Consider the following 60,948-nt stretch of genomic DNA (forward strand, 5'->3'; position numbering starts at 1 on the left):
GCGTGCAGAGCACTGTACTAAGTGCTTGGGAGAGTACAATATAACAATATTGCCAACAATGTTGCCAACTTGTACTTGTACTTCCCAAGCGCTTAGTACAGTGCTCTGCACACAGTAAGCGCTCAATAAATACGATTGATTGATTGATTGATTGATTAAACAGATACATTCCCTGTCCACAATGAGCTTACAGTCCAGAGGGGAAGACAGACATTGATAGAAATCAATAAACAGTCTTCAGGTTTCCCAGCTGAGGATCCTGTATGAACCCATTTCCACCGCTGAAGTTGCCTCTCTTCTCCTTCCCCCCCACACCCAACTTGTTCAGTTTTCTGAAGAGAAAGAAGTCGTCCCGGAAATCCAGTTGGTCCTGTCAGTCCCTAAAGGAGGTGTGTTCCTCCTGCCAACATCCTGGATTTCCCCAGGGAAGTACCAGAGCGGCTCAGCCCGGGCCGGGCCTGCACCAGGCGACCCTGGCAGCATGTCGAAGGAAGTTCATGGGGTTGTCCGCTTCGTAACGGTGTTCACGGGTCCTGCCTGGCAAGCAAACTAACCAAGGGACCTAGCAGCGGCTCCATTTGGGCCTCAAGGGAGCTGGAAAACCCTGGTCAAGCAGGATGGACTTGCTGGGACGGCTTCTAGGCTGACCCAGGGTACCCATAGCCAACATAGCTGCTCCTGCCGATGGGGCGGTTGAGGTAATGTCATGGTCCCGGATACCCTCTGCATGGTATGTATCTATCTATCTATATCTAGATAGATATAGATAGCTAGATATATAGATATAAATAGATAACTATATATAGAGGTAGATGGATAGATATCTGTATATATCTATAACTCTATATTGATGCCTGGTTACTTGTTTTGATGTCTGTCTCCCCCCTTCAAGACTGTGAGCCCGTTGTGGGCAGGGATTGTCTTTGTTGTTGAATTGTACTTTCCAAGTGCTTAATACGGTGCTCTGCACACAGTAAGCATTCAATAAATACGATTGAATGAATGAATGAATGTTGTGGAGCTTGGCTAATGTCGGCTTTTTCAAGGGAGGGTTTGGCACGAGGCCTGCCCCACGCAGGCCCGGGGCAAATAGTGATCTCCCCAAGTTACTTTCGACCCATGCAGACCAGTGGTGGAACGCGTGTTTCCACAGAGCACACTCGGTGTGGGGGCATAGGTTCCTGTGGAGCGTACTCAGTGTGTTGCAATACTTAAAACACAAATCTCTTCTAGACTGTGAGCCCGCTGTTGGGTAAGGACCGTCTCTATATGTTGCCAACTTGTACTTCCCAAGCGCTTAGTACAGTGCTCTGCACACAGTAAGCGCTCAATAAATACGATTGAATGAAATCTCTTGAGCTAATAAGCCCTGCTGACTAGTGACCGTTTCCGCTTCTGAACTGGCACGCCTCTCCTTTACATGTTTCTTGAATCTGTGTCCCCAATTTCCCTTTGCTCTAAAAGAGCTAAGACAAGACAAAAAGAGCTAGCAGCTGCGCTCCTCCCCTTAGTTTGTAGGTCGGACCCCAGGCCCAAACTGGAATCGACTCAATGTGGGGACAGATGATTTCCCCATGGTTTCAGTGAAAACCCACATCCACCAGTTGCAAGGGAAAAACTTCCCGAAACATGCAGTCATCGTCCCGGGAGTAGCGTGACCCCTGATGATACCACTGAATTCCGGTCGCCCCTCTGTCCACCCCGAAGGGTAACATGTATGCAAGGAACGGTTTCTGTCACGAAGCCTCTGAACTGGAATGCCCTCCCTCCTCATATCCAACAGACAATTACTCTCCCCACCTTCAAAGCCTTATTGAAAACACATCTCCAAGAGGCCTTCCCTAGCTAAGCCCTTCTTTCCTCTTCTCCGACTCTCTTCTGTACTGCCCTGACTTGCTCCCTTTATTCATCCTCCCTCCCAGCCCCACAGCACTTATGTACATACATATAATTTATTTATATTAATGTCTGTCTCCCCCATAGACTCGTTGTGTGCAAGGAATGTGTCCATTTATTGTTTTTTACTGTGCCTCGCGTGGCTCAATGGAAAGAGCCCAGGCTTGGGAGTCAGGGGTCAGGGGTTCAAATCCTGGCTCTGCCAATTGTCAGCTGTGTGATTTTGGGCTAGTCACTTCTCTGGGCCTCAGTTACCTCATCTGTAAAATGGGGATGAAGACTGTGATTCCCCAAGTGGGACAATCTGATAATAATAATAATAATAATAATAATGGCATTTATTAAGCGTTTACTATGTGCAAAGCACTGTTCTAAGCACTGGGGAGGTTACAAGGTGATCAGGTTGTCCCACGGGGGGCTCACAGTCTTAATCCCCATTTTACAGATGAGGTAACTGAGGCCCAGAGAAGTGAAGTGACTTGCCCAAAGTCACACAGCTGGTAATTGGCAGAGCCGGGATTTGAACCCACGACCTCCGACTCCAAAGCCCGGGATCTTTCCACTGAGCCACGCTGCTTCTCTGATCTGATCACCTTGTATCCTCCCCAGCGCTTAGAACAGTGCTTTGCACATGGTAAGTGCTTAACAAATGCCATTATTATTGAGCGCTTAGTACAGTGCTCTGCACACAGTAAGCACTCAATAAATACGATTGAATGAATGAATGAATGAATGACTGTACTCTCCCAAGCACTTAGTACAGTTCTTTTGCACACAGTAAGTACTCAATAAATACAACTGAAGGAATGAATGAAAAGGCCACACGTGAAAAATTTCTTGGTGGAAGTTCGCAGAACATAGATATTTTCTGGGTGTAACATGGCGGAGGTGGGGGTGGGCATTGGAGAGAACCCCTTTCCTTCCCTCGCTCCACAGCCAACGCGTTCCTCTCCCTGGCTCTCGCAAACACGCGGGCTACTTCCGAGCCATGGGACTTGGCGATAGGAGCTGAGGTGGAGGGAGGCACCGAAAATAAAGCTATTGGACTTAAAAGCATCATCATCAATAGTAGTCACTGAGCTCCTACTACGTGCAGTGGACTGTACTAAATGCTTGGGGGAAGCACAATACAACAGTCAGCACACACGTTCTCCGCCGACATCTGGGTGGTATCCTTACCAGATACTGGACAGACAGCTGGAAGTTGGGCTGTCGCTGCTGGGTGGCATTAAATGCTTGTGTCCCCCCCCCAAAAAAAACCCTGAAGACCCCCCACTGGTCACTGGCTAGCCATTTTATAACCCCAGAGCAGGTCTCTTTAAACCAGCAAGAACAAAAAGGCTTTTCCATAGATAAACCCAAAAGGGAAGAGTTTTTCTTAAAAACAAGATGGCCTAAACTCTCTCCCTCAACTAGATAATAATTGTGACATTTGTTAAGCGCTTCCTGAGTCAAATGCACTGTGCTAATAACTGAGAATAGATACAAGATAATCTGATTGGATACGTTCCCTGTCCCAAATGAGGCTTGCAATCTGAGAGGGCGGGAGCATAGGGTTCTTATCCTCATTTTCCCCCTTTTAGACTGTGAGCCCACTGTTGGGTAGGGACTGTCTCTATATGTTGCCAACTTGTACTTCCCAAGCGCTTAGTACAGTGCTCTGCACACAGTAAGCGCTCAATAAATACGATTGATGATGATGATGATGATGAAATGAAGAAAGGGAGGCTCAGACAGACTGAATGACTGGCTGAGGTCACTCAACAGTTCAGTGGCACAGCTGGCGCTAGCTAGAACTCGGGTCTCAAGATTACCAGTCCTCCGTGCTCTTTCCATTAAACCACTGGCCCTAATTCAACTGGATGGCCAGAGGAAGACAGAGGGGAGGAGGGCTAGACTGTAAGCGCCTGGTGGGCAGGAATGAGGTTTACCAACTCTGTTGTATTGTGCTCTCCCAAGTGCTGAGGACACCATAGTACGTGTTCAGTAAATATCACTGATTGACTGATTGATTGGCTATCCCCTGGAGGTCTGGCCAGGGGGACAGAAATCTGCCATATGAGAAGCAGCATGGCCTAGTGGAAAGAGTGCAGGCTTGGGAATCAGAGAGTTCTGGGTTCTAATCCTGCCTCTGCCCATTTCCTGTTGTGGGACTTTGGACATGTCACTTAGCTTCTCAGTTCCTCAGTTGCCTCATCTGTAAAATGAGGATTAAATACCTGTTCTCCCTTCTAGTTGGGCTGTGAATCCCATGTAGGACAAGGACTCTGTCCCACCGATTGACTTGATTCTACCCCAGCTCTTAGAATAGTGCTTAACACATAGTAAGCACTTAAGACACGCCATTTAAAAAAAAAATCTGGAGACTCCTAAGAGTTGGAAAGAGCATTTTTTAAAGGTATTTGTTAAGTGCTTACTATGTGCCAAGCACTGCACTAAGTGCTGGGTAGATACAAGGTAATAATGATGGCATTTATTAAGTTCTTACTGTGTGCAAAGCACTGGGGAGGTTACAAGGTGATCAGGTTGTCCCACAGGGGGCTCACAGTCTTAATCCCCATTTTACAGATGAGGTAACTGAGGCACAGAGATGTCAAGTGACTTGCCCAAAGTCACACAGCTGACAATTGGCGGAGCCGGGGTTTGAACCCATGACCTCTGACTCCAAAGCCCGTGCTCTTTGGAGGTTGGACATACTCCCTGTCCCATATGGGGCTCACAGTCTTAATCCCCATTTTAAAGATGGGTTTCCTGAGGCACAGAGAAATGAAGTGACTTGCTCAAGGCTACACAGCAGACAAGTGTCAGCTCTTCTGCCAACACTGGCTTCCTCCATCCCTGCTATTCCACTGCTTCTCATTCCTTCATCCCACTAAACCACATTAATCCCCAGTCCGATGGGATGCCCATAACATTCCCAGAATTTTCCGACAAGTGAATGGAATTTCCCAGCAGCCCTTGCCCAGATGGGAACATCTGAAGTGACCACTGAGCACGCTCAAGGCCGGAGTCCTGGAAATCCCCTTCTGGAAGTCGTCTAGCTGGACTCTGCCAAAGGAAGAATGAACGTCATCCTGGGTGTGGCTCCCACCCTCGTCACCCCAAGATCCCGTCTGACAGATGATGATGTTGAAGGAGTCTCCCATCGTGAGTGTGGATCAGTCCAATCCCAAAGACTGCAGGGATGAAGAGCTGGTTATTATTATTATTACTGTTTTTTAAAATAATAATAATAATAATGGCATTTGGTAAGCATTTACTATGTGCCAGGCTCGGTACTAAGCGCTAGGGTGGATACAAACAAATCGGGTTGGACACAGACCCTGTCCCACATGGGGCTCACAGTCTCGATCCCCATTTTTCAGATGAGGTAACTGAGGCACAGAGAAGTGAAGTGACTTGCCCAAGGTCACACGGCAGGCAAGTAGCAGAGCCGGGATTAGAACCTGTAACCTCCCGACTAACAAGCCCGTGCTCTATCCACTACGCCACGCTGGTGGTTTTACCCAGTCCCACTTGCACCGTATTTACTATTCTATTTATTTTGTTAATGATGTGCATATATATATAGCTTTAATTCTATTTGTTCGGACGATTTTGACACTTGTCTACATGTTCTGCTTTGTTGCCTGTCTCCCCCGTCTAGACTATGAGCCCGTTCTTGGGTAGGGACCGACTCTATATGTTGCCGACTTGTACTTCCCACACGTTTAGTAAAGTGCTCTGCACACAGTAAGTGCTCAATAAATACGAATGACTGAATGAATGAAAAGTCTCTCCCCTGCTGGTGGTGTTCCTGCTGGGGCCCAGGGTGCAGGGAGCAAGCAGGGGCTCAGCACACTTGGAAATACCAGCAAGAATTTTACAGACAAAAATCTATCGACTGCCAAAGTGACTAAAGCAGAGTGCCAATGCCGTGCCATGGCACTGTAGACTAAGAGGACCATTGCTGGCAGAGCTCCAGCAGACACTCCCCTTCTTCTTTATTTGTATCAATGTCTGTCTCCCTGCCTCTAGATTGTAAGCACGTTGTGGACAGGGAATGTGTCTATTTATTGTTGCAATGTACTCTCCTAAGCACTTAGTACAGCGCTCTGCACACAGTAAGCACTCAATAAATACGACTGAATGAATGAATGAGTTTCACCCCCCTCCCCACTTTGGTGAGGTTCGGGTCGAAGGATGAGGGGCAAGTTTAGGATGGCTGGGACAAGCCCTAAAATGTGGTTCACTCTGCAGACACAGGAACGAACTACATTATTACATGGGATTAGGAAGGACAGTAAAGAAAACAAAGTATCAAGCTGACCAAGCCCGGAATTATTCGGAGAACCGGAAGACTGAAGGAAATATAGAAGAATAGCCTGGTTGTGTAGGGACAAAATCAGAAAACTTGAAGCTGGAAAGGAAATTCGGTTGGAACAAAATAGAACAAGCAAGGGATTCTTCAATAGTAGTTGCCAAACAGGAAGAACTGGAAAAAAGTTTCTCTTCCCAAAGGCACAAACGGGGTGCTGACAGATGACTCTGAATAGACACAGACTTTTCCCTCTCCCTTCTGTGATGTTCTTGCACTGGGATCTGTGTGCCCTTTATTCACCCCTCTCACCCTCACAGTCATTACGTCCATATCCATGATTTATTTTTAATGTCTGTCTCTCTGTCTAGACTGTAAGCTCTTTGTGGACAGGGAGGGCGTCTACCAACTCTGTTGTATTGCATTCACCCCAAGGGTTTAGTACAGTGCTCTGCACACAGTAAGTCTTCAATAAATACCACTGATTGATGGATGGATTTTTCATTCATTTTACTCTGCTTCATGGAAATGATTAAATGCGAACAGGTTACCCCAAAGCAAGGACATTAGCGCATGAGCATTACTGTGAGCCCACTTTTCTAGACTGTGAGCCCACTGTTGGGTAGGGACCGTCTCTATATGTTGCCAACTTGTACTTCCCAAGCGCTTAGTACAGTGCTCTGCACCCAGTAAGCGCTCAATAAATATGATTGAATGAATGAATGAATTGTAATCGGCCTCACGGTCCATTCAGCCAAACGTCCTGCCTCTGACAAGGGCATCAGGATGCTTGAAGGCTGCCCTCGCTCATCAAATTTGGGGATGATAACATTTTGGGAGGTTTTGCCAACAGACAAAGCTAAAATTCAAAGTAACTGGATATATCAGTACAATGATTATATAAGAATGGGAAGGGACAATTGGGGGATTACCTTGTATCTACCCTAGTGCTTAGAACAGTGCCTGGCACATAGCAAGCACTGAACAAATACCATAAAAAAGAGGCATAAATGCAGGATGGGGCAAGAATAGAAACACCCCATCCCAACAGAAAAAGAGCTGCGGGGATCAGAGCTGACCATAATCCGAAAAATGAGTGACAAAGGTTAGGCTGTTTTTTAAAAAGCCACTTTAGCATAGGGATGAACTAACAAGAGTTTGACATCCAGGGTCAGAAAATAAGCTTCTTATACTGTTCTGTGTAGAGTATTATTGAGTACTCTATAAGCATACTGCTTTTGGTCCAGTGGTGATCATTGTGTTTTAAACAGGGTTTGGAGAAACAGGAGTGAGTCTAAAGAAGAGGAGTGATATGATTGCAAGAATGGAAAACAGGCCACTGAGGAAAGGACAGAAGAATTGTATGATTTGAAGGGAAGGCTATGGAGTAACATAACAACTCTCCCTCCAGGAGATACTCATTCTCCATGGTCACAGAAAGCTTTAAAAGAGGACAGGGATCAATAGTATCTATTGAGCACCTAGAGTGTGCAGACCACTGTGCCAAACGCTTTGGATAGTACAATAAAATTAGAAGACATGATCCCTCCCCTTGAGGAACTCGTAGTCTAATAGGGGAGAGATGTTGATATTAGATAGGAGGAAATAATTGAGTAGATAAGACGAGTACGTAAGTGCTAAAGGTTCGTGATGGAAGTAATGCAGGAGAAATGTCATCGGCTAGAAGGAAGAACATAACAACCTTTTTCTTTTAATGGTAGTTGTTACGTGCTTACTGGGTTCCAGGCACTGTACTAAGCGCTGGGGTAGATATAGGCCGATCAAATTGGACACAGTCCATGTCCCTCTAGATTATAAGCTTGTGGGCAGGGAATGTGTCCACCACCTCTGTCATATTGGACACTCCTTAGCGCTTAGAATAGTGCTCTGCACACAGTAGGTGCTCAATTAATACAATTGATTGATCAGTTGACCATCCAACAGCCCTGATCTCCCCTCTGATTCTCCCCCAGTGACCCAGCACGGGCTGCTCGCCCATGAAGTCATCCAAACCCCACTGAAACCTGCTGAGACAGTCGACGGGACAATTGCCCGTGGATACAAATTCCATACACTAAGCTCTTGCTGGGAGGAGAGGCATTTCCTTGTCTGTTTTGAACCTGCCACTCTCAAGCTCTAATGTATTAAGGGATTTGGAGAACAGCAGTTCCGCGTTCACCTTGTCCTCGCCTTTCACGGTTGTAAAATTCAGTCCTGTCATCTCTCAATCTTAGTCTCTCCGGACTGAAGACTCAGAACCAGCGTGGCTTAGTGAGAAGCAGCGTGGCTTGGTGGCAAGACCATGGGCTTGGGACTCAGAGGACGTGGGTTTCTAACGCCGGCTCCGCCACTTGTCAGCTGTATGACCTTGAGCAAGTCACTGGGTCTCAGTTACCTCATCTGTAAAATGGGGATGAAGACCGTGAGCCCACGTGGGACAATCTGATTACCCTGTATCTACCCTGGTGCTTAGAAAAGTGCTTGGCACATAGTAAACGCTTAACAAATACCCCCTTCTAGACTTTGAGCCCACTGTTGGGTAGGGACTGTCTCTATACGTTGCCAGCGCTTAGTACAGTGCTCTGCACACAGTAAGCGCTCAATAAATACGATTGATTGATTACAGAATCAATCAATCAATCAATCAATCGTATTTATTGAGCGCTTACTATGTGCAGAGCACTGTACTAAGCGCTTGGGAAGTACAAATTGGCAACACATAGAGACAGTCCCTACCCAACAGTGGGCTCACAGTCTAAAAGGGGGAGACAGAGAACAGAACCAAACAGACCAACAAAATAAAATAAATAGGATAGAAATGTACAAGTAAAATAAATAAATAAATAAATAAATAGAGTAATAAATATGTACAACCATATATACATATATACAGGTGCTGTGGGGAAGGGAAGGAGGTAAGATGGGGGGATGGAGAGGGGGGCGAGGGGGAGAGGAAGGAAGAACCATTTGAGTCCTCATACTTAAACAGCTCTATCCTGCTGAAGGCCTGCGTCACCCTTTCTGGTCCCTTCTCTGGTCAATCAATCAATCATATTTATTGAGTGCTTATTGTGTGCAGCACACTGTGCTAAGCACTTGGAAGAGTATGACACAACAATGTAACAGACACATTCCCTGCCCACAGCGAGCTTAAAATCTAGAGGGTCGACCTTTTCCCTACCAAAATACAGCTGGGAATTTGGAAATTCTCCCAAGGGCCAGATTCACATTGCTAATGTGGGTGTGGTGGCTGACGCTGGAAGTGAAGAGTTTCCTGAGTTGCCAAAGAGGGGACACTTCATCTATTTCTTCGGGGCAGCCTAGAAACCGTCATGATTTTTAGCCAGTTGTTCTTGCCTTGAAAACATTTCGGTTCGAAACAACTTTCCCAAGGAATTGTTATATCATACTCTCCCAAGTGCTTAGTACAGTGCTCTGCACACAGAAGTGCTCAAAAAATACAATTAATTGATTGATTGAGTGATTGAAGGACATCTCATTTTGTCTTGAATCAGGCCTGGGCGTGGCTGTGTTGGGGGCTGCCAGTGGGTCCAATAATAATAATAATAATAATAGCAATAATTGTGGTATTTGTTAAGCACTTACTATGCGCCAACCACTGTTGTAAGAACTGGGGTAGTTACAAGGTAATAAGGTTGTCCCATGTGGGGCTCACAATCTTAAACCCCATTTTACAGATGAGGTAACTGAGGCACAGAGAAGTGAAGTGACTTGCCCAAGGTCACACAGCAAGCAAGTGATGGAGCCGGGATTAGAACCCACATCCTCTGACTCTCAAGCCTGTGCTCTTGCCACTAGGCCACACTGTTTCTCTAAGGTCTGTAGGCAGGAAGCATTCAGTACAGTGTTCTGCAAAGAGCAAGCATTCAATACATACCATTTATTGATTTATTTTTTAGTGGCATTTGTTAAGTGCTTACTATGTGCCAGACCCTGCATTAAGCGCTGGGGTAGATATATACTAATCAGGTCAGACAGTCTATTTCCCACATGGGGCTAACTCACGCTATTTCCACTAATAATAATAATGGCATTTGTTAAGCCCTTACTACGTGCAAAGCACTGTTCTAAGCGCTGGGGTGGATACAAGGTAATCAGGTTATCCCACGTGGGGCTCACAGTCTTCATCCCCAATTTACAGATGAGGTAACTGAGGCACAGAGAAGTTAAGTGACTTGCCCAAAGTCACACAGCTGACAATTGGCAGAGCCGAGATTTGAACTCATGATCTCTGACTCACTCCCAAGCCTGTGCTCTTTCCACTGAGCCACGCTGCTTCTCTGACTGACTGAATGCCCGCTGATTTGCCCTCCTATGCCCGACAGAACTGTGCCTCCTCCCCATTATGTGCTCCTCTGGGTCAGAGGCTTCACCTGGACTTGGCAATCATTTAATAATTTAATAATTTTGGTATTTGTTAAGTGCTTACTATGTGCAAAGCACTGTTCTAAGCGCTGGAGAGGATACAAGGTGATCAGGTTGTCCCACGTGGGGCTCACAAATCTTAATCCCCATTTTACAGATGAGGTAACTGAGGCGCAGAGAAGTTAAGTGACTTGCCCAAAGCCACACATAATAATAATTCAATAATTTTGGTATTTGTTAAGCGCTTACTATGTGCAAAGCACTGTTCTAAGCGCTGGGGAGGATACAAGGTGATCAGGTTGTCCCACGTGGGGCTCACAAATCTTAATCCCATTTTACAGATGAAGTAACTGCGGCATAGAGAAGTTAAGTGACTTGCCCAAAGTCACACATAATAATAGTTCAATAATTTTGGTATTTGTTAAGCGCTTACTATGTGCAAAGCACTGTTCTAAGCGCTGGGGAGGATACAAGGTGATCAGGTTGTCCCATGTGGGGCTCACAAATCTTAATCCCCATTTTACAGATGAGGTAACTGAGGCACAGAGAAGTTAAGTGACTTGCCCAAAGTCACACATAATAATAATTCAATAATTTTGGTATTTGTTAAGTGCTTACTATGTGCAAAGCACTGTTCTAAGCTCTGGGGAGGATACAAAGTGATCAGGTTGTCCCACGTGGGGCTCACAAATCTTAATCCCCGTTTTACAGATGAGGGAACTGGGGCATAGAGAAGTTAAGTGACTTGCCCAAAGTCACACATAATAATAATTCAATAATTTTGGTATTTGTTAAGCGCTTACTATGTGCAAAGCACTGTTCTAAGCGCTGGGGAGGATACAGGGTGATCAGGTTGTCCCATGTGGGGCTCACAAATCTTAATCCCCATTTTACAGATGAGGTAACTGAGGCACAGAGAAGTTAAGTGACTTGCCCAAAGTCACACATAATAATAATTCAATAATTTTGGTATTTGTTAAGTGCTTACTATGTGCAAAGCACTGTTCTAAGCGCTGGGGAGGATACAAGGTGATCAGGTTGTCCCACGTGGGGCTCACAAATCTTAATCCCCATTTTACAGATGAGGGAACTGGGGCATAGAGAAGTTAAGTGACTTGCCCAAAGTCACACATAATAATAATTCAATAATTTTGGTATTTGTTAAGCGCTTACTATGTGCAAAGCACTGTTCTAAGCGCTGGGGAGGATACAAGGTGATCAGGTTGTCCCACGTGGGGCTCACAAATCTTAATTCCCATTTTACAGACGAGGTAAATGAGGCACAGAGAAGTTAAGTGACTTGCCCAAAGTCACACATAATAATAATTCAATAATTTTGGTATTTGTTAAGCGCTTACTATGTGCAAAGCACTGTTCTAAGCGCTGGGGAGGATACAAGGTGATCAGGTTGTCCCACGTGGGGCTCACAAATTTTAATCCCATTTTACAGATGAGGGAACTGGGGCACAGAGAAGTGAAGTGACTTGCCCAAAGTCACACTTCTGACAAGCGGCGGAGCCGGGATGAGAACTCATGACCTCTGACTCCCAAGCCCGGGCTCTTTCCGCTGAGCCACGCTGCTTCTCATTTCCCAGCTCTCCCCGTCAGCTGGGGAGGTTTCTGACCAAAGAATCACCCAGGGCGTCACGTACGGTGGACAGGCACAATAGCAAACCAAAGAACAGGAGAAATTGAGAAGCAGCATGACATAGTGGATAGAGCACAGGCCTGGGAATCAGTACAGTGCTATAATAATAATAATAATAATAATGATAATAATGGCATTTGTTAAGCGCTTACTATGTGCAGACTGTGAGCCCACTGTTGGGTAGGGACCGTCTCTATATGTTGCCAACTTGTACTTCCCAAGCACTTAGTCCAGTGCTCTGCACACAGTAAGCGCTCAATAAATACGATTGAATGAATGAATGAATGCAGAGCACTGTTCTAAGCACTGGGGAGGTTACAAGGTGATCAGATGGTCCCACGGGGGGCTCACAGTCTTCATCCCCATTTTGCAGACGAGGTAACTGAGGCACAGAGAAGTGACTTGCCCAAAGTCACGCAGCTGATAATTGCAGGAGCAGGGATTTGAACCCATGACCTCTGACTCCAGAGCCCGTGCTCTTTCCACTGAGCCACGCTGTTTCTCTATCTCAGTAAGTGACTGACTCCATGTAGCTAACCGCATGAGCAACTCCGTGCCCTGCCCTGAGTTGATTGAGCCCCAGTTTCTCAGGATTCCCTCCGCTCCGGGGTTCATTTCTAGCCTCTGATGGGCCACAAAACCCCGGTCACCCTTGCAACTGCTCAAATCTCTGCATCTTAGAACATGGGCAGCAGGGGAGGTTTATGCCTCTGCATTTCTACCCCACCCTCTATTTGGGTCGCGGCCCATGGGTCTTTGAGTGAGTAGAGATTCCAGCTTCTTATTGGAAGGCAAAGCCATTAGTCACTCCGTTCGCCACTCCCCATATGGGGTGAATAAAGGCAGGGTGCACGGTGGAAAGCCAGGACATCATTGGCCAACAACCAGAGTGAGGCAAAGGAGGTGACACCCTAACACAGGTATTATCGCTATCCCATCTTTGTTCACAACTCTGTCTGGGCTGGGAACTGGTTGATCTGAAATGAGATCTACATATCCATCTGCCTCTCTTCTTTTCCTCCTCGCTATTCCTTAGACCAGCTCCTTCCATGCTTGTCATCGTGATTCATTTGCCAATTTATGCCTGACAGTAAGCTCCTCGAGGGCAGGGGTTCCCTAATTCTCTTGAAAGATCCTGGTCAGTGGTCTGAGCCCAGCAGGGGGTTCAGGACACATCCTGCTGCTGTTATGGATGTTGATCTCCCCGCCCCGCCTTGTCCTCCTGGGGAGAGAAGGGTCTGGATTTCCCCTTGAGGGACTCCAGGCATGTGAACAGCCTACAGGCTCGTGTCTGACCCCGCTTCAACTCTGCTTGGGATTCACGAGAAAGGAAAAAAAAAACATTCCCGGCACCCAGCGTAGCCAAAAAAGGCTGCGAGGCATTGCCACGGATATTAGCTGTGCCTGGGAGCTGGCTGGGCTGATTGCATGTGTGCTGTCCCTCCCACAGGCAAACGCCCGCGCAGTGATGGCGCGGGTCCCGGACTTGTTTGCTGACCTGAGCTGCTACAGGTAAACTCCGGGCGGAGGAGGCTAGTCTGTAGAAGGTCCTCAGGTGGGGCTTTGTGGGTGTCAGGGAGGGGGCACCTAGAGATAGATGTCCTTGTATTGATGGATGGATTGATCGCAGGGGATCCCAGGGACACTCCTGGGTGTGGGTGCCTGGCCGAACCCTCCGCCTAACACGGACGAGATGCTCGGAAGAGAAGGAGTCCGCGCCAGGCTTTGTAAGCACTCTGTTGTGAGCTAATCGTACCTGTTAGGTGCTTACTGCAGGCAGAGGGCTATACTAAGCGCTGGGAAACAATTCCCAGGTGGGAATTAGACATGGCCCCAGTCCCTCAGGGGGCTTCTCGAACTAAAGATTTTTCTGACCCAAAGCTGGAGTAAGTACAACCTGGGGAGAGTTGGCTGCCGAAGCAAAGGCAGCCTAAGACTGCTAACCATGGATGCTGCAAAACCGGGGTGGGAGAGTGGCCGGCAGAATGAAGAGCGGCTGTGTCCTTTTGATTTCACAGTGAAAACGAGGAGTCTGTCATTGATTCGGACCCCATCGCTCAAAGCCAGGTAACGTCCGGGGGTGTCGGGCTCACAGGACGGCAGGGTCCGGGGAGGTTATAATGGACCTTCATGATAATGTCAGGCGGTGCCCACTGCATCCTCTCCTGGAGAATTCTCTGGGGTCTCAAGGCCTGGAGCCCTGAGGATTCCCCGGCCCCCTCCTCCCAACTATGAACTTCTGAATTCTGGGGAATAATTGGGACTGAGAAGACTCAGAACTTGGCTCCAAGAAGCAAGTGACAGGGAGGAAGTACCCTGAGGTTTTTTGCATGAAATTCCACGGCAGCCTCTCAGAGGGTGGCGAGGGGATGCTTCCGACTGGCACCCCCACCTCAGGAAGTGGGTTCCTGGGGTCTTCTCTGCAGGGAGAGGGGGAGAGTGAACATGTGGGACTGAGGAGAGATGAAATGTGAGTGAAGGGAGGGTGGGGCGAGGGGATTCTCCCCCCAGCCCTTCCAACACTGGGCACTGCACCATCACTGGTAGAGAAAGAGTGAGGAGGAAGAACGATGGGGTGGTAAGGTTTCAGGAGTGGAGGTTTGGGCCCTGGGCCCAGGCACAGTTGCAGCTGTCAGTCACGGGAGAAGAGGCGGAGAGCGGATTGGGGAGGAGGAGGCAGGGAGGAACTCATGCCTGACCTCTGCCCAACTCCCCTGAGATGTGTTTAAGCTTGGAAACTCCTGTGGGAGCAAAGGAAGAGGAAGAGGGAAGTTGGTGCCCCAGGGCAGCAGCTCAGAATCGCCACTCTCCTCTCCCCACAGGACTCCTTCTACGAGACATGCTCTAGTGGGCATCTGAGGGAGAGCCTGGGCACCATGGACCTGCCTCGAAAGGTCACTAAGATAGTTCAGAGGGTGAACTTCCAGAACAGCGTGACAGAGAAAACTTGCAGGGGGAAAATGAAGAAGAGACGGCTAAGTCCCAGCTTCAAAAGCATTGCTGACACGGACCTGGAGACCATCATCAACTTCAAGAAGGAAGGTAAGGGCAGAGGCCAGTGATGTCCCCCTCCCCACCCTCCCATCTTTAAGGGGGCTGGGCTGGTGGAGCTGGACCACGTCCACGGGGGCACATCACCTGTGGGATCCCAGCTCTCTGATAGCTTGGCCAACTGACCCATTTTTCCCCCCCTCCTCAAGGGTGGGTATCATACACAGTAATTTTCCCAATTGCTCTGACTCTATCTTCTGGAGAAGGGAAGAGGAGACAGGCCGCGAAAGTAGGGTCCTCCCTGTGTCGCCGTACCACTTTGGCCGGCTCCTTCCTCGCCTGGACTGATCCATACAGCCGGTGACCACGCTACTTCCTAGCTCCCACCGGCCCTACGGTCCGGGTGGCTCCGAGGAAGTCAGCTGACCGGCCTGGTGACTTTTCCACTGTCGTGGAGGGCAACGGCTATATTTAGTATGGAATGTAGTTAGAACCAGCCAGACACTAGCTGACCGGGTGAGGAAGAAGAAAAGAAGAGGAGAGCAAATCAGGGCCTGCAGCATTAACAATCAGAATCACCAGATCAGAGGGAAGGAGGGGAAGCTTTGTGGCAAAAAAAAGTCTTTGATATCCTCCTTGAAAAGCAGGTGGGACATTACGTGAGGGAGGCAATCACCCGAGAAAATGGAGCACAATCTGAGAGACCCAGGGGATCACAGGTACTGATATACTTTCCCAGGACAAGTTCTTCTGGAAATGTGGGTTCGCTAGAAAGTTGACCTAGTGGAAAGAGCAAGGGACTGGGAGCCGGAGAACCTGGGTTCTGATCCCGGCTCCACCACTTGTTGGCTGTGTGATTTTGGGCAAGACCCTTCACTTCTCTGTGTCTCTGTTTCCTCATCTGTAAAAATGGTGATTTGATGCCTGCTCTCCATCCCGCTTTGGCTATGTGACCCACGTGAAACAGGGACTGTGTCTGACCTGATTAACATATATCTACCCCAGCTCTTAAAATGGTGATTGACACATAGTAAGTACTTAAATACACTAATCGTCATCATCATCATCAATGGGTGCTTATTGTGTGCAGAACACTGCCCTGAGCACTTGGGAATGTAAAATACAACAGAGTTGGTAGACGCATTCCCTGCCCACAGTGAGCTTATAGTCTAGATTACAGGCAGTAACAAGTTGGGAAAGGTAAGGAGGAGGTTTTTGGTGGAATCTTTTAGAACGCAAGAACGTGTGTAACGCCACACTGGGCCGGACTCCCGCCTCCATTCTGTCCAAGACTCTGTCTCTGACAGAGGCCACAGGACCCCTGGAGGAACTATATGCTGGTTGTCCCCAGATTTAGAGATCAGCACCCCCCAATCTCTCCTTTCTCCATCCCTTCCCTAACCCCTGGTCATTTGAAGCTGAATGGCATTTGACAGAACAGAGTCACTCCCAGAGCCAGGAATGAGTTCAGAGAGAAGCGGGACCAGTCCCCAGGTGATCTCGGTGCAGCTGATGGCCTCCACTGTTCAAGGGGATCGACTGGTGTGTACGTTCGCCTTTCAGAAACCATTGACCGTACCTTAAGGTCCGTCACCTACCAGAGCCTCCCTGATGAGCTGATGCTCCTCAGAACGAAATCCATCACTCTGACCGACATTGACGGTCGAAGCATGTACCTCGACTTTCCCGAGCTCATTGTTCACAGCTTCCAAGGTGAAACCCAGAAAGGTAAGGCCGCCACCCCCTATCCTCTACCTTCGTTCCTTTCTTCAGGCTGGCCCCTGGCTCTACCCTCTCCCTGAGTCCAGGGGAGAGGATGCCCTGGAGGAAGTTAGATAACAAACAGCTTTTCCAGAATTCCCCATGCACCACCCCAGCTCCACCACCCCCGCCACCAGCCTCGGCTTCCTACAGTGAAGCCAAGGTTTCGCCCGCGAATAAACTCAATCCTTTGTTAAGAAGGTGCCATTTCCAGAAGAGAGGGAACCTCCAGCTAATGGCTATGACCCCTGGCTATTTAGAAGGCCCCGAGTCCATTAGTCAAGAACCCAAGAAGGAAATAAGTGGCTTCCAGCCTCAACAGGAAGCTTAGGGAAACCAGGATTTCTCCAGGGAAGGGGGCGAATTAGGCAAGTCTGCCAGTGGGAATTCCCACGTGACCCCGCTGACGAGCCCAACCTCAGAGCACGTGGCGACATTCGGCACTACTATGAGAGGTCCTTCACAGACTTTTCCCTCCCACGTCCCCTCCTCCCTCAGCCGGGCCAGAAGCCGAGAGGCAGATTAGACTGTGAGCCCACTGTTGGGTAGGGACTGTCTCTATATGTTGCCAACTTGTACTTCCCAAGCGCTTAGTACAGTGCTCTTCACACAGTAAGCGCTCAATAAATACGATTGATTGATTGGGGGGCTGCTGTGCTTGGCCCATGAGGTCTGCTGGAAGCCAGGCCCCTGCCTCCCAGCACACTGAAGTTCTCACCCATTCCTTTCTGGTCTCTGTCAGCTCTGTCAATAAGCGGGGAACAGCAGACAGGTACCTGAAGAACCAGAACAGTCAGTCAATTGAGTGCTTACTTTGTGCAGAGCACTGCACTAAAAGTTGGGAGAGTACAATACAATAATATACAGACACACTCTCTGCCCACAACGAGCTTACAGCCTAGAAGGGGCGACAGACATTAATATAAATCAATAAATTACAGGGAAAAGTCTTTCCATCGTGATATTCCCTCCCTCTTTTGTCAGGACCTTCCTCTGAGCCTAATAATAGTTTTTAGTATGAACAGAGCACTGATCTAAGTCCTTGGGAACACGTACCCAAAACAAGAGACACGGTGCCTACCCTCTCGGAGTTTACGGTCTAAAATGGGGAGACAGATAGACAGATATTATTCGCAAGAAGAGGTGAAGGGGTGAATAAATAAGCAGTGAAAGGAGATCAATATATTTCCAAATGCTACAAGTGTTGGGTTAACACGACTTAATGCGGAGGGGAATTCACTGGGAAGTGTTTCAAGGAGGAGGTGGGATTTTGGCAACAAAAGGGCTCCGATGGATTTGAAGGAGGAGGGAGTCCCAGGCAAGGGGAAGAGTGCAAGAAAGGGGAGGTGAGAGTCTAGAGAGAGGTTAGTTTGGAAGGAGTGGAAAACCTGAGCTGGGGAATAGTGGGTGAAGAGAGCAGATAGGTGGGAAGGACAGAGCAGGAGTTTCAAAGAGTTTCAGCTCGATGCAGTGGGAAATGGGGTAGCCACTGGAGGGTTTGGGGGAGTGGAGAGATTTATACTGAACAGTGTCCCAGTGGAAAGAGCACACACCTGGAAGTTAGAGCACCTGAGTTCTAATCCCGGCTTTGCCATGTTTCTGCTGTGTGACCTTGGGCAAGTCTTGGCTGTGCCTCAGTTACCTCATCTGTAAAATGGGGATTAAATCATACGCCCCCTGTACTAAAAATGTGAGCCCCGTGTGGGACAGGGACTGCGTCCAACCTGATTAACTTGTATCTACCCCAGTGCTTAGAACACTGCTTGGCACATAGTAAGCACCTGGCAGTTCCATTAAAGAAATAAAAATAAAAAATGTTTTAGGAAGACGATCCAGGAAGCAGAATGCAGTATGGACCGAAGAAGGGAGAGACTGCAAGTAGGGAGATTAGTGAGGAGACAGAAACAGTAGTCGATAGTGTGCATTCACGTCGTCACCCCTTGCCCTCTCTTTTCCCAGTGAAATTTGAAATGGCCATTTACGTGCCTTCTGGAACCTCTGTACATGTGACTCTCAGTGTCCAAGGACAAGAGAAAAATAAACAGCTGTTCTTGAGTGTGAAGGACGAAAAGGAAACCAAGAAGCTGGAGCTGAAGGTGAGCAGACCCCTGGCCCACTACGGACAAGAGCCCGAGCTGTGATGTTAATAATAATAATGATGGCATTTATTAAGCACTTATTATGCACAAAGCACTGTTCTAAGCGCTGGGGAGGATACAAGGTGATCAGGTTGTCCCGGGGGGGGCTCACAGTCTTAATCCCCATTTTACAGATGAGGGAACTGAGGCACAGAGAAGTTAAATGACTTGCCCAAGTCACCCAGCTGACAACTGGTGGAGCCGGGATTTGAACCCATGGCCTCTGACGTCCAAGCCCATGCTCTTTCCATTGAGCCACGCTGCTTCTCTACTTCTACTACTGTTCTAAGTTCTGCTTCTCAACGTGCTTCTCATGTTGGCGGGGACATATATGCGAGGGGATACTGAATTCTGATTTCAGCCTACCTTCCACCCTCACTTGAATGACTACTCCTGGTCTCCTACCCTCTAGACTGCAAGTTTGTTGCAGGCAGGGAATGTTCTTATTGTTACTGTGCATTCTCCCAAGCGCTTAGTACAGTGCTCTGCACACAGTAAGTGCTCAGTAAATAACGTTGACTGACTGGTTTCACTCTCCTGCAAGACCAGGCAGGACCAGTTAACCACTCCCCCAACCTCGTGGCCTCCTGGGGACCCCCTGGGGCTAATAGGGTCCCCTCTCCACGACCTCCCCTGAGCTCCCTGGTCTGGTGAAAAACAGTCCCCACGCTCCAGGAGCATTTGGTCCCTTGGCTAGACTCGCCCAGTCCGCAGTACAGGGGACCTTCCCGCAAGGAACGGGATTCCTCCTCCCCTTCCAGCCTCCTCTTGGCCGCCAACAAGCCTCTGCTCTCTTCCCTCTAGTCGATGCCAGGCCCACAACAGACCATCGGCAGACACGAAAACCACCTCTTCCTCTGGGGCCAGAGCGGGACCACCCATAACTTCAACTCGGCCGCCTACCCCGACTGGTTCCTCGGGACGTACAAAGAAAATGAGCCTCTCCTCGTGACAAACCATCGGGGCGAGGAGTTCATCACTGACTTCTACATTTGAAGCCCACCCCCCAGGGGGCTGAAACCTCTGCCAGTGAGCAGTAATGGTATGTACTAAGTACATGAAGACCAGAACCCTTCCCCCGGATCTTAGTGCCACTCACATGGCTTTGAAGGGGGGATTTCATAATACTCAATGAGTTTTACCCTCGGCAGAAGGGGGCAGGATCTAGAAGATCCACTGATTTATCACACCTGTGGTGGCTTAGTTATTTTAGATCGTCCGTTGGCCAGCTAAAAACTCGTCCTTCTAGAGGACAAATCATCATAGGGTCCGTGACTGTGAGCTCTTTGAGAGCTCTGTCTCGATCTCCCCTGTGTACTTAGTTCCCAGTGCTTAGTACAGTGCTTGGCACATAGTAATAATAATACTAATGATGGTATTCATTAAGCACTTACTATGTCCCAAGCACTGTTCTAAGTGCTGGGGTAGATACCAGGTAATCAGGTTATCCCACGTGGGGCTCACAGTCTTAATCCCCATTTTACAGATGAGGTAACTGAGGCACAGAGAAGTTAAGTGACTTGCCCAAAGTCACACAGCAGACAAGTGGCGGAGCCGGGATTAGAACCCATGACCTCCGACTCCCAAGCCTGGGCTCTTTCCACTAAGCTATGCTGCTTCTCATGTAAGCATTTAATTTAATTTAGTGGGCATTTAATAAACACTGTCACCACTACCGCTCTCCCCCAGGATTAAATTAGGCCCGGAGCGGTTACTCAAGTCAATCGCTTGAAAGTATGGGTTGAGCGCCCTGGAAGAGCACCGTACTAAGCACTTTGGAAGACTACAATAGCGTTAGACTCGATACCTCCTTCAGGAGGCCTACAATCTAACAGGGTTGAGGGATTAAGAAACAAACCTGGAGTCACGGAGCCCACCCCAGGGGGAGCGAAGTCTCCCACACAAGACAAGCTCTGTCACATTCTTCAACGAACAAGCTCACGGGAGGTCATCAGATCTCGGTGTTCACCTGATCAGTCATGCATCGCTGACCCTCCAGCCCCACTAGCTCGCGGTTGCCCCCGGGCCAGGATGATCATTCCCACTGCAAATCACCTGTCAGGTCAGACACTCATGGGCTACTCATTCAATCGTATTTATTGAGCGCTTACTGTGTGCAGAGCACTGTACTAAGCGCTTGGGAAGTCCAAGTTGGCAACATGAGAAGCTCAGAGAAAGACGCAACCTCACCCTCTGGCTGCCCAAATAGAGCAGACCAGGCTCCTGGTTGCTAAGAAATACCTGTGACCAATCCACACCTTCAAGGATGGGACTGTGCCCACCATGAAGAAACGGATGGAATTTGCTTCGCCACGTGATGCTTAGATCTAGTATGTGACTCAGGGACGGACAGGGTGGGGACTGAATGCCTCAGGTCTTCTCAGCAGTAGCTTAGCCTCTTGAGTCACCCTGCCACCCTCAGGCCCCTGAGCCTCGGTTAAATACGGGAAGAATACGTCCTTTCTCGTCCCTGCTGCCTCAGCTGGAGTTAGGAGAAGATGCATGAGATTCTTTGGACAAAGCTTTCAGGAGGCTCGGGGTGAGGTGCCGTTTCAGAAGAGTGGCTCACATTCCGCCCCCTCGACTCGTGAGGGATTTTTTAAATTGTTATTGAACTATGGTCCTACACAATTGTGTGCACTGTTGTCCTTCATATTGGAAGATTATGGTGCTGTGCTCGGAGGCTCGGTGGGGCTGAAGAGGCTGTTGTGAGACTCGGGGGAAAGGGGGAGGTGAGGGGCCCTCAGCATCTATTCCTGCTTGGGACTCTGTGGACTTGTGGTTCAACCTGACCCAAACTGGCCTTTCTCAGCTAAGGCCCTCCTGGGGTCTTAGTCCCCTTCTATTCTCCGTCTCCCTTGGTGAACTCATTCGCTCCCACAGCTTCAACTATCATCTCTACATGAATGACACCCAAATCTCTATCTCCTCCCCTGTTCTTGCTCCCTCCCTCCAGGCTCACATCTCCTCCTGCTTTCAGGACATCTCCATCTGGATGTCCTCCCACCGACTAAAACTCAACACGTCCAAGACTGAGCTCCCTATCTTCCCTCCCAAACCCTGTTCTCTCCCTGACTTTCCCATCACGATGACGGCACGACCATCCTTCCCGTCTCACAAGCCCGCAACCTTGGTGCCATCCTTAACTCCGCTCTCTTTCACCCCACATATCCGATCCGTCACCAAAACCTGCCGGTCTCACCTTCACCACATCGCCAAGATCCACCCTATCTTCTCTATCCAAACCACTACCATGTTAGTACAATCACTCATCCTATCCCGACTGGATTACCGCATTAGTATCCTTTCTGATCTTCAAACCTCCTGTCTCTCCCTACCTCAGTCTATACTTCACTCTGCTGCCCGGATTATCTTTCTACAGAAACGTTCTGGGCACGTCACCCACCTCCTCAAAAATCTCCAGTGGTTGCCTATTAACCTCCATATCAAGCAAAAACTCCTCACCCTGGGCTTCAAAGCTGTCCATCACCTTTCCCCCTCCTACCTCACCTCCCTTCTCTCCTTCTACATCCCAGCCCGCACACTCCGCTCCTCTGGTGCTAACCTTCTCACCGTGCCTCACTCTCGCCTGTCCCCTCATCGACCCCTGATTCATGTCCTACCTCTGGAATGCCCTCCCTCCTCAAATCTGCCAATCACACTTCCCTCCTTCAAAGCCCTACTGAAGGCTCACCTCCTCCAGGAGGCCTTCCCAGACTAAGCCTCCCTTTTCCTCAGCTCTCCCTCTCCCATCCCTCCAACTCGCTCCCTTTGCTCTACCTCACAGCACTTACATATGTATACATCTAGAATTCCATTTATTTATATTAATGTCTGTTTACTTGTTTTGATGTATATATAAATATCTATAATGTTATTTATTTAAATGGATGCTATTAATGTATGTTTACTTGTTTTGATGTGTATATATATAATTTTATTTATTTATACTGATGCTATTGATGCCTGTTTACCTGTTTGGATGTTTGTCTCCCCCTTCGAGACTGTGAGCCTGTTGTGGGCAGGGATTGTCTCTCTTTGCTGCTGAGTTGTACTTTCCAAGTGCTTAGTACAGTGCTCTGCACACAGTAAAGCTCTCAATATATGTGACTGAATGAAGAAATGAATGTTGCCTGAGGCCTCGGTATTCTGGAGTCACCCGCTCTCCCCATGATCGGCCCTCGGCCACCAACCTGAGATGGGTCGGGCTTTCGAGTGGGGCAATAACTGTGCTCGAGGACTTCCTGATTGGGGAATGTAACTTCCCTCGATTCCAGGGCCCACGAGTCAAAGATGAAACTGGTGCTGAGGCTGAATCACCATCCTCGTCATCAGCTGTCTACTGGGCCCCAACCGCTGGGCCAAATGTTATTTTTATGTATTTATTTGTATTTATTGTTATTTATTAATTTGCATCTGAGTCACTGGTAAAAATCTGTCACTACTTGATGTGTAGAGATAGGAGGGTCTGTCAGAGCCCTTCTGTGCCATCATTACCTAACTGTTTAAAATCATAATAAAACTCCATCGTTGTTCATCCTGAAAAGCATTAACAGTTTGATCTCGCCAATCAATTCCTAGCTTGGGATGGGTGTTGCCGGCGGGTGCAGGGGAGGAAAATCACCTGGACCAACTCTCAGGACACCAGAGCCCTTTGGGGGAGGTCCTGAAGATGCTATTGCAGGCAGGGGATGGATAATAATAATAATAATAATAATAATAATAATAATAGCATTTATTAAGCGCTTATTAAGCGCTGGGGAGGTTATAAGGTGATCAGGTTGTCCCACGGAGGGCTCACAGTCTTCATCCCCATCTTACAGATGAGGTAGAAGCAGCATGGCTCAGTGGAAAGAGCCCGGGCTTTGGAATCAGAGGTCATGGGTTCAAGTTCCGGCTCTGCCACTTGTCAGCTGGGTGACTTTGGGCAAGTCACTTCACTTCTCTGGGCCTCAGTTACCTCATCTGTCAAATGGGGATTAAGACTGTGAGCCCCCCGTGGGACAACCTGATCACCTTGTAACCTCCCCAGAGCTTAGAACAGTGCTTGGCACATAGTAAGGGCTTAACAAATACCAACATTATTATTATTATTAGGTAACTGAGGCACAGAGAAGTTAAGTGACTTGCCCAAAGTCACACAGCTGACAATTGGCGGAGCCGGGATTTGAACCCAAAGCCCGTGCTCTTTCCACTGAGCCACGCTGATGGATCTACCAAGCCGGCTGTATTGTACTCTCCAATAATAACAATAATAGTATTTGTTCAGCACTTACTATGTGCCAGTCACTGTACTAAGCACTGGGGTGAATACAAGCAAATCAGGTTGGACACCGTTGCAATACCACATGCGGCTCATGGTCTCAATCCCCATTTTATAGATGAGGTAACTGAGGCACAGAGAAGTGAAATGACTTCCCTAGGGTCACACAGCAGACAAATGGTGGAGCCAGGATTCGAACCCATGAGCTTCTGACTCCCAGGCCTGTGCTCATGGCTCAGTGGAAAGAGCCCGGGCTTGGGAGTCAGGGGTCATGGGTTCTAATCCCGGCTCCGCCAATTGTCAGCTGTGTGACTTTGGGCAAGTCACTTTACTTCTCTGAGCCTCAGTGACCTCATCTGTCAAATAAGGATTAAGACTGTGAGCCCCCCGTGGGACAACCTGATCACCTTGTATCCCCCCGGCGCTTGGAACAGTGCTTCACACATAGTAAGAGCTTAACAAATGCCATCATTATTAATTAATGATTAATGATTATTAATTAATGATTATTATTATACCATGCTGCTTTTCCCTTTACAAGACTATGTGGGGCCCATCAAATGGAGCTCAGTCCTCTGGTTCAGCCGCATTTACAGCTTCCTAGCCAAGCACAAGCACATTTATTTAAGCCTTACTGAGAGCTCACCTCCTTCAAGAGGCCTTCCCAGACTGAGCCCCCCTTTTTTTCGTACTTATTGAGCGCTTACTGTGTGCAGAGCACTGTACTAAGCGCTTGGGAAGTACAAGTTGGCAACATATAGAGACGGTCCCTACCCAACAGCGGGCTCACAGTCTTTTTCCTCTCCTCCTCCCCATCCCCCCGACCCTACCTCCTTCCCCTCCCCACAGCACCAGTACATATGTTTGTACAGATTATTTATTTTACTTGTACATATTTACTATTCTATTTTGTTAATGATGTGCATTTAGTTTTAATTCTATTTGTTCTGACGACTTGACACCTGTCCACTTGTTTTGTTTTGTTGTGTGTCTCCCCCTTATAGACTGAGTCCGCTGTTGAGTAGGGACCGCCTCTATATGTTGCCAACTTATGCTTCCCAAGAGCTTAGTACAGTGCTCTGCACACTGTAAGCGCTCAATAAATACGAATGAATGAATGAATGAATGAATGAATGTGTTTGTACATATTTATTACTCTATTTATTTATTTATTTATTTATTCTGCTTGTACATATCTATTCTATTTATTTTATTTTGTTAGTATGTTTGGTTTTGTTCTCTGTCTCCCCCTTTTAGACTGTGAGCCCGCTGTTGGGTAGGGACTGTCTCTATATGTTGCCAATTTGTACTTCCCAAGAGCTTAGTACAGTGCTCTGCACATAGTAAGCGCTCAATAAATACGATTGATGATGATGATGATGATGAATGAATGAATGAATGAATGAATGAATGAAAGCACAACCCCAGGAATGGGGTAATGACAACCTGCCTGCTATATGCCCAGAGTCGCGGGCTGTTGAAGGATGCTGCCTGGTCTCAGTTGAACCTAGAGAACCAGCCTAGAAAAGCAGCACAACCTAGTGGAACAGAGGAAAGGGTTTGGGAGTCAGAGGATCTGGGTTCTAATCCCGGCTCCGCCACCTTTCTGCTGTGTGGCCTTGGGTACGTCATTCAACTTCTCTGCGCCTCGGTTCCCTCATCAGCAAAAGGGGGATGAGGAGTGTGAGACCTATTTGGGACACGGAATGTGGCCAACCTGCTTAGCTCTTAGCTACTCTAGCACTCAGTTCATAGTAAGTGCTTAACAAATACCGTTTTTAAAAAAATGGGCCGCCCGATATAAAAAAGGCCAAAGGACAACCAAGCATTTCAGGAAAGACTTTGGGCCAGTCACTTAACTCCTCTGGGCCTCAATTATGTCGTCTGTAGAATGGGGATTTCAAGACTGTGAGCCCCAACTTGATTAGCCTCCACCTACCTACTGAGAGCTCACCTCCTCCAGGAGGCCTTCCCAGACTGAGCCCCCCCCTTCCTCTCCCCCTCCCCACAGCACCTGTATATATGTTTGTACAGATTTATTACTCTATTTATTTTACTTGTACATATTTACTATTCTATTTATTTTGTTAATATGTTTCGTTTCGTTGTCTGTCTCCCCCTTCTAGACTGTGAGCCTGCTGTTGGGTAGGGGGACCGTCTCTAGATGTTGCCAACTTGTACTTCCCAAGCGCTTAGTACAGTGCTCTGCACACGGTAAGCGCTTAATAAATACGACTGAATGAATGAGGATTTCGAGACTGTGAGCCCCATGTGGGACAGGAACCGTGTTCAACTTGATTAGTCTCCATCTACCCAGGCACTTAGACCAGTGCCTGGAACATAGTAGGGGAAGCAGCATGGCTCAGTGGTAAGAACCCGGGCTTTGGAGTCAGAGGCCATGGGTTCAAATCCCGGCTCCGCCAATTGTCAGCTGTGTGACTTTGGGCAAGTCACTTCTCTTCTCTGTGTCTCAGTTACCTCATCTGTAAAATGGGGATTAAGACTGTGAGCCCCCCATGGGATAACCTGATTACCTTGTAACCTCCCCAGTGCCCCCTCATTCCCCTCCCCCTCCTCCCTGCCTTACCTCCTTCCCCTCCCCACAGCACCTATATATATATGTTTGTACGTATTTCTTACTCTATATATTTTATTTGTACATATTTATTCTATTTATTTTATTTTGTTAATACGTTTTGTTTTGTTGTCTGTCTCCCCCTTCTAGACTGTGAGCCCGCTGTTGGGTAGGGACCGTCTTTAGATGTTGTCAGCTTGTACTTCCCAAGCGCTTAGTACAGTGCTATGCACCCAGTAAGCGCTCAATCAATACGATTGAATGAATGAGTGCTTAAAACAGTGCTCTGCACATAGTAAGCTCTTAATAAATGCCATTATTATTATTATTATTATTATAGTAAGTGCTTAACAATCACCATTATTATAATAATATAATCTATAATAATAATACTATATTACATTATATTATAATAATATAATATATAATAATGTTATATATTCATAGTGTAATATTATCGTATATGATTATATTATAACATAACATATAATAATGCCATATAATTATAATATGATTGAAATATAATTACATTATGATATGATATATAATATCATATGACTATATTTTTATAATATGATAGCATATATAATTATATTGTTATGATGCATGATTATATAATTTTATTATAATATATCACATATCATTATATCATATATTATATTAGTATAATATATGGCATTATCTAATTATATTATTATAATATAATAATGCCATTTACGATTATATTATCATAATGTAATATATAATAATATTATATGGTTATATTATCCTAAAATAATGGTATCATATATAATATCATTATAATGTAATATATAATAAAAATGTTGTATGATTATATTATTATAATATAATATCATACATACTATTATAATGTAATCTATAACAATGTTATATGATTATATTATGATAAAATAGCATTATATAAGATTATATTATTATAATGTAATATATAATAACAATAGTATATGATTATATTATTGTAATATAATCATATCATACATTATATGATTATTAGTATAATAAAGTCATATCATATGCGATATTATTATGCTGTGATATATGATGACAATATTATATGATTATATTATTATAATATAATAGTATTATATATGATTATATTATTATAACATAATATATAATAATAATAGTGCCCTATTAGCTATAGCTAACGCCCGCCCACACCGCCTTGGGCCTGGCTGGAGTATGATGGGGTTGGGGGAGAGGCACCAAGGTGGGACTTCGACCCTTGAATTTGGCACTTCAAGGTGTCACACGCAGATGAAACAGTAAATAGAAGCGAATTTCGATCGAGAAAGAGGGTGGGTTATGGGGAACGCACCCGGCTAGGGGGCCGGGGCAGCGTGGGCCCAGACTGAGCCCCTTCCTTCCTCTCCCCCTCGTCCCCCTCTCCATCCCCCCCATCTTACCTCCTTCCCTTCCCCACAGCACCTGTATAGATGTATATATGTTTGTACATATTTATTACTCTATTTATTTATTTATTTTACTTGTACCTATCTATTCTATTTATTTTATTTTGTTAGTATGTTTGGTTTTGTTCTCTGTCTCCCCCTTTTAGACTGTGAGCCGACTGTTGGGTAGGGACTGTCTGTATATATTGCCAACTTGGACTTACGGTTGTACATATTTATTACTCTATTTATTTATTTATTTATTTATTATACTTGTACATTTCTATCCTATTTATTTTCTTTTGTTGGTATGTTTGGTTCTGTTCTCTGTCTCCCCCTTTTAGACTGTGAGCCCACTGTTGGGTAGGGACTGTCTCTATGTGTTGCCAATTTGTACTTCCCAAGCGCTTAGTACAGTGCTCTGCACATAGTATGCGCTCAATAAGTACGATTGATTGATTGACTGATTGAGTAAGCGCTCAATAAATACGATTGATGATGATGACCATCCGCCCAGGCCGCTTTTCCTGCCGCCCTTTGGAGGGGGAGGAGCGCTCTCCTGGGAGCCGTCCAATCAGAGGGCTCCGGAGGCGGGCCTACGGAGCAGATAGCCAATCCCCAAGCGAGACCGGGCTCGTGGCTCCGCCCAGTCTCGGGTGGCGGTTTTTTTTTCATTCATTCGTTCGATCTTGTAGACAGTTTTTTAGGAGAAAGGCTTCTGATTGGCCGATTCAAACAGGCGCCGGCCAATGGGGAGAGGCTTAGGGGCGGCCCGCTGGCGGAGAGGTGGCGGCGGTTGAACGAGGGTCGCGGAGCGATGGTGGGCGCCGAGGGTGAGTCTGTCCCTGTCCCCAACAGCCGTGCATGGGCGGCTCAACGCGGGACAACCCTTACAGGGACCCTCTACCCGACCTGGAGGAGCTCCCAGGGAATAATAATAATAATAATAATGGCATTTATTAAGCGCTTACTATGTGCAAAGCACTGTTCCAAGCGCTGGGAGGGGTACAAGGTGATCAAGTTCCCCCGGGCCTGCAATGCCCCCAATCCTTCTGCCCATCCGCCAAGTTAGCTCTCTTCCTCCCTTCAAGGCCCTACTGAGAGCTCACCTCCTCCAGGAGGCCTTCCCACACTTCCTTCCTCTCCCCCTCTCCATCCCCCCCATCTTACCTCCTTCCCTTCCCCACAGCATCTGTATATATGTTTGTACATATTTATTACTCTATTTTACTTGTACATATCTACTCTATTTTTTTTTATTTTGTTAGTGTGTTTGGTTTTGTTCTCTGTCTCCCCCTTTTAGACTGTGAGCCCACTGTTGGGTAGGGACTGTATATATTGCCAACTTGGACTTCCCAAGCGCTTAGTACAGTGCTCTGCACACAGTCAGCGCTCAATAAATACGATTGATTGATTGATCAAGTTGTCCTACGTGGGGCTCACAGTCTTAATCCCCATTTGACAGATGAGGAAACTGAGGCTCAGAGAAGTGACTCGCCCAAGGTCGCACAGCAGACATGTGGAGGAGCTGGGATTTGAACCCGTGACCTCTAGCTCCAAAGCCCGGGCTCTTTCCACTGAGCCACCGCCGCTTCTCGAAGCAGGGAAGCAGCGGGGCTCAGTGGAAAGAGCCCGGGCTTTGGAGTCAGGGGTTGTGGGTTTGAATCCCGGCTCCGCCAACTATCAGCTGTGTGACTTTGGGCAAGTCACTTCACTTCTCTGGGCCTCAGTTCCCTCATCTGTCAAATGGGGATTAAGACCGTGAGCCCCCCCGTGGGACAACCTGATCTCCTTGTAACCTCCCCAGTGCTTAGAACAGTGCTTTGCACATAGTAAGCGCTTAATAAATGCCGTCATTATTATTATTGTTATTGTGCCTCAGTTTCCCCCTGCCCTCACTCCCGGAACCCTTTGCAATCCCCCGGGGGTGGGGGGCGGGTTAGCGTACCTCCGTTCCTTCATTCACTCAATCGTATTTATTGAGCGCTTACGGTGGGCAGAGCACTGTGCTAAGCGCTTGGGAGACTGCGTGCTCTACCTACAGAGAAGCAGCGTGGCTCAGTGGCAAGAACATGGGCTTGGGGGTCAGAGGTCATGGGTTCAAATCCTGTTTCCGCCAACTGTCAGCTGGGTGACTTTGGGCAAGTCACTTCACTTCTCTGTGCCTCAGTTACCTCGTCTGTATAATGGGGGTTAATAATAATAATGATGGTATTTGTTAAGCGCTTACTATGTGTGAAGCAGTATTCTAATCAATCAATCATATTTATTGAGCGCTTACTGTGTGCAGAGCACTGTACTAAGCGCTTGGGAAGTACAAGTTGGGAACATAAGATTGTGAGCCCCCTGTGGGACAACCTGATCACCCTGTAACCTCCCCAGCCCTTAGAACAGTGCTTTGCACATAGTAAGCCCTTAATAAATTCCATTATTATTATTATTATTATTACAGTAAGCGCTCAATAAATACGATTGAATGAATGAACAATAAACAGACATACTCCCTGCCCGCAACGAAGTTACAGTCTAGAGGCGGGAGAGACAGGCATCGATACAAATAAATAAATTTCAGATCTTTGCCATCATTATTATTATTATTATTAAATGCTGTAGGACTGGGGTTTCCCTCAAGCTCTTTTCCCCTGGAACCCTTTGCTGTTCCCTCAATGGGCCAAGTAATAATAATAATTGTGGTGCCAGGCGCTGCCTGAGTGCCAGGCGCTGTCCTAAGCGCTAGGGTGGATACAAGCAAATCGTGTTGGACACAGTCCCTGTCCCATGGGGGGCTCACAGTCTCCCCATTTTTCAGATGAGGTAATTGAAGCCCAAAGAAGTGAAGTGACTTACCCAAGGTCACACAGCAGACAAGTGACAGAGCCGGGATTTGAACGTGACGCTGTGACTCCCAAAACCCTTGCTCTATACACTGCATCATTCTGCTTTGTAGCCGTCGGTCTAATAGGGGAGGATTCATATTTGCCAAGTAAAACCAGGAGTCCAGGCTGCTTAGCAGTTATTTTACCGGGAAAATGTCCGGTGGTGGTCTGGGCAGAGCTCATTTTTTTTGTAGAAACCCAACAGCTGGCAGGGGTCAGGTTCACTCTTCGAGTGAGGCCTCCTTGTCACTTCCCTTTCAGAGGAGCGCCGGAAAAGGCTGCAGGAGTACTTGGCGGCCAAGGGGAAGCTGAAATGTCAAAACCCCAAGTAAGTGTGACAGTCCGTCAACCGAAAAAGCATCCGAGGTTTGATGGGAAACCCGCGGAAGTCGTGCGTTTCTGCCTGTGAACATCTCTCTCCACGGCACTGCGATTTTTGGAGGATTTTATCCAGTTGCGTGCACAGAGGCGCAGATTTGGAGGTCATCCCCGGTATTTGCCTCTTAAATCTGTAAAAATTGGGTAACATCGGAAAAAACAGCAGCCCAGTGGGTGGTTGTACATGTTTTATACGTTTGTACATATTTATTACTCTATTTTACCTGTACATATCTATTCTATTTATTTTATTTTGTTAGTATGTTTGGTTTTGTTCTCTGTCTCCCCCTTTTAGACTGTGAGCCCACTGTTGGGTAGGGACCGTCTCTATATGTTGCCAACTTGTACTTCCCAAGCGCTTAGTACAGTGCTCTGCACACAATAAGCGCTCAATAAATACGATTGATTGGTTGGGTGGGTAAGTGAGACTTTTCTCGCCTGGTGAGTAATATTTGAAAAATGGGCATGTTGCTTGCCAGTATCACTGTAAGGTCAGTGGGGCCACTGCCGTGAGAATGATCAGATTTCTACCAGTGCTCCTGCCCTAGCCTTTGTTATAATTTTCTTCATCTTGATGATGATGGTGGTGGTATTTGGTAAGCGCTTACTCTGGACCAGGTACTGTACTAAGCGCTGGGGTGGATACAAGCAAATCGGGTTGGACACGGTTATCTCCATGCTGATCAAAGACTCTGGGAACAGTTGTACCAGTCCAGCCGTGAGGGGTGAACAATCAATCAATCAATCAATCGTATTTATTGAGCGCTTACTGTGTGCAGAGCACTGTACTAAGCGCTTGGGAAGTACAAGTTGGCAACATATAGAGACAGTCCCTACCCAACAGTGGGCTCACAGTCTAAAAGAGTGGGCTCACAGTCTAAAACAATGGCATTAGCTGAGCTCCTCCCTTCAAGGCAATCAGAAGTACATATTGAGTGCCTACTATTTGCACAGCAATGTACAGTAGTATTAGTAATGATAATAATAATAATGGCATTTATTAGGCGCTTACTATGTGCAAAGCACTGTTCTAAGTGCTGAGGAAGTTAAAAGGTGATTAAGTTGTCCCACGGGGGGCTCACAGTCATCATCCCCATTTTACAGATGAGGTCACTGAGGCCCAGAGAAGTGAAGTGACTTGCCCGAAGTCACACAGCTGGCAATCGGCGGAGTCAGGATTTGAACCCATGACCTCTGATTCCAAAGCCAAGTGCTCAGATACAGTTGATTAATTGACAGGCTTAGGTGGTTCAGAGAGGCTAAAGTGACGGTCCCTTCACCCAGGGACTCAGTAGCTACTAAACTTATAATGGTATTCATTAAGTGCTTTCTTAGCCCTTTAGTGTGACATGGCTCAGTCATCAGATGAGACACTCTCCTGCCCCTCACAGGGTTCACTCTAGCAGGGTGCTCAGATACAGGGGTTTCTCCACCAGGCCTGTGCCTCTAAAAGCCTCAGTTGGGGCCCATTTTTGCCCCCCAAAAGACTGCATTTATTACTTATTGACCTTTCCTGCTGGTTGATTTTTGTCTTATCTTCTTTTTAGGCCTTATCTAAGAGAACAGACTAACCGGTTAAATCCTCCACCTTCGAAATCTGTAAGTAGACTCGAGTCTCTCATTGCTCGTTAATACAGCACTGGTGTTAAAGAGCTTTGCTTGCCACCTCGTTAGGCTCATTGTTATCCGTAACCCGCTGAGAGCCCAGTCTTAATAATAAATAATAATAATGATATTTATTAAGCGCTTACTATGTGCAAAGCACTGTTCTAAGCGCTGGGGAGGTTACAAGGTGATCAGGTGGTCCCATGTGGGGCTCACAATCTTCATCCCCATTTTACAGAAGAGGGAACTGAGGCACAGAGAAGTGAAGTGACTTGCCCAAAGTCACACAGCTGACAATTGGTGGAGCCGGGATTTGAACCCATGACCTCTGACTCCAAAGCCCAGGCTCTTTCCACTGAGCCACGCTGCTTCTCAACTGGTACTGTTGTACCAGTCCAGCAGTGAGGGGTGAACAAGGGCATTAGCAGAGCTCCTCCCTTCAAGGCAATCAGAAGTACATATTGAGTGCCTACTATTTGCAGAGCAATGTACAGTAGTATTAGTAATGATAATAATAATAATGGCATTTATTAGGCACTTACTATGTGCAAAGCACTGTTCTAAGTGCTTCTCAGTCTTGTTTTAGTTTAGGGGGAATTTACCAAACACAGTGACCTCATATCTGTCTGTCCCATTCTGGAGGAGAAAAGATGTGGACAATTGGCTTGCAGTCACACACATAAAAAGAACAGAAGTATATGGATAAGGTGGTAAATATGTGCATGCGTGAGGCAAGGTGCAAGTGTGTTCATCATCATCATCATCAATCGTATTTATTGAGCGCTTACTATGTGCAGAGCACTATACTAAGTGCTTGGGAAGTACAAATTGGCAATATATACAGTCCCTACCCAACAGTGGGCTCACAGTCTAAAAGAGGGAGACAGAGAACAAAACCAAACATACTAACAAAATAAAATAAATAGAATAGATATGTACAAGTAAAATAAATAAATAAATAAATAGAGTAATAAATATGTACAAACATATATACATATATACAGGTGTTGTGGGGAAGGGAAGGAGGTAAGATGGGGGGGATGGAGAGGGGGACAAGGGGATGTGTTCATCACTGATGATGTGTTCATGATGTGTTCATCATTGAACCTTTCTAGGTGGGAGGGGTTTAGTAAGAAAGACGCTATACAGTTTGGCCAAAATGAGGGGAGTCCAAGCAAAGAGAATGGTATGTAGTAGTAGTAGTAATACCCCATAAGATCCTTGTGGGCAGAGATCGTGCCTACCAACTCTACTAATTAAAAAAAAAAAAAAAAAAAAAGGTATTTGTTAAGTATTTACTATGGGCCAGACACTGTACTAAGCACTGGAGTAGATACAAGCTAATCAGGTTGGACACAGTCCCTGTGCCACTTGGGCTCACAGTCTTAATCCCCATTTTACAGATGAGGTAACTGAGACACAGAGAAGTGACTTGCCCAAGGTCATACAGACAAATAGTGAAGCTGGGATGAAAATCCAGGTTCTTCAGACTCCTAGTCCTGGGCTCTATCCACTAGACCACACTGCTTCCTGTGACTTTGTGCTTCCCCACAGCTCTATTGTATTGTACTCTCCCAAGCGCTTAGTATAGTGCTTTGTGCTCAGTGGAGCTGTGTGACTTTGGACAAGTCACTTAACTTCTCTGGGCCGCAGTTACCTCATCTGTAAAATGGGGATTAAGACCGTGAGCCCCAAGTGGGACAACCTGATCACCTTGTATCCTCCCCAGCGCTTAGAACAGTGCCTTGCACATAGTAAGCGCTTAACAAATGCCATCATCATTATTATTATTATTATTATTGAGCAACCATTTAGTGCAGTGCACTCTACTAAGCACCTGAAATATATTCCCTGCCAACAATAATAAAATTGAAGTATTACTTAAGCACTTACTATGTACCAAGCACTGCTCTAAACAATGGGGTAGATACCAGACATCAGTTTCCTTATGGGGCTCATATTGCAAGTAGGCAAGAGAACAGGTATTGATTTCCCACATTTTACAGATGAAGGTTCTGAGGCACAGCGAAGTTGTGACTCGCCCAAGGTCACATAGCAAGCAATGGCAGAACCAAGATTAGAACCCAGGTCCTCGGACTCTCAGGCCCGGGCTCTTTCCACTAGGCCATACTATATATTTCTCAACAAGGAACTTATGAATATCGTCTCCCACCGGGATCGATGGATCATCATCATCATCATCAATCGTATTTATTGAGCGCTTACTGTGTGCAGAGCACTGTACTAAGCGCTTGGGAAGTACAAATTGGCAACATAGAGAGACAGTCCCTACCCAACAGTGGGCTCACAGTCTATAAGGGGGAGACAGAGAACAAAACCAAACATACTAACAAAATAAAATAAATGGAATAGATATGTACAAATAAAATAAATATCATCATCATCAATCGTATTTATTGAGCGCTTACTATGTGCAGAGCACTGTACTAAGCGCTTGGGAAGTACAAATTGGCAACATAGAGAGACAGTCCCTACCCAACAGTGGGCTCACAGTCTATAAGGGGGAGACAGAGAACAAAACCAAACATACTAACAAAATAAAATAAATGGAATAGATATGTACAAATAAAATAAATATCATCATCATCAATCGTATTTATTGAGTGCTTACTGTGTGCAGAGCACTGTACTAAGCGCTTGGGAAGTACAAGTTGGCAACACATAGAGACAGTCCCTACCCAACAGTGGGCTCACAGTCTAAAAGGGGGAGACAGAGAACAAAACCAAACATACCAACAAAATAAAATAAATAGGATAGATATGTACAAGTAAAATAAATTAATAAATAGAGTAATAAATACGTACAACCATATATACATATATACAGGTGACATTGGGCTCACAGTCTAAAAGGGGGAGACAGAGAACAAAACCAAGCATACTAACAAAATAAAATAAATAGAATAGATATGTACAAGTAAAATAAATAGAGTAATAAATATGTACAACCATATATACATATATACAGGTGACAGTGGGCTCACAGTCTAAAAGGGGGAGACAGAGAACAAAACCAAGCATACTAACAAAATAAAATAAATAGAATAGATATGTACAAGTAAAATAAATAGAGTAATAAATATGTACAAACATATATGCATATATACAGATGAGCCTCAGTCCCAAGACTAAGGCGTTGATGATGGCACTCCACTCTCCCATCGTCTTCCGCCTGGGGCAGCGGGCGCAACAAGTCGGCAGGCAGGGGTGCCGCACGTTACAAAGTTCGGGACCCATCGATGGCCAGACTGGTGGGCAGGAAGGAGGTTAACTTGGGCCAGATGGACAACGCAAACTTAGGTGTAATGGGAGAAGCGCTTAGTACAGTGCTCAGCACACAGTAAGCGCTCAATAAATACGATTGATTGATTGATTGGGAGGGAAAACTGGCTGGGTTTGAGGAGCCAACTTGAGAGCCTTAAAACCAGGCAGGTCAAGAGCCTTCGTTTTCCGTAAGTGGTTACAGGGGATCTTGGCTTCGAAGGGAGTGATGTGATCTGGCCGGTATTTCAGAAACCCCATCATCATCATCATCAATCGTATTTATTGAGCGCTATGTGCAGAGCACTGTACTAGGCGCTTGGGAAGTACAAATTGGCAACACATAGAGACAGTCCCTACCCAACAGTGGGCTCACAGTCTAAAAGGGGGAGACAGAGAACAAAACCAAACATACCAACAAAATAAAATAAATAGGATAGATATGTACAGGTAAAATAAATAAATAAATAAATAGAGTAATAAATATGTACAAACATATAAAACATGTACAGCCACCCACTGGGCTGCTGTTTTTTCCGATGTTACCCAATTTTACAGATTTAAGAGGCAAATACCGGGGATGACCTCCAAATCTGCGCCTCTATTTGTGCACACCACTGGATAAAATCCTCCAAAAATCGCAGTGCCGTGGGGAGAGATGTTCACAGGCAGAAACGCACGACTTCCGCGGGTCGTGGAATAAATATGTACAACCATATATACATAATATACATATTATCAGGGAGAGGATAGCGCTCTTGCCCAGGCTCAAGACAGAGTAAGCTACTCCCCACGAAACAGTGGCCTTGGGGAGTGGAACGGTTTTCCTCAGACTGGTGATCGAGGGCTTAGCCATCTCTACTGCCATGTGGGTCGTGGACTGTATCCAAGCTGATTAGCTTGTATCTGCCCCAGTGCTCAGAAGAGTGCCTGGCACATAGTAAGTGCTTAACAAATACCATTTATAAAAAGGGGGTGGTGGGGAGGAGCGGGCGGTTGGCTTCCGTTCTCAGTCTCGTGTGTTTTCCCGTTCAGACAACCAGACCCAAGAAAGATGCCGCTCAGCGTTCCCTTTCCAACATGGTTTTGCCCTGCCCAGTCCCCAAAGCCAGAGGCTTCCTGCCTCAGTCTAAACCCTCCAATGTTCCCCCGTCCCAACGAGCTCCCGCTCCGTTTCTGGGGAAAGGACCAACGGCAAGATGCAGGCCTTCAAAGCCAGGCCCAAAGCAGCTTGCAGGTAACACAGCCCCTTCCCAGCTGGGGGTCAGAACCAAAGACCCCGCTGCAGGCAAGCAGCCGGGAAGACCCGGACCTCTGCCGGGAACACGGGAGGTGAGGAGATCTGTCCAGCCCAAGGGGGTCAGCCAAGGCAGGGCTGAACCCAAAAACGCCAAGCCGGCTCCCCGGAGGGAAGACTACTCCAGGGCCAACTCTTCTAAGGGATCGGGCAAAGAGAACCCGCCTTCGTCCGTGGCCGAGACAAAACAAGAGCCCGACGCTCACACCCGCCTTCAGCCAAAGGCGAGTGCCAGCCATGCCAGAAGGAGCGGACTGGGGCCCAAGCAGGCGTTGGCCAGAGACTGGAAGACCAGCAGGATTCTCAGAGACCAGAGCAACAGGAGGTCGGTCAGCAGGCCACAAGCCCTGGCACCCTCGGGAAAACCCCAGCGGCCCGCAAATGCCGGTTCGGACTGGCCGGGGGGTGAAGTCTCAAGGGCGGCCGCAGTGACAGGACAGAAGAAAAACCCATCTGATGGGAGGCCTGGGCCCCCTCGTGAAATAAAAAGCGCAGCGGGGGGAAACGAGCAGAATGCAGATGTTGAGAAAGTGACCCGGATTTGGGGGGCGAAATCCAGGAGGAGTGTTTCCAGGGCCTGGGCGACCCCCGCCGCTCAAGTCCCCTGTGTTAGTTTGGCCACATCTACTGCAAAGGGAAAAGGATGGCCAGACCCAGCCTCTTCAGAAGCAACCGGACCGCCACTGAACCCGACCACCAGCACAAAAGGAGCAGAGAACAATCGCAGGTATTTTACCTCGTTTCAAACCATGTTTTGCCTGTAGGGTGGTTTGGCGGGTAATCCCCATCATGTTGTCAGTGGTATTTATTGGAGACCTTTTGCATGCTGAGCGTTGTACTAAGCACTTGGGCGAGCAGAATAGAGGAAAAAACATGATCCCTGTCTTCAAGGAGCTTACAGTCAAATCGGGGAGACACACACACACAATCGTTTTCAAATAAGAGGAAATTAAGAATGGAAAGATGGATGGTTGAATCAACGAGTCTGTAAATCGCTAGGTGCAAAAATGCTTCAGGTGCCTGTGAGTGCCCGTATGCTGAGGTGGGAGGCCCAGGGAGATGAACATCAGGGAAAGTTCTTGGAGGAGATATGATTTCAAGACAGTTTTGAAGATGGGAAAGGCAGAGGTCTAGACTGTAAGCTCACTGTGGGCAGAGGACATGTCTGTTATACTCTCCCAAGTGCTTAGTACAGTGCTGTGCACACAGTAAGCACTCGATAAATGCAATGGACTGACTTACAGAGGTCTGGAGGATTGGAAAAGAGAAAGTTTTTCAGGGTGGGTGCAGGGCAAGGGGAAAGGAGAAAGTTTTCCAGGGTGGGTGCAGGGCAAGGGGCTGGACTTGGGAAAGGAGAGAGAGAGGGATGGGGACAAGGTCGACCTGGGAGGAGTGTAGCCTGGGAACTAGCGAGAGGAGTGGACAAATAGGATGAGACCTTTCAGCCACTGGTTGGGAGGCCTTGCTTGACTTGGAGGGAAATGGGTAATCATTGGAGATTTGAGAGGATGGGAGGGATATGAGCAGAATGACTTTTCAGGAAGTTGCCCCAGGCTGTGGCATGTAGCTTAAACTGAAGAGGGCTCTGAGAGGCTGGAGACAAGCGCTTGAACCAAGGGGGTGCCTAGAAATCTGGTGGAAACAGGACCAGCGGGATTTAGCGACAGACTGATTAGGATAGAAGGTAGGAGACAAAGATGACAGTTAAGGTGAGGGCTCGTGAAACAGGGAGGGTGGTTGTGGTGTGGCCAGAAATAGCAGAGAAGTCCAGTTGTCAGACGCTGGCTATCCAGGTGGGGATGTCCTGGAGGCCAGAGTAGCAGGAAAGTGGCCGGGGTTGGAGAGGTAGGTTTGGGCATCATCCAAATAGGTAATAGCTGTGAAATTCTGGCGTGTGAGAAGATGAGCTGCTCCCAAAGAGTATGAAAGCTGATAAGTAAAGGACACCCAGAGTCAGGGAATGAGTCGTGGAAGGAGCGGCAGGGAGGTTGGAGAACCAGGGGAGGACAGTGAGGGTGAATCCAAAGTTATCCAGTATTCCCCGGAGCCTGGAAGGAACAATGGTATTTGAAGGTGGCCGAGGGGCCAAGGAGGTTGAGGGTGGTGGAGTCCATTGGACTTGGTAAAGTGGAGGGAAAGCAAAGGAGGGGAAAACCCAATTGTAGAGGTGGAGGTCGAAAGAGCGTGGCGGAGAGGAAGGGAAGATAGCCGATGTGAGAAGCAGCGTGGCTCAGTGGAAAGAGCACGGGCTTTGGAGTCAAACATCATGGGTTCAAATCCCAGCTCTGCCAATTGTCAGCTGTGTGACTTTGGGGAAGTCACGTCACTTCTCTGTGCCTCAGTTACCTCATCTGTAAAATGGGGATTAAGACTGTGAGCCCCACAAGGGACAACCTGATCACCTTGTAACGTCCCCAGTGCTTAGAACGGTGCTTTGCACATAGTAAGCGCTTAGTAAATGCCATTATAAAAGACATGCAGTTTGAGTAGCTTGGAGGGTCATGGGAGTAGGGAGATGTGGTAATAGCTGGAGAGATCCCTCCTCACCCCCTACAGCTGTCTCTGTCCCTTTCTCTTGCCTCCAAGATGGGCCGGTTCCTAAGGTGGCCTCCCCTGCCTACTTTGAGTTATGCTTTTCAGGGGCGCCCAGGGAACACGGTGGACTGCAGGATTAGGGGAACCAGCCCCCAAGTCTGAGCCCAGTCTCCGTGCCTAGAAAAACCATCATTTCACTCCATCTTACCCGTATTGCCTAGAGCGCTGCGGGAATTGATCAGGAAGCAGCGTCTCTTCTCATCCGTCCCAGGAGAAAACTGGAGGAGTGGAAACAGTCGAAGGGCAAGACCTACAAGCGCCCTCCAATGGGGTTTCCAGCTAAGAAGAGAACCCTAGAGAACCTGAACCATTCCTTCTGGAAGAAGATGGAGGAAGAAGAGGAAGAAAAGAGAGCCCAGCTGGAATTGGTGGGGAAAATTAACAACGTCCTCAGTGAGTGCCTGAAACTCATCGAAGTGGTACGTATGGCCGACAAACTCTGACACTCTGAAGAGTGAAGCCTGCTTCTCCTGAAAGAGAGTTCAGAATCCCCTGTTGGGTTTTAAATTTCACTTGAAATTGAATTCACTTTCTTTAACCACAGCCCCCTGGTCTTGGGTGTCCAATCTGCCATCTTGTTCAAAGCAGCCAGACCAGGCTGGAACCCCGACTTTGACTAGACCTTAGTGAGGCTTTCCATTCCCTGCCAGAGTCTTCTGGGCAGGGCTGCCCCTTCCCTGTGATTGTCCTGCTTCCCTAACCCTAGCCCGCCTGCCCATTTCCTCTCCTCTGTTGCTACCCTCAGACATTAGGCAGTGGGAGGTTCTTTGATGCGCCTCTCTGGAGATCTGTGGAAGACTGGAGGTCTCAGCATGGGTAAATGCGTGATGTAGTGACCCTGTCATAGGCTGAGACCTCGCCACAGCCCTGCCCAAATTTATGCCCGTGCATAGTGGACCCAAAGTTATAGTCTCCTCCAGAATCCCTACCCCCATCCAACCCACCAGGAAGCCCGCCATCTGGGAAAACGTGGAGCGGCGCACCAAACCCTGGGTAATGTGGTGTTTTCTGGTTTCCCCAGGGCTCCCAGACTCAAGAGCTGTTGGCCATTTTGTCCGGCATCCCGGCAGCGGAGAAGTTTGCCAAGTTCTGGGTGTGCAAAGCCAAGCTGCTGGCCAGACAGGGCCCCTTTGATGTGGTTGGGCTCTACGAAGCAGCAGTGCAAAGCGGGGCCGTGGTGAGTCCCAGGGTTGGGGCTGCAGTAGACTTCGGCGCTCTTGAGTCCTTGGAAAAAACCCGGGCCAGCCAGGATTAGAATTCTGGCCGAGCACTCTTTCCCAGGTCCCATCTTCTTGACACCCGGGAGCCAGGTTGGTGGATGGGCCCCCTCAACCTTCCTAGAGCAGCAGCGGCCAGGGAGCATCGCGAGACCACAGCTGGTAGCACTGTGGTCCTGGGCTGCAGGTGGACGAGGGGCCGAGCTGAATTCTTGGAGAAATGTAGGGTCTTGGCGGCGTTTCCCGAGCCATTCGATCTTCGCGGCTTCTCTGGTTCAGCTGCAGTCAGGGAGCATGCCAGAGTTAGAATTGAGCCTTCAGATGGTCAGGCCTGAGCTTTGTGTCCCCCTGCCCAGGCTCCCCAGAAGTACAGAGAGATGGAGACTGGAACCGCGTGACAAAGATTCAGCCAGGGGCTGGGCCGTGTCCTTGGGGGAGATGCCTTGGGCAGGTGCCCTCAACAGGGTTGCTGAAGCCCCAAAAGGTCAAAATTCTTGGGCCCCAATCTAGCCCCAGGGACTGTGGTGATCCCACTCTATCCGGGGTCTTGGAGGAAAAAGAGGAAAAGGACACTGAGGAGATGGGCTAGTAGGGGAAGAGAAACACCCAAGAGAACTTGGTCCGACTCTAGGGACAGCCCTGACCGTGATCATCATCATCATCAATCGTATTTATTGAGCGCTTACTATGTGCAGAGCACTGTACTAAGCGCTTGGGAAGTACAAATTGGCAACATACAGAGACAGTCCCTACCCAACAGTGGGCTCACAGTCTAAAAGTGATCTGGGGATTGGAGGGGCAGGGGAAACCAGCACGTTTCAGGCAGCTCTCACTGTGCCCCTAGAATGGCAGAGTTTGATCATGCTGCGGCTGCCAATCTTCTCAACAGGGCCCCTAACTCCTGGGCATCACAAAGCCTCTGCTTAAAAAAAAAAAAAAAGGCCACTTTTTTTGTTTGTTTTAGGGGTTTTTTTGTTGTTTTTTTTTAATATTAAGGGCCTACTATGTTCCAGATACTCTACTAAGTGCTGGGATAGATAAAAGCTGATCGTGTTGGATACAGTCCATGTCCCACATGGGGCTCACAGTATTAATCCATACTTTATAACCAAGGCACAGAGAAGTTAAGCGACTTCCTGAATATCACAAGCAAACAAGGGGCAGAGCCGGAATTAGAACCTAGGTCCTTTTTATGATTTTTGACATTTAGTATTGATTACAAATATTGTTATTATTGTTAAACCCCTATTCTGTGCCAAACACTCTTACTAAGCACTCAGCTGGGTACAATAATAATAATGGTATATATTATATATGTATATATGTTTGTACATATTTATTACTCTATTTTACTTGTACATATCTATTCTATTTATTTTATTTTGTTATTATGTTTGGTTTTGTTCTCTGTCTCCCCCTTTTAGACTGTGAGCCCACTGTTGGGTAGGGACTGTCTCTATATGTTGCCAACTTGTACTTCCCAAGCGCTTAGTATAGTGCTCTGCACACAGTAAGCGCTCAACAAATACGATTGATTGGTACTTAAGTGCTTACTATGTACCAAGCACTGTACTTATCAGTGGGGTAGATACAAAATAATCAGGTGGGACACAGTTCCTGTCACACTTGGAGCTTACAATCTAAGTAGGAGGGAGAATAGGTTTGAAGCTCCATTTTGCAGTTGAGGAAACTGAGGCACAGGAAAGTTAAGTAACCAGCCTGAGGTCTCATATTGGGCAAGTGACAGAGCCATAATAATAATAATAATGATGGCATTTATTAAGCGCTTACTATGTGCAAAGCACTGTTCTAAGCGCTGATGGAACTCACAGGCAACTGTGGAACTCCAATTTTTGCAGCCCCATCTCGCTAGACAACCATAAAGAGGAAATGTCACCTTCCAGGTCAGAGGGAGGCAGACTCGATTTCTAGGGCCAGCCACAGCCTGTCCCTCAAAGTCTCTCCTTATGTGGGTTCATCTGTGTTTGTTTCCCAGCCCATCCAGGAGTTGCAAGAAGTCATCTTCGATATCTTGAAAAACACAAACAGAGAAACTGAAGGTAACGGCATTCGGGGGTTAAGGGGAAGGTTCGTAAAGCTTTGCTAGATGGTCTTGGCTCCCTTTCTACCCGGAGATTGTGGATTCCCAGAAGGTGAAGGGTCTTATTCAAAGCAGTGGGGAGGGTGGAGGCGGGCCACGACCAGAGGAGCTGCTAAACCAAGCCGGGTGGGAGCAAGCTGGGGCGGCCCGGCCAGCCGGAGAGGGAGCAGGTGAAGCCTCTCGCGTTGCCAGAAAGTGGAATGACTCGATTTCCTCCAGCGGCTCCGGGACGGAACTAGGATTCGGCTCTCCTGATTCCCAGTCTGGTTTTGGCTGCTGGGGATGGGGAGGGAAGAGCCTCCGTAAAGTGGAACTTCAGGGAGGTTAGCTGCTTCCCGTCTCCCAAAGAAAAGTCAGTGGCCGGAACACATCCCTGTTTGAAATTCAGTTGTACTTGCCTGGAGGCTAGAGTTCCCTGTTCCTTTAATCCATAAGGATGCCCTTCCAACTCTCATCTGTGGTAATAGTAGAAGTAATGGTAATTTTTTTTTAATGGTATTTTTAAGAGCCTACTATGTGTCAGGCACTGGCGTAGGTATCAAGTCAATCAGGTTAGATACAGTCCCATTCCCACATGGGGCTCACGGCCTAAGTAGGAGGGAGCTATTGAATCCTCATTTTACAGTTGAGGAAACCAAGGCACAGAGAAGAAGCGTGGCTCAGTGGAAAGAGCACGGGCTTTGGAGTCAGAGGTCACGGGTTTGAATCCCGACTCCACCACTTGTCAGCTGTGGGACCTTGGGCAAGCCACTTAACTGCTCTGTGCCTCAGTTACCTCATCTGTAAAATGCGATTAAGACTGTGAGCCCCACGTGGGACAACCTGATCACCTTGTATCCCCCCAGCGCTTAGAACGGTGCTTTGCACATAGTAAGTGCTTAATAAATGCCATTATTATTATTTAGAAGCTAAGTGACTTGTCCCAGGTCACACAGTGGTGGAGCTGGGATCAGAAGCCAGGGCCTCTGGTTTCCAGGCCCGGCCATTATTCACTAGGCTGTGCTGCTTCCCAAGTAGCTGAGTGCAATGCACTGTACTAAGCACTTGCAATACCAAACAGAAAAGGGACATATTCTCTGCCCACAAGCTGCTTACAGTCTAATGGGGAAGAACTAGATAGAAATATTGACAAAATAAGCACACAAGTGCTGAGAGTGGGTGTAAATAGATACACAAGTGCTGGAGCTGGCCGGTGGTTCAGCAGAGTTAAACGGTAATCGTTTTGTTGATTTGGGGGTTGTGGAATGTGGTTTTCTTCTTGGCTCTGTCCACCTCGAACTCACCCAGGACCTCTTCTTGCAGACACTGGCCCTTCGGCACCAAGTGAGACAGCCGCCAAGACCACATCCCAGGAACCCAGTCTGCTCCCCACAAGAGAGGGGCCACGGGGGCTGGCTACCCCTCAGACAGCCCCGTGGTGCCGGGTTAACAACCCCATGTCCTCTATCAAGTTACACGTCACGCCGATCCCCCGGTAAGAACCACCACAATAGCCAGGGGTCTGATGCATTGGGGGGCATCTCTCCTTCCCCCCAGATCCTGGGTCAGGGAGGTGGTCCGAGGACCAGACTGAATAATGATAATTGTGATAATTTGTTAAGCGTTTACCATGTACCAGGCACTGTACTAAGCACTGGGGTGGATACAAGTAAATCGGGTTGGACAGTCCCTGTTCCACATGGGGCTCACGGTCTTGATCCCCATTTTACAGATGAAGAAACTGAGGCATAGAAGAAGTGAAGTGACTTGTCCAAGGTCACGCAGCAGACCAGCGGTGGAGCTGGGATTAGGCCCATGCTCTATCCACTGGGCCACGTTGCTTCCCACAGTTGTGACTTGTGACTGAGACACTCTGCAGTCGCAGGCTGGTCTGCCTTTCACCCTTGAGGGTCCAGGGAGGGGCTGTTCCGGGAGACTTGCTTTTGCTGTGCATTTCTTGGCTACATTCCTGCCGCGGTCTGGAAAAGGAAATGCCAAACAAGGGAGTCCAGTGGTATTTGTTGACCACTTGCTGTGGGTAGAGCACTGTATTAAGCGCTTAGCCCATCCCTCTAACTTGCTTTCCTCCAGCCCGCACGGCACTTTCTTCATTCCCGAAGCACTCCCCAATCTGTGATGATTTCCCCCACACTCGAATCCTGGGTGTCTTTGTGTTCATTTTTTCTTTTAGTGTTACACAGGCCGTGGGGCCAGCTATTTCCTTCAAATGTGTATGTGTGCACGCATGCAAACGCACATGTACGCACACACCTACCCTCCTTTGAAGCCCCAGCCATTAAAGTAGTTCCAAGTTAGCTGCCTTCCCCAGCTCACCGTACTAATTACTATGCCTTGTTGTTGACTCTCCTGCCTCTGTCTTCTGGCTTGTACCCTTCCCCTTCTTTCAGATCTGCCAGCCAGACCACTGTTCTCCCCATCTTCAAAGCCCTCCGGCAATCCTACTTCCTCCAGGAAGCATTCCCTGATTAATGTTCCCCCACCTCAGGTCACAGTCCTCTCAAAAGCCACCGTTAGGCCATATAAATCTAGTGACTCATCCTCCCATTTATTTGCCCCTCTCGGTGCACCTGTTCTTTCTGCTCTCATTATTTGGAAACAGTTTCCTTCCTTAGACTGTAAATTCCTCGAGGGCAGGGGCCCTGCCTTTCACCTGATTTGTACTCTCCCACGCACCTGAAACTTGAAAACAGTGCTCTACCCCTCCCAGAGATGCTCAGTAAGTACTACTGAGACAAGTTCAAGCCCTCTCTCTCTTGTGATTCCAGCAGAATGACAGAAAGGGCGGCTCCCACCCATGATCTGAAGCTCCTGACTCCCGTGCGGCGTTCTCTGAGGATCGAGCGGGCATTGTTCCGCTACCCCGAAATGCTTAAGGACCACGACACGGTGGTGGCTTCCCTGGACGAACTAGCGGAAGTGGATGACGTCGACCTCTTAATTTACCGCAAAAACGAGGCTTTGCCAGAGGACGTGGGGCTGAACATGTTTGGCTTATAACTGCACGGCGGGGGAGTCAAAGAAGGGAGCCTTGCTGTTTCCCAGACCCACCTGGCCCAGCGCTGCTGGGGGCTGGAGCCCAAGGCCTGGGAGCTGGCCCACAGCCTCCTTGAGGATTACTGGGGTCTGACCCCAGGGGGCTGTGGTTTTTGTGCAGGAGGGGAAGTACTACAGTTTTAAACAATAGATGGACAGTCCTCCTGCCTGCCGTCATGTCCCTCCCAGCACCGAGCAGACGTTCCGCGACTCTCCCACTGCCTCCACATCCTGCCCTCCGGCAGAAACGTGTAGCTGGAGGTTCCCTGGGGCAGCTCTACCCTGCTGCCCCACCTGCCCCTCTTCCCCTGGATCCCAGACACCAAAAGCCCAACCTCCACCCACCCACTTCCCTAATGCCAGGAGGCCGGGTGATACCCAGGCCTTGAACCGTCCTCTTCACTCTAGGCCCGCAATAAATGTTGGCAGCCTGGGGCAGCCCCTTGGAGGCCTTAGTAGTGAAAACACCTGGAGGGTAGGGCTCTGGGTGACCACTCCTAGGCGCTCAGCGACTATCAACCACTACATAAATGGACTTAGTTCTAGGACTTGCCCGCTCTCCCCCCTTGGAGTGACACCACTGATCTCTGCTGCCCGTTTACCTGGTGGGATCCCCTCCTCCCTTAGAAGTGAGGCCCCTGGCTCCCCAGACACAGGCCTGAAGCAAATGTCAGGTCAGAGTGGGTGAGACCAAACATACCACTAACGCAAAATGAAATCTCATGGACACGAAAAGCTCAGTGAAAATCAAGTTAGATGGGGGCCAGATAGAGCACACTTCACTGTAACGTGGGGCTGAAGGTGGATTAAAGGCATGAGACGAGGAATTTGAAACACCTTATGAGCAGGGGGGGAGAGTTGGGTGGAGGGGCAAGCTGGGCCCCCACAGGGTTGGAGCAGAAAGCAGCAGTGGGTTGGGTGAGGTCCTCCTGCTTTGTTGAAGGTGAGATGTCTGGTGGTGGTTTGGGCAGCCCAGCCTCCACCAGGAAGGCCACCGGGACTCCAGTTTGCTGGCCCTGTGGTGTTGGCAGGTGACCAAGAAAGGGCTGGCACATCAGGAGGCTTCACCATCCTCTCTGAAGATGATGGAGTGGGTATGTTCGAGAAGACTCAACTGAGTCTACATTCCACTTGTCTGCTGTGTGACCTTGGGCAAATCACTTCAATTCTCTTTGCCTCACTTCAACTGTAAAATGGGGACTAAATCCAACTCCCCTGAACTTAGTTGTGAGGCCCATTTGGAATAGGTACTTTGTCCAAGCTGATTCTTATATTTTCTCCAGTGCTTAGCATAGAGTAAGCATTTTGCATGTACCATAATAGAACATACTGTATCTACCCCAGCGCTTAGTACAATGCCTGGCACACAATAAGAGCTTAACAAATAGTACTACGAATAATCTTTTCCTCCAACTAAAAAGGCTTCTGCCTGAGGAGGAGTCCCTATGGGTTCCTTTATTAAGGACACAGCAGGGGCCTGAGAATCAGAAGCTGGAGAGTTCTAGGCCCAGTTCCACCACTTGGCTGCTTTGTGACTTTGGGTAAGTCACTTAACCTCTCTGCAGTTTCTTCATCTGTAAAATGGGGACAATAACTGCTCTCCTCTAAGACTGTGAGCCCTATAGAGGGACAGGGACTGTGTCCAATCCGATTATCTTGTAAACCCCCCAGCACTTGACAGAGTAAGCACATAATAAATACCCTCATTTTTATTTATTCAGTCATCTCCGTGGGGTCTTCTTTCTCCTTGACCTGATCCCCCGGCTGCCGACCTCACTGCTCTTCCTGAGAGACCCAAGGGACGAGTTAGAAACCTCTCGAAATCCACTGCAGCCCGGCCCCCTCCTGTCCTCGCTATTGAAGGAGACTAAATGCCTTCTAGGCGCCCATCCCAATCCCAGCCCTCAGCATTGCTCCCTCTGAGTCCCCCCTACCCAGTTTGAGGGCTGCAGAAAGTCCAGACTGAGCACTGGGGTTGGATTATGTTGATCCTAAACTTTCATGAGAGCCAGAGGGGCACACCTTGGGGCAAGAGACTCCTAGTAGGGCCTGCCTCAAGCTTCTGAGGTATGCTCTAGACTGTAAACTTGTTGTGGGCAGGGAATGTGTCTTTATTGTTATATTGTACTCTCCCAAGTGCTTAGTACAGTGCTCTGCACAAGTGCTCAATAAATACAATCGAATGAATGAGTACTCATTCCAGTGTGCAGTACAGTGCTGGACCGGAGCAAATAATAATAACACCGATGGGGGCCAGGATAAGTTGAATTGGTTTAGGGAACAGGAAAGAAGAGTCCAGTTCTGCTCCCAGTGAGGAGACCCTTTACCCTTTATCCTAAGCGCTTAGTACAGTGCTCTGCACACAGTAAGCACTCAATAAATACGATTGATTGATTGATTTACCCTCCCTGTGACTGTCCTTTCCTTGATCCCTCACCTCATGTCCACAGCTGGTGTCCTGGCGCAGGGCTCGCCCCAGGCTTGGTCCTGACTCTCCTGCTGCCTCCGGCTGAGGGGACTCCATTGCCAACTCGTGGGGCATCTGCAAGTTTAAGAGGGTTGAACCTTGGTGACCAAACAGTGTGCCTCGCTGTCCGTCCTTGGGGACCAAAGAATCTACTTTTAAAAGGGGAGGCTGTTCACGGGCCGGGGGTGGTGTCTCACCAGCATGGGGGAAGCACGGAACAGGCAGCTGAGGGGATAGTGAAGCAAGTTGGCGATGGAGGCGGCGTAGAGGTCGGCGTAGCGCGTGAGCTGACTGGCAAAAAGCGTCTGGCGGAAGCCGCGGCGGAAGAGACTCCCCATCGTGCCGTAGCACAGGTCCATCTCGTGCGTCACTCTCTGCAGCCAGACCCGAGCCAGGTAAAGGGGAGCCCGGGCCAGACCCCCCAGGATCCCGCCAGACCCTCCTGCAGCCTGGCCCCAGCTGCAGCCATGGGACAGAGGGAGAAGTTGAAAGGCCAGTGCCGGGACAGTGCTGTCCTGGGGTTTGAAGTCACCCCTCTAACCAGCTAGGATTCCTCTCGCTACACACGGCAAGCCCCATCCTGCCTCATGGGATGCCCGGCCCAGCAGCGCTGACTTTAAAGCGCTGTCTCCTTGCCCTCATCTATCTTACCTTGCTGATTTCCTGCCACAACCCAGCAAGTTCACTTAGCTCCTCTAATACCAAACTAGTCACTGTACCCCAATCTCATCTCACAGCCAACCCCTTGCTGATGTACTGCCTCTGGTCTGGAAATCCCTCTCCATGGATGCAATAACTACTCTCCCCACCTTCAAAGTCTGATTAAAATCCCAAGAGACCCTCCTTCATTTCTCCTACTCCTCTCCCTTCTGTGTTGCCTTCACACTCGGATTTGCACCCTTTATTCACCCCACCCTCAGCCCTACAACCCTTAAATCGAAGCAGCGTGGCTCAGTGGAAAGAGCCTCGGCTTGGGAGCCAGAGGTCATGGGTTCAAATCCCGGCTCCACCACTTGTCAGCTGGGTGACTTTGGGCAAGTCATTTAACTTCTCTTTGCCTCAGTTACCTCATCTGTAAAATGGGGATTAAGACTGTGAGCCCCACGTGAGACAATCTGATCACCTTGTACCACCCTCCCAGCGCTTAGAACAGTGCTTCACACACAGTAAGCGCTTAACAAACACCATCATCATCATCATCTGTAATTTATTTTCATGTCTTTCTCCCCCTCTAGATTGTAAGCTCCTTGTGGGCGGGGAACCTGTCTACTGACTCTATTATAGAGAGTGAGAACAGTGCTGTGCACCCAGTAAGAGCTCAATAAATGCTGTTGATAGAGAAGCAGCGTGGCCCAGTGGAAAGAGCCTGGGCTTTGGAGTCTGTATATATGTTTGTATGTATTTATTACTCTATTTATTTATTTATTTTACTTGTACATATTTATTTTGTTAATATGTTTTGTTCTCTGTCTCCCCCTTCTAGACTGTGAGCCCACTGTTGGGTAGGGACTGTCTCTATATGTTGCCAACTTGTCCTTCCCAAGCGCTTAGTACAGTGCTCTGCACCCAGTAAGCGCTCAATAAATACGATTGAATGAATGAATGAATGAGTCAGAGGTCATGGGTTCAAATCCCAGCTCTGCCAATTGCCAGCTGTGTGACTTTGGGCAAGTCACTTCAATCAATCAATCAATCGTATTTATTGAGCGCTTACTGTGTGCAGAGCACTGTACTAAGCGCTTGGGAAGGACAAGTTGGCAACATATAGAGACAGTCCCTACAGTCTAGAAGGGGGAGACAGGGAACAAAACCAAACATATTAACAAAATAAAATAAATACAGTAGATATGTACAAGTAAAATAAATAGAGTAATAAATATGTACAAACAGATATATACAGGTGCTGTGGGGAAGGGAAGGAGGTAAGACGGGGAGATGGAGAGGGGGACGAGGGGGCCCTCTCTGTGCCTCAGTTCCCTCATCTGTAAAACGGGGATGAAGACCGTGAGCCCCCCCACGTGGGCCAACCTGATCACCTTGTAACCTCCCCAGCGCTTAGCACATAGTAAGCGCTTAATAAATGCTATCATTATTATTATTATTCGGACGCAAAGGGGAATCTCCGACCAAGGAATGAAGCTCGGAGAGTGCCAGGACCAGGGTGGGCAGCACAGCCTGGCAGCTGCTGCCACGTTGGGCAGGATTAAGGAGGAGGCGCCGGAGTGTGTCGGTGCCCACCCCTGGCCCTGGCATTAGAATTTGTACTTCCCAAGCGCTTAGTACAGTGCTCTGCACACAGTAAGCGCTCAATAAATACAATTGAATGAATGAGTGAATTAGAAGCTGTGCCCTGCCAGGGCTCCGACCGTATTACCTCAATCTGCCGCTTAGTGGCGCTAATGTCCGGCTGCTCCCGGCTCCTGTAGTCCCTGCGCCTGCCAGGGAGCAGAGATCATCATCAATCGTATTTATTGAGCGCTTACTATGTGCAGAGCACTGTACTAAGCGCTTGGGAAGTACAAATTGGCAACATAGAGAGACAGTCCCTACCCAACAGTGGGCTCACAGTCTAAAAGGGGGAGACAGAGAACAAAACCAAACATACTAACAAAATAAAATAGAATAGATATGTACAAGTAAAATAAATAGAGTAATAAATATGTACAAACATATATACATATATACAGGTGCTGTGGGGAAGGGAAGGGGGTAAGATGGGGGGGATGGAGAGGGGGACGAGGGGGAGAGGAAGGAAGGGGCTCAGTGTGGGAAGGCCTCCTGGAGGAGGTGAGCTCTCAGCAGGGCCTTGAAGGGAGGAAGAGAGCCAGCTTGGCGGATGGGCAGAGGGAGGGCATTCCAGGCCCGGGGGATGACGTGGGCCGGGGGTCGATGGCGGGACAGGCGAGAGCGAGGTATGGTGAGGAGATTAGCGGCGGAGGAGTGGAGGGTGCGGGCTGGGCTGGAGAAGGAGAGAAGGGAGGTGAGGTAGGAGGGGGCGTGGGGATGGACAGCCTGGAAGCCCAGGGTGAGGAGTTTCTGCCTGATGCGCAGAATGATTGGTAGCCACTGGAGATTTTTGAGGAGGGGAGTAACATGCCCAGAGCATTTCTGGACAAAGACAATCCGGGCAGCAGCAAGAAGTATGGATTGAAGTGGGAAGAGACACGAGGATGGGAGATCAGAGAGAAGGCTGATGCAGTAGTCCAGACGGGATAGGATGAGAGCTTGAATGAGCAGGGTAGCGGTGTGGATGGAGAGGAAAGGGCGGATCTTGGCAATGTTGTGGAGCTGAGACCGGCAGGTTTTGGTGACGGCTTGGATGTGAGGGGTGAATGAGAGAGCGGAGTCGAGGATGACACCAAGGTTGCGGGCAGGGAGGGGCACAGCTGGGCACAGCTGGGCAGGGCGACTGGACCCTAGCAAGCTTGTTCCCTGGCCCTTCCTGCTCTGCTCTCTGCACACTGTAAGCGCTCAATAAATACGATTGATGATGATGGTGCTCCCTCTGCTCCCACACCCACAGGCCCCCCCAGAGCAGACGACTGAGTCACCCACCCACCACAAGTGGACCCGTGCCCACATGGCACAGATACCCAGCCCTCATCAGACCCCACCGGCCGCCTTCTGCCAGGCCCCTGCATACCCTGAGGAGGGCAGCCAGGGAGAAGCAGCCTTAGGCCGTGCCTCAGTTTCCCCTCTCCCCTCACCACACCCAGACGCGTCCCCGGGCACTCACTGGTACAGCTCGGCCAGGGCCCCGTCCAGCTTTCCCAGCTCCTCAAACAACTCTGGAAAGGAGAGGAGGTGTCAGGCCTTGGGATCCTTTCCTCCGCGGCTACTGAGGTCCGGGCCCAACTCTGCTCGGGGCCCAAAGCCCAGACCCAGAAACTTGACTTTAGAACACTGATAAAGGCTTTGAGGGCAGGGATTGTGTTGACTAATTCTGCAGTATTGTACTCCCTCAAAAGCTTAATACAGTGCCCTGTATGAACATTACTGATCGACTGATTCCTGCCCAGCTCCAAGGGGGCCCGGTCATGAGACATCCCAGCTCCTGTGATGTCCGATCACACAGCCAGAGGCCACAATGCAAAGACCCTGGACACCCTGCTTGCAGACCCCTGGACCAAGGGGGACCACCGCTTCCATACCATTTCTCTGAGTCCAGACTCGCAGCTCCCGCGTCAGCTCGGGCACCACGAGGAAGGTACGCCAGCCTTGCCGCTTCTTGGACTTGAGGATGTCCCCAAAGATGTGGTCCCCCAGGTACAGGATGTCTTTCCCCTTCACCCCGAGCAGCTCGCACACGGCGTCTGAAGAGCCTGGCCCGGACCGCAGAGGTGGCCACTCAGAGCCCAGCCCAGACCCCTTCCCCCAATACTCCCTCCATGAGGGTAGTAGGTCCCAAGGGGCTGAGGCTGGAGCTGTGGGCCAGGAGGATGTTTGGGAGAATGGAGCAGGGCAGTGCTGGGGAAGAGGGAGCTGTTACCTCCAGAGTAGACGGCACAGTGTTGGTGGGGGCCTGTGTAGGTACCAATGCGTAGCTTCCCCGTGTCCTGTGGGCACCGTGGAAGGCGGGGGTTTCTGACTGCCCAGTCCCAGTTCCTTCCCACTTCCCCCAGAAGGTGCGGTCGGTAGGCATCTCCTGACACCAGCGGCGGTTTCTCTCCAGCTCTCCTGAAGCTTGGGTCAGATGAAGCCCAAGAATTTCCTGTCCCCAAGGATACCCTTCCCTCAAGGCCTCTCACAGCCCCTCACTCGTCTGGCCTTACCGTATTAACCTGCCTCAGGACCGTCCCCTCCGCAAAGAAGCCTGGCTTCTGTGTGTCCACTACCACCAGGTCAAAGTAGGATCTCCAGGGCCGGGCTGCGGTCCCTGCCTGGAGCACAGCACACATAGATATACACGCGCACACACACACAAAAAAAAATAGAGGCAATCCAGGGCAGTGAGAGATGGAATTCCTAAACTCAACCAGTCCACAGGCTGGATGGGGCCAGGCTTGTTCCTCCAAATCCAGCTGGTTGTAGATTTGGGCCCTGGGGTGGCCCTGCCCCTTCCCTTACTTGGGTCAGGTTGGGGCAATAATAATAGTAATAATAATAATAATAATGGCATTTATTAAGCACCTACTATGTGCAAAGCACTGTTCTAAGTGCTGGGGAGTTTACAAGGTGATCAGGTTGTCCCACGTGGGGCTCACAGTCGTAATCCCCATTTTCCAGATGAGGTAACTGAGGCCCAGAGAAATGAAGTGCCTTGCCCAAAGTCACACAGCTGACAAGTGGCGGAGCCGGGATTTGAACCCATGACCTCTGACTCCAAAGCCCGGGCTCTTTCCACTGAGCCACGCTGCAAGGAGGGGCTAGGGCACTGCCCGGGGCCAATGATGTGGACATACCGGGATCCCTCTGGCTGTTGGAAGAAACACGCTGACCCATCCTTCTGGAGACTGGGATTCTGGCCCCTTGTTCCAGTCCTCCCCGCCCTGGGGATGGGATGGCCAAATTGCGTGGGTTTGGCGGTGCTCCCCCAACATGCCCCCCATCCTGTTGCTCAGTCCCCAGGGCTGCCCCAACTGGGTTCGGTGGTGAATCAGGATTGTCCCTCCCAGAGCTGTCTCCCCTCCTTTCCTCTACCCCGTCCCAAAGGCATTCATTCAATCGTATTTTTTGAGTGCTTACTGTGCGCAGAGCACTGTACTAAGCACTTGGGAAGTACAGGTTTGCAACATATAGAGACGGTCCCTACCCAACAGCGGGCTCACAGTCTGGAAGCAGGCACTAGCACTCACCTGACGGTCTTCACCAGAGTCGAACAGGTAGGTCATGATGGCCTGAGAGGAGAGGGACAGGACATAAGCAGCAGAAGCAGCGTGGCTCAGTGGAAAGAGCCCGGGCTTTGGAGTCAGAGGTCATGGGTTCGAATACCGGCTCTGCCACTTGTCAGCTGTGTGACTTTGGGCAAGTCACTTAACTTCTCTGGGCCTCAGTTCCCTCAACTGTAAAATGGGGATAAAGACTGTGAGCCCCCCTTGGGACAACCTGATCACCTTGTAACCACCCCAGGGCTTAGAACAGTGCTTTGCACATAGTAAGCGCTTAATAAATGCTATCATTATCATTATTATTATTATCATTATTATTATTATAAGCCTGGCCCGCAGGGAGTGGGAAGAGACTGAGCTCAAGCAGTTCGGCCTAACCCAGATGGCAAACCCACTGCCGGGGCCCTAAAGCCGTCTCTGGACTCCTCAGGCTTCTCAGCACAGGGTGCTATGAGGGGTGGTGATCCCCCAGGGAAATCCAGGGAAAACCTGGATTTTGTTGTGGTGTCTAGGAGCAGGGGAGAGGTCCCCAGCCCCCAGGGCTCACATTAGTGTAGTTGTAGTCGCTGTTGGTGGCCAGAAACACCTTCCCGACCTCCTTTATACGGCTCAATAGGAGGGGAATCCGGCCCTGGAGGTGGAGGAGGAAGGGAAGACAGAGCCAAGGTCAGAGTGGCAGGGGGAGGGGGCCCAGCTGGACGTCCCCTCTGGCTGCCAAGGGCTGAAGGGGCATGAGAGGGGGAGGACCCGAGACCTGCTGTGAGACACTCACGTCTTTCTCTACAAACTTCTCCAGGTTCTCCAGCGTCTTCTCCTTCAGGCAGCCCTGAAGCAGGAGGGAGTGTCAAGAGGGAGGGACCCCCCAACCCGGGGTGAGCCCCCGGGCACGGTCCCAGGGTGGTGGCAGATGAAAGTGTCAGAATGGGACTGAGAGGCCAGGCCCCGGCTTGGGGTGCAGGGGAGGCTGGACCCCAGCCAAGGAGGCAGAGGGAGTCTCACCGACTGGTGGATGTTGTCCATGGCATCAGACACATCCTGGAAGAGGCTGCGGAAGGACATGAAGAGGTTTCCGTGCTGGTAGCCCGTGTCACAGCTGGAAGGAGGCGGGAGGCAGAGGAGAGAGACAGGGAGGATGATGGGATCGGGGCAGGGAGCCTAACACTGCCTAAAGACCCACCCCACCACCAGAACCAGGCAGGAAGGGGACTACCCTCCTGCCTGCCCCCCACCAGCCTCTGATGGGGAAAGCAAGCACCTCACACCCCCCAAATGCTCAGGGGCTGGGAGAGGACTGAAGAACCCACTTAGTGTAGCGGGAGCAGTTGGTGAAAAAATCCACAAGGCAGGCATAGAGGTAGGTCTCTGTGGGGAGGACAAAGTAGGGTCAGGATTTCGGTGGGAGGGGTAAGGAGACTCCTCCCCGGCTCTGGATCTCCCCGGGCCTCACCTGGCAGGTTGAAGAGGGTATTGAGGATATGGAAGCGCAGTAGATCATCCCGCTGAATGAACTTGTTGGGGTAATAGCTCCAGAGCTCGGCCCTGCAGGGACAGGCCCAGGCCAGGGGTGCCTGGCTTGAAGCCATCTCCCGCTCCCACGCTCAGCCCTTCCCACTCTCCTCCACCTAAGCCCACCTGGAGTTGGGAGAGGGGCTGTGCCTGGGAGACATCTGGGGAGCCCCCCGCCCTGTTTCTGCCCAGAACCTCATCTATACCTCCAGCAACGCCCCCCAACTTCAGGGACCACCCACTCCAGTCCACATCCCTCGGCCCTGGTTCCCAAGCCCTGGTCCCACCCCCAGCCCCCGTACTCAGAGAGGAAGCGGAAGCCGTGGGCACACATTAAGATGTTCCCGTGGACATCCACTTTGAGCAGGTTCCCATAGAGCACATCAAACACCAGGCCCCTGCAGAGAGAGCACGCACAGAGAGGGAGGATTACGTATGTATTATGTATATATGTTTGTACATATTTATTACTCTATTTATTTATTTATTTTATTTGTACATATCTATTCTATTTATTTTGTTAGTATGTTTGGTTTTGTTCTCTGTCTCCCCCTTTTAGACTGTGAGCCCACCGTTGGGTAGGGACTGTCTCTATATGTTGCCAATTTGTACTTCCCAAGCGCTTAGTACAGTGCTCTGCACATAGTAAGTGCTCAGTAAATACGATTGATGATGATGATGATGATGATGATTACGGGGATGGGGGCTGTGCAGAAGGGGGAGGATGGGAGTAGGAGCGTAGCATAAACCCTCCCCTACCACTTCCTATTGCCGGGAGATTCTGAGTGATAGGGAAGGGGGAGACAGAGGCAGAGATGGACTCCCTACATGGATTTCATTCATTCTTTCAATCGTATTTATTGAGCGCTTACGATGTGTAGAGCACTGTACTAAGCACTTGGGAAGCACAAGTTGGCAACATATAAAGACGGTCCCTACCCAACAACGGGCTCACAGTCTAGAAGGGAATCCCCTGGATCCCCCCAGTGCCAGATGTCTTAAGTCTGGGAAGACCCTTCCCCTTTGGTCTCATCCTCACAGGAGGCAAGGGATTGGGAGTCCATGCTCAGGACTGGCTGTGGGTGGGTAGCTTTTGGGCAGGGCCATCCTGGAGGTGGGTAGGGACTGGTGGTGGGTGGGAGAGGGGTTACCTGGGTTGAAGGGGTAGGAGGGGTTTTATTGGATGGGGGTGGGGTACCACACCAGATTGGGGGTCGGGCATTCCCTGATGAGGTAAGAGGGGTTGTATTGGACAAGAGCAGAGGGTTCCCTGGTGGGATAGGAGAGGTCATATTGGATGGGGGTAAAGCGTTACCTGGTGGGGTAAGAAGGGTCATACTTGTAGTTCAGGATCTCATGGGGGTAGCCAATGCAGACCAGCCTCTCCAGGAGCAGCTCGAAGCCCAAAGCCTCATAGTCTGGTGACTTGTAGACTGACAGAGAGAGCCCAGTGAAGTGGGCTTCACCCCAGCCAGCACCCGGCAGCCCTCACCAGCCCCGTCTGCCAATTACCAGCCAAGGTGTAATCCATGTCGAAGCCAAAGCATCGGATCTTCCCCAGGGCCAGGCTCCGGTTCACGAAAATCCTGGTTGGGGCAGAGGGCACCTCGAAGGGAATCCAGACCTTCCTCCTCCTCCCCCAGCCCGGCCTAGTCCCCCAACTCCCCACTAACCCACCTCCAACTCAATCCCCACCACATTCCCATCCTCACCACTGGTGCCAGTCCGTCTTGAGCTCCTGGGTACCCGGGGCCTCTGGCCCTTCCAGCCATCGCCCCGCAGCCAGCTGCCGGCCCTGGCCCACACTGCCCATCGTGGCCGAAGGCCCGGGGGGGCAGTCCCCTCCTCACGCTGCCTGGACACTATCAGTTGGACCCAGGTCCTCACCTCCTCAGAGGCCTCAAATATAGCTGGCCCACCAAGCCCCACCCCCCAAGCCCCCTCAGGGAGGAGCTGCCTGGACAACAAGGGCAGCTTCTGCCAGAGTCTGGTGCCCAGTCCAGCTCTGGACCCCTTCTCCACCCATGCTAGGATCCCACCCTCCCATCTCAGACCCCTGCCTGTATGAGAATGTTGGGGAGAATCTACCCAGTGGTCTTCACCCCCCTCCATCAGACACCCCTAGTCCTTCCCCAGTGGCAGTCCCTGAGGGGCTGAGGCCCCAGACACAAGCCTGTCCCTTGCCCAGATCTGGCCCCTTTGCCGGGGCTGGGAACCCAGGAAGAATGAGGAACGGGACCCCCAAGTCCCAGTGTCCCCTCCAGCTGTCCGGACCAGGCAGACAGAAATCGGGCTGCAAACCCTCGAGGGCAGGCCCAGATCCAGCCCGCCCAACCTAGGAGGGATGCTTGGCTGGGATGGCCCAGGCCAGGAGGCAGAGATCTGGGCGGAGACCAGAGGGGCCCGACCCCCTACTCTCTCTGGGACCCCAGCTTGGGGCCCCCTCAGCACCCAGAGGCAATGCTGAGTCAAGGCTCTCCTGCCTGGCTCCAGATAAAGCTCCGGACCCTACCAGAGGGACAAACCCAGGCTACTGTTTCAGCTCTGCCAGGCACATGGCAGAGGGGACACTCAGGGGATAAGAGGAGAGAGAGAGAGGCAGCGAGAGAGTGTTTGTTGGACATCAGCACCTCTCCCCTCCATATTTTGTTTAGTGCTTACTTTGTGCCAAGCACAGTACTTAAGCGATGGGGAAAGCACTACCTTATAAGCTCCCTGACAGCAAGTTTCGGGTGTACCAAATCTAATATACTGGACTCATCCTAGAGCTCAGTACAGTGATTTGCACACAATTAACCGCTCAACCAATATCACTGACGAACTGGCAAGGTACAAAACATTCAGGTCAGACACAGTCCCTTTCCCACGTGGCGCTCACGGTCCAAGGGGGAGGGAGGAGGGGTATTTAATCCCCATTTTACAGATGAGGAAATTGAGGCACAGATAAATTGACTTGACCAAGGTCACACAGCAGGCAAGTGGCAGAGCAGGCAAATACGATTGATTGATGATGGAAAGAAGATGATCCTGGGAGTCAGAGGACCTGGGTTCTAATCCCACTCTGCTTCTTGCCTGCTGGGTGACCTTGGGTAGGTCAATTAACTTCTCTGTAAGCGCTTAATCAATACCATCATTATTATTTCCTCATCTGCAAAATAGGGATTTTACCAGTTCTCCCTCCTATTGAGACTGTGACCCCATGTGGGAGAGGGACTGTGTCCAATCTGATTATCCTGTATCTACCCCAGCGCTTACTATTTACTACAGTGCATGGCCTGTAGTAAATTCCTAACAAATACCATTATTATTATTGTTGTTGTTAATTATTAGAGCCAAGATTAGAACCCAGGACTTCTGAGTCCCAGGCCTGGGGTCTTTCCATCAGTTTTCTCCTTGCACCATCACACTATCACTGGAAGGTGGGGAGAGGCTGGCATTAATCCCACCTTTTTCACAGAGGAGGAAACCAAGCTCAGAGAGTTGAAGTCATTTACCTGAGAGGTTAGGGCTAAAATCCAGCTCTCCAAGTTATCTCTGGGCCACGCTGCCTCTCCTCTCCTGAGGCCCAGGGAGAGCAGGGTTAAAGAGCCCTGGAAGCGCTGGGAATGTCGAGGGTTGTCCTTGGGACCAGGGACACCTTAAGGGATGGAGCTGGGAAAAGAGCCTAAGTATGGGAAGGGAGGAGACTGTAGAGACCATAATAATTATGTGCCAGGCACTCTACTAGGCGCTGGGGTGGATACAATCAAATTAGGTTGGACACAGTCCCATTTCCACATGGGGCTCACAGTCTCAATCCCCATTTTAGAGGTGAGTTAACTGAGGCCCAGGAGGTGGGTGTGGTGTGGGTGAGAGTGGTCCTTGCCTAGGCAGCCTGCACCAACCCACTGCCATGATAGCTCCACTTAACTTTCGTCCATTTGGCTTTGACTTCACCTCTGCACCAGGTCCAAGATCATACGGAGATCAGAAGGGCTTATCAGCCAGGTCCTCAGCGACTCACCAGACAGCCCAGACATCATTAGTTCCCCGTCAGGCACAGCTCTGGCTCTGGATGCCAGGGCTGGCGTGGTTGTGCGGGTGCCAACGGCCCAGGCTGGCTGACGTGGAGGCGTTAGCGGTCGAAGGAGCATAATCAGCCGGGCACGGGGCCATTCCTGAGGAGGCATCGGAGTCTTACCGTGCGGGCTGTAGAGAACAATGCCGCGGTCTTCGGAGACATGACGATGTGGGTGGGAGTCTGTGAAGCGGCGGTGATGGTTGTGGCCCTGGAGGAGGGCAGGAAGAGGCACGAGAAAGCCTAGGGGGAGGAGGAAGTCCCTCCTCTGGCTCAAACCCTGAGGTGCCAGCCTGGTCCGACCCAAGCCCCAGGATCAAAAATGGGTTCGGGCCCCTA

The 60,948-nt window shown here is 49.2% G+C and overlaps 3 protein-coding genes across 3 annotated transcripts; 2 read left to right on the forward strand and 1 right to left on the reverse strand.

The window, feature by feature from the left end:
• The first annotated feature begins 1,574 nt into the window (after positions 1-1,574).
• LOC119934109 (interleukin-1 alpha-like) lies at positions 1,575-20,113 on the forward strand. The gene is made up of 7 exons (XM_038753507.1): positions 1,575-1,649; positions 13,678-13,739; positions 14,246-14,294; positions 15,050-15,269; positions 16,782-16,946; positions 18,939-19,075; positions 19,922-20,113. Exons 1-7 carry the CDS (start codon positions 1,575-1,577, stop codon positions 20,111-20,113), a joined length of 900 nt encoding a protein of 299 aa, XP_038609435.1.
• A 9,039-nt stretch (positions 20,114-29,152) lies between these two features.
• On the forward strand, positions 29,153-47,944 carry CKAP2L (cytoskeleton associated protein 2 like). Its single transcript, XM_038753755.1, has 9 exons — positions 29,153-29,200; positions 31,505-31,571; positions 33,169-33,220; positions 37,544-38,532; positions 40,612-40,819; positions 41,422-41,577; positions 43,614-43,677; positions 45,021-45,192; positions 46,484-47,944. The coding sequence occupies exons 1-9, from the start codon at positions 29,185-29,187 to the stop codon at positions 46,713-46,715; spliced, it is 1,956 nt and encodes a 651-aa protein (XP_038609683.1). The 5' UTR covers positions 29,153-29,184; the 3' UTR covers positions 46,716-47,944.
• A 580-nt stretch (positions 47,945-48,524) lies between these two features.
• NT5DC4 (5'-nucleotidase domain containing 4) lies at positions 48,525-60,626 on the reverse strand. Its single transcript, XM_038753744.1, has 18 exons — positions 60,556-60,626; positions 58,065-58,138; positions 57,868-57,985; positions 56,855-56,950; positions 56,494-56,585; positions 56,351-56,408; positions 56,046-56,139; positions 55,819-55,872; positions 55,594-55,677; positions 55,014-55,055; positions 53,991-54,098; positions 53,708-53,774; positions 53,370-53,540; positions 52,955-53,006; positions 51,593-51,653; positions 49,416-49,592; positions 49,189-49,293; positions 48,525-48,536 (listed from the first exon to the last, which is right to left on the reverse strand). Exons 2-18 carry the CDS (start codon positions 58,081-58,083, stop codon positions 48,525-48,527), a joined length of 1,410 nt encoding a protein of 469 aa, XP_038609672.1. The 5' UTR covers positions 58,084-58,138; positions 60,556-60,626.
• Between the last annotated feature and the right edge of the window lie 322 nt (positions 60,627-60,948).

This window comes from Tachyglossus aculeatus, chromosome 11 (assembly GCF_015852505.1).
Source record: "Tachyglossus aculeatus isolate mTacAcu1 chromosome 11, mTacAcu1.pri, whole genome shotgun sequence".
In the NCBI taxonomy this organism is placed as follows: Eukaryota; Metazoa; Chordata; class Mammalia; order Monotremata; family Tachyglossidae; genus Tachyglossus; species Tachyglossus aculeatus.

Bases quoted from the DNA above. Each gene is read 5' to 3' on its own strand.
- LOC119934109 (XM_038753507.1), top strand. From the start codon at position 1,575: ATGGTTTCAGTGAAAACCCACATCCACCAGTTGCAAGGGAAAAACTTC. The intron at 14,295-15,049 runs GTAACGTCCGGG...CTCTCCCCACAG, and splicing joins ACCCCATCGCTCAAAGCCAG to GACTCCTTCTACGAGACATG. The intron at 19,076-19,921 runs GTGAGCAGACCC...TCTTCCCTCTAG, and splicing joins CCAAGAAGCTGGAGCTGAAG to TCGATGCCAGGCCCACAACA.
- NT5DC4 (XM_038753744.1), bottom strand. The intron at 53,541-53,707 runs GTAACAGCTCCC...GGTCCGGGCCAG, and splicing joins CTGTGCCGTCTACTCTGGAG to GCTCTTCAGACGCCGTGTGC. The intron at 49,294-49,415 runs GTGAGACACCAC...TTAAACTTGCAG, and splicing joins TCCGTGCTTCCCCCATGCTG to ATGCCCCACGAGTTGGCAAT.
- CKAP2L (XM_038753755.1), top strand. The intron at 40,820-41,421 runs GTACGTATGGCC...TGGTTTCCCCAG, and splicing joins GCCTGAAACTCATCGAAGTG to GGCTCCCAGACTCAAGAGCT. The intron at 41,578-43,613 runs GTGAGTCCCAGG...TTTGTTTCCCAG, and splicing joins CAGTGCAAAGCGGGGCCGTG to CCCATCCAGGAGTTGCAAGA.